This window comes from Rutidosis leptorrhynchoides, chromosome 8, assembly GCF_046630445.1.
Source record: "Rutidosis leptorrhynchoides isolate AG116_Rl617_1_P2 chromosome 8, CSIRO_AGI_Rlap_v1, whole genome shotgun sequence".
Lineage (NCBI taxonomy): Eukaryota > Viridiplantae > Streptophyta > Magnoliopsida > Asterales > Asteraceae > Rutidosis > Rutidosis leptorrhynchoides.
Window position 1 is genome coordinate 267661083 of NC_092340.1, and position 72089 is coordinate 267733171.

The 72089-nt window shown below is 34.8% G+C and overlaps 3 protein-coding genes across 4 annotated transcripts; all 3 read right to left on the bottom strand.

The window, feature by feature from the left end:
* Positions 1-23727: 23727 nt before the first annotated feature.
* Positions 23728-28162, bottom strand: LOC139864202 (GDSL esterase/lipase At1g28570-like). Its single transcript, XM_071852786.1, has 5 exons — positions 27889-28162; positions 26567-26794; positions 26353-26501; positions 25976-26249; positions 23728-24112 (listed from the first exon to the last, which is right to left on the bottom strand). The coding sequence occupies exons 1-5, from the start codon at positions 28160-28162 to the stop codon at positions 23865-23867; spliced, it is 1173 nt and encodes a 390-aa protein (XP_071708887.1). The 3' UTR covers positions 23728-23864.
* Positions 28163-29493: 1331 nt separating this feature from the next.
* On the bottom strand, positions 29494-35724 carry LOC139864957 (replication factor C subunit 1). Of its 2 annotated transcripts, none has more exons than XM_071853513.1 (20): positions 35672-35724; positions 35341-35487; positions 34557-35185; positions 34394-34469; positions 34235-34296; positions 34008-34156; positions 33754-33911; positions 33484-33672; positions 33158-33279; positions 32865-33072; positions 32156-32209; positions 31907-32076; positions 31728-31818; positions 31000-31181; positions 30870-30909; positions 30659-30783; positions 30404-30569; positions 30083-30323; positions 29917-29967; positions 29494-29839 (listed from the first exon to the last, which is right to left on the bottom strand). In XM_071853513.1, the coding sequence occupies exons 1-20, from the start codon at positions 35672-35674 to the stop codon at positions 29721-29723; spliced, it is 2982 nt and encodes a 993-aa protein (XP_071709614.1). In that variant the 5' UTR covers positions 35675-35724; the 3' UTR covers positions 29494-29720. The 2 variants fall into 2 exon arrangements, with proteins under 2 accessions (XP_071709614.1, XP_071709613.1); XM_071853512.1 differs by having other exon boundaries at positions 29917-29973.
* A 3921-nt stretch (positions 35725-39645) lies between these two features.
* Positions 39646-41940, bottom strand: LOC139862393 (eukaryotic translation initiation factor 4E-1-like). The gene is made up of 5 exons (XM_071850990.1): positions 41631-41940; positions 40273-40438; positions 40063-40188; positions 39870-39935; positions 39646-39770 (listed from the first exon to the last, which is right to left on the bottom strand). The coding sequence occupies exons 1-5, from the start codon at positions 41906-41908 to the stop codon at positions 39720-39722; spliced, it is 687 nt and encodes a 228-aa protein (XP_071707091.1). The 5' UTR covers positions 41909-41940; the 3' UTR covers positions 39646-39719.
* Positions 41941-72089: the final 30149 nt, after the last annotated feature.

Genomic DNA, 72089 nt, shown 5'->3' on the forward strand with positions numbered 1-72089 from the left:
TATATATACATTAAATGTCGTTACAACGATAAACGTTACATATATGTCTCGTTTCAAAATCATTAAGTTAGTAGTCTTGTTTTTACATATGTAGTTAATTGTTAATATAATTAATGATATGTTTACTTATCATAATATCATGTTAACTATATATATAACCATATATATGTCATCATATAGTTTTTTTTACAAGTTTTAACGTTCGTGAATCACCGGTCAACTTGGGTGGTCAATTGTCTATATGAAACCTATTTCAATTAATCAAGTCTTAACAAGTTTGATTGCTTAACATGTTGGAAACATTTAATCATGTAAATATCAATCTCAATTAATATATATAAACATGGAAAAGTTCGGGTCACTACATATACGGGTCACGATACGTATTAATTAATTTGAATATTATATATTAAACTATATATGAATTATTGGACTGTCAACTGTGGACTATCGACTGTGGACTAAAAACATTGGACATTTAAAATGAATTAAAATATTGATTATAACCTATGAAACTAAAGAATTCTTCAAATTTGCCACTTGATTTCATCTTAAACTTCATTTGTATCTCGACGATTACAATCTGCGTTCAAATCTTTCATGATTCTTGAAACCTCTCAATTAAGAAACAACTGAGAAGAGGAACTATCAGAGATAATAGAGATTGGTATTCCATGTCTGGAGATGACTTCCTTCAAATACAGTCGTGCTAACTTCTCCATCTTGTCATCTTCTCTTATTGGCAAGAAGTGTGCTGATTTGGTGAGACGGTCAACTATTACCCAAATAGTATCAAAACCACTTGCAGTCCTTGGCAATTTAGTGATGAAATCCATGGTAATGTTTTCCCATTTCCATTCCGGGATTTCGGGTTGTTGAAGTAGACCTGATGGTTTCTGATGCTCAGCTTTGACCTTAGAACACGTCAAACATTCTCCTACGTATTTAGCAACATCGGCTTTCATACCCGGCCACCAAAAATGTTTCTTGAGATCCTTGTACATCTTCCCCGTTCCAGGATGTATTGAGTATCTGGTTTTATGAGCTTCTCTAAGTACCATTTCTCTCATATCTCCAAATTTTGGTACCCAAATCCTTTCAGCCCTATACCGGGTTTCGTCTTCCCGAATATTAAGATGCTTCTCCGATCCTTTGGGTATTTCATCCTTTAAATTTCCCTCTTTTAAAACTCCTTGTTGCGCCTTCTTTATTTGAGTAGTAATGTTATTATGAATCATTATATTCATAGATTTTACTCGAATGGGTTCTCTATCCTTCCTGCTCAAGGCATCGGCTACCACATTTACCTTCCCCGGGTGGTAACGAATCTCAAAATCGTAATCATTCAATAATTCAATCCACCTACGCTGCCTCATATTCAGTTGTTTCTGATTAAATATGTGTTGAAGACTTTTGTGGTCGGTATATATAATACTTTTGACCCCATATAAGTAGTGCCTCCAAGTCTTTAATGCAAAAACAACCGCGCCTAATTCCAAATCATGCGTCGTATAATTTTGTTCGTGAATCTTCAATTGTCTAGACGCATAAGCAATCACCTTCGTTCGTTGCATTAATACACAACCGAGACCTTGCTTTGATGCGTCACAATAAATCACAAAATCATCATTCCCTTCAGGCAATGACAATATAGGTGCCGTAGTTAGCTTTTTCTTCAATAACTGAAACGCTTTCTCTTGTTCATCATTCCATTCAAATTTCTTCCCTTTATGCGTTAATGCAGTCAAGGGTTTTGCTATTCTGGAAAAGTCTTGGATGAACCTTCTGTAGTAACCAGCTAGTCCTAAAAACTGGCGTATGTGTTTCGGAGTTTTCGGGGTTTCCCACTTTTCAACAGTTTCTATCTTTGTCGGATCCACCTTAATACCTTCTTTGTTCACTATGTGACCGAGGAATTGAACTTCTTCCAACCAAAATGCACACTTTGAAAACTTAGCGTACAATTCTTCCTTCCTCAATACTTCTAACACCTTTCTCAAATGTTCACCGTGTTCTTGGTCATTCTTTGAGTAAATAAGTATGTCATCAATGAAAACAATGACAAACTTGTCAAGGTATGGTCCACACACTCGGTTCATAAGGTCCATGAACACAGCTGGTGCATTAGTTAAACCAAACGGCATGACCATAAACTCGTAATGACCGTAACGTGTTCTGAAAGCAGTCTTTGGAATATCATCTTCTTTCACCCGCATTTGATGATACCCGGAACGTAAGTCAATCTTTGAATAAACAGACAAGCCTTGTAGTTGATCAAATAAGTCGTCGATTCTCGGTAGTGGGTAGCGGTTCTTGATGGTAAGTTTGTTCAACTCTCGGTAGTCGATACACAACCTGAATGTACCATCTTTCTTCTTGACAAACAAAACAGGAGCTCCCCACGGTGATGTGCTTGGTCGAATGAAACCACGCTCTAAAAGTTCTTGTAATTGGCTTTGCAGTTCTTTCATCTCGCTGGGTGCGAGTCTGTAAGGAGCACGAGCTATTGGTGCAGCTCCTGGTACAAGATCTATTTGAAATTCAACGGATCGATGTGGGGGTAATCCCGGTAATTCTTTCGGAAATACATCGGGAAATTCTTTTGCAATGGGAACATCATTGATGCTCTTTTCTTCAGTTTGTACTTTCTCGACGTGTGCTAGAACAGCATAGCAACCTTTTCTTATTAGTTTTTGTGCCTTCAAATTACTAATAAGATGTAGCTTCGTGTTGCCCTTTTCTCCGTACACCATTAAGGGTTTTCCTTTTTCTCGTATAATGCGAATTGCATTTTTGTAACAAACGATCTCCGCTTTCACTTCTTTCAACCAGTCCATACCGATTATCACATCAAAACTTCCTAACTCTACTGCTATCAAATCAATCTTAAATGTTTCGCTAACCAGTTTAATTTCTCGATTCCGACATATATTATCTGCTGAAATTAATTTACCATTTGCTAATTCGAGTAAAAATTTACTATCCAAAGGCGTCAATGGACAACTTAATTTAGCACAAAAATCTCTACTCATATAGCTTCTATCCGCACCCGAATCAAATAAAACGTAAGCAGATTTATTTTCAATAAGAAACGTACCCGTAACAAGCTCCGGGTCTTCCTGTGCCTCTACCGCATTAATATTGAAAACTCTTCCACGGCCTTGTCCATTCGTGTTCTCCTGGTTCGGGCAATTTCTAATAATGTGGCCTGGTTTTCCACATTTATAACAAACTACATTGGCATAACTTGCTCCGACACTACTTGCTCCGCCATTACTCGTTCCGACACTATTTGTTCCTTTCGTTCTATTAACCCCTGGTCCGTAGACCTCACACTTCGCCGCGCTATGACCATTTTTTTTACACTTGTTGCAAAATTTGGTGCAGAACCCCGAGTGATTCTTTTCACACCTTTGGCATAGTTGCTTCTGATTGTTGTTGTTGTTGCGGTTATTATTGTTGTTGGGATGATTGTTGTAGTTGCTGTTGTTGTTGTTGTTGTTGTTGTTGTTGTTGGGCCGTTTGTTGTAGTTGCGATTGATGTTGCGATTGTTGGGATAATTGTTGCGATTATTGTTGTAATTGCTGTTGTTGTTGTATTGGTGATTCTTATCACCGTTTTCCTCCCACTTTCTTTTGACTTGCTTCACATTGGCCTCTTCAGCAGTCTGTTCTTTAATTCTTTCTTCAATCTGGTTCACTAGTTTGTGAGCCATTCTACATGCCTGTTGTATGGAGGCGGGCTCGTGTGAACTTATATCTTCTTGGATTCTTTCTGGTAATCCTTTCACAAACGCGTCGATCTTCTCTTCCTCATCTTCGAATGCTCCCGGACACAATAGGCACAATTCTGTGAATCGTCTTTCGTACGTGGTAATATCAAATCCTTGGGTTCGTAACCCTCTAAGTTCTGTCTTGAGCTTATTGACCTCGGTTCTGGGACGGTACTTCTCGTTCATCAAGTGCTTGAATGCTGACCACGGTAGTGCGTACGCATCATCTTGTCCCACTTGCTCTAGATAGGTATTCCACCATGTTAACGCAGAACCTGTGAAGGTATGCGTAGCGTACTTCACTTTGTCCTCTTCAGTACACTTACTTATGGCAAACACCGATTCAACCTTCTCGGTCCACCGTTTCAATCCGATCGGTCCTTCGGTTCCATCAAATTCCAAAGGTTTGCAGGCAGTGAATTCTTTGTAGGTGCATCCTACACGATTTCCTGTACTGCTAGATCCAAGGTTATTGTTGGTATGTAGCGCAGCCTGTACTGCGGCTATGTTTGAAGCTAGAAAAGTACGGAATTCCTCTTCATTCATATTCACGGTGTGTCGAGTAGTCGGTGCCATTTCCTTCAAAATAGTTAAATGGAACAAGTTAATCATACAGAATATTAAGAGTAGTTAATAGTATTTCGTAGCATAATATGAACTCATTTATAAAAGCTTTTTCTTCATATTAGCGTTTTATAAGTTTAAATTCGGGTAGTACCTACCCGTTAAGTTCATACTTAGTAGCTAATATACAATTCAACTACTACAATTCTATATGAAAAACTGATTATAATAATATTTCGCGTTCAAACTTTTATACAATATTTTACAAACTTACAATACCGCTTATTTTACATAAAGCATGAAATATAGCACACAATAACTTTGATACAAGATAGTTGTGAAGACAATTCTAGCTAGTACACAAGTCGTTCAGCAAAGGCAATAAAGACACGTAATTCATACGTCCAGAAACAAGTCATGCATTCTGGTTTTACTAGGACTACTTCCCATCCTTGGTCTTGTGCAACATAACCGTTATGGCCGTTGATAAGACAGCGTGTTGTAACGTCATCAAAGGGACGAGGGTTACGTAATGTCCAACAGTCCCGTAATAATCTAAAAACCTCATTTCTTACCCCAATTACCGACTCCGTCACTTGTGGAAACGTTTTGTTTACTAATCCGTAAGCATAACATGCTTCTTTATGTTGCATGTTAGCCGCTTTTTCTAAATCACGAAGTCCAATATTCGGATATATTGAGTCAAAATAATTTCTTAACCCGTTGCGTAAAATAGCATTTGGGTTCCCCGCAATATATGCGTCAAAGTAAACACATCGTAACTTATGGGTTTCCCAATGTGATATCCCCCATCTTTCAAACGAAAGTCTCTTATAAACCAAGACATTCTTGGAACGTTCTTCGAATGTCTTACAAACTGATCTCGCCTTAAATAGTTGTGCCGAAGAATTCTGGCCGACTCTAGACAAGATTTCATCAATCATGTCTCCGGGTAGGTCTCTTAAAATATTGGGTTGTCTATCCATTTTGTGTTTTTAAACTGTAAAATAGACAAGAGTTAGATTCATAAAAAAAAATACTTATTAATACATGCAATTTTTACATATATCATAAAGCATAAGAACACTATATTCCATATATTACACCACACGAATACAACTATCTTATTCCGACTCGCTCGTTTCTTCTTCTTCGGTTTTGGTTCGTTTTGCCAAGTTTCTAGGGATATATGATGTTCCCCTAATACGAGCCGTCGTTGTCCACATTGGTTTAGAAAAACCTGGTGGTTTAGAGGTTCCCGGGTCATTGTTACAACTTAAGGACTTCGGGGGTTGACGATACATATAAAGTTCATCGGGGTTGGAATTAGATTTCTCTATTTTTATGCCCTTTCCCTTATTATTTTCTTTTGCCTTTTTAAATTCAGTTGGGGTAATTTCTATAACATCATCGGAATTCTCGTCGGAATCCGATTCATCGGAGAATTGGTAATCCTCCCAATATTTTGCTTCCTTGGCGGAAACACCATTGACCATAATTAACTTTGGTCGGTTGGTTGAGGATTTTCTTTTACTTAACCGTTTTATTATTTCCCCCACCGGTTCTATTTCTTCATCCGGTTCCGATTCTTCTTCCGGTTCCGATTCTTCTTCCGGTTCCGACTCTTCTTCCGGTTCCTCTTCGGGAACTTGTGAATCAGTCCACAAATCATTCCAATTTACATTTGACTCTTCATTATTATTAGGTGAGTCAATGGGACTTGTTCTAGAGGTAGACATCTATCACATAATATCAAACACGTTAAGAGATTAATATATCACATAATATTCATATGTTAAAAATATATAGTTTCCAACAAAAATGTTAAGCAATCATTTTTAAAGAAAACACGGTCGAAGTCCAGACTCACTAATGCATCCTAACAAACTCGATAAGACACACTAATGCAAATTTTCTGGTTCTCTAAGACCAACGCTCGGATACCAACTGAAATGTCCCGTTCTTATTGATTAAAAACGTTCCATATTAATTGATTTCGTTGCGAGGTTTTGACCTCTATATGAGACGTTTTTCAAAGACTGCATTCATTTTTAAACAAACCATAACCTTTATTTCATCAATAAAGGTTTAAAAAGCTTTACGTAGATTATCAAATAATGATAATCTAAAATATCCTGTTTACACACGACCATTACATAATGGTTTACAATACAAATATGTTACAACAAAATAAGTTTCTTGAATGCAGTTTTTACACAATATCATACAAGCATGGACTCCAAATCTTGTCCTTATTTAAGTATGCGACAGCGGAAGCTCTTAATAATCACCTGAGAATAAACATGCTTAAAACGTCAACAAAAATGTTGGTGAGTTATAGGTTTAACCTATATATATCAAATCGTAACAATAGACCACAAGATTTCATATTTCAATACACATCCCATACATAGAGATAAAAATCATTCATATGGTGAACACCTGGTAACCGACAATAACAAGATGCATATATAAGAATATCCCCATCATTCCGGGACACCCTTCGGATATGATATAAATTTCGAAGTACTAAAGCATCCGGTACTTTGGATGGGGTTTGTTAGGCCCAATAGATCTATCTTTAGGATTCGGGTCAATTAGGGTGTCTGTTCCCTAATTCTTAGATTACCAGACTTAATAAAAAGGGGCATATTCGATTTCGATAATTCAACCATAGAATGTAGTTTCACGTACTTGTGTCTATTTTGTAAATCATTTATAAAACCTGCATGTATTCTCATCCCAAAAATATTAGATTTTAAAAGTGGGACTATAACTCACTTTCACAGATTTTTACTTCGTCGGGAAGTAAGACTTGGCCACTGGTTGATTCACGAACCTATAACAATATATACATATATATCAAAGTATGTTCAAAATATATTTACAACACTTTTAATATATTTTGATGTTTTAAGTTTATTAAGTCAGCTGTCCTCGTTAGTAACCTACAACTAGTTGTCCACAGTTAGATGTACAGAAATAAATCGATAAATATTATCTTGAATCAATCCACGACCCAGTGTATACGTATCTCAGTATTGATCACAACTCAAACTATATATATTTTGGAATCAACCTCAACCCTGTATAGCTAACTCCAACATTCACATATAGAGTGTCTATGGTTGTTCCGAAATATATATAGATGTGTCGACATGATAGGTCGAAACATTGTATACGTGTCTATGGTATCTCAAGATTACATAATATATAATAAAAGTTGATTAAGTTATGGTTGGAATAGATTTGTTACCAATTTTCACGTAGCTAAAATGAGAAAAATTATCCAATCTTGTTTTACCCATAACTTCTTCATTTTAAATCCGTTTTGAGTGAATCAAATTGCTATGGTTTCATATTGAACTCTATTTTATGAATCTAAACAAAAAAAGTATAGGTTTCTAGTCGTAAAAATAAGTTACAAGTCGTTTTTGTAAAGGTAGTCATTTCAGTCGAAAGAACGACGTCTAGATGACCATTTTAGAAAACATACTTCCACTTTGAGTTTAACCATAATTTTTGGATATAGTTTCATGTTCATAATAAAAATCATTTTCTCAGAATAACAACTTTTAAATCAAAGTTTATCATAGTTTTTAATTAACTAACCCAAAACAGCCCGCAGTGTTACTACGACGGCGTAAATCCGGTTTTACGGTGTTTTTCGTGTTTCCAGGTTTTAAATCATTAAGTTAGCATATCATATAGATATAGAACATGTGTTTAGTTGATTTTAAAAGTCAAGTTAGAAGGATTAACTTTTGTTTGCGAACAAGTTTAGAATTAACTAAACTATGTTCTAGTGATTACAAGTTTAAACCTTCGAATAAGATAGCTTTATATGTATGAATCGAATGATGTTATGAACATCATTACTACCTTAAGTTCCTTGGATGAACCTACTGGAAAAGAGAAAAATGGATCTAGCTTCAATGGATCCTTGGATGGCTCAAAGTTCTTGAAGCAAAATCATGACACGAAAACAAGTTCAAGTAAGATCATCACTTGAAATAAGATTGTTATAGTTATAGAAATTGAACCAAAGTTTGAATATGATTATTACCTTGTATTAGAATGATAACCTACTGTAAGAAACAAATATTTCTTGAGGTTGGATGATCACCTTACAAGATTGGAAGTGAGCTAGCAAACTTGAAAGTATTCTTGATTTTATGAAACTAGAACTTTTGGAATTTATGAAGAACACTTAGAACTTGAAGATAGAACTTGAGAGAGTTCAATTAGATGAAGAAAATTGAAGAATGAAAGTGTTTGTAGGTGTTTTTGGTCGTTGGTGTATGGATTAGATATAAAGGATATGTAATTTTGTTTTCATGTAAATAAGTCATGAATGATTACTCATATTTTTGTAATCTTATGAGATATTTCATGCTAGTTGCCAAATGATGGTTCCCACATGTGTTAGGTGACTCACATGGGCTGCTAAGAGCTGATCATTGGAGTGTATATACCAATAGTACATACATCTAAAAGCTGTGTATTGTACGAGTACGAATACGGGTGCATACGAGTAGAATTGTTGATGAAACTGAACGAGAATGTAATTGTAAGCATTTTTGTTAAGTAGAAGTATTTTGATAAGTGTATTGAAGTCTTTCAAAAGTGTATAAATACATATTAAAACACTACATGTATATACATTTTAACTGAGTCGTTAAGTCATCGTTAGTCGTTACATGTAAGTGTTGTTTTGAAACCTTTAGGTTAACGATCTTGTTAAATGTTGTTAACCCAATGTTTATAATATCAAAAGAGATTTTAAATTATTATATTATCATGATATTATGATGTACGAATATCTCTTAATATGATATATATACATTAAATGTCGTTACAACGATAAACGTTACATATATGTCTCGTTTCAAAATCATTAAGTTAGTAGTCTTGTTTTTACATATGTAGTTAATTGTTAATATAATTAATGATATGTTTACTTATCATAATATCATGTTAACTATATATATAACCATATATATGTCATCATATAGTTTTTTTTACAAGTTTTAACGTTCGTGAATCACCGGTCAACTTGGGTGGTCAATTGTCTATATGAAACCTATTTCAATTAATCAAGTCTTAACAAGTTTGATTGCTTAACATGTTGGAAACATTTAATCATGTAAATATCAATCTCAATTAATATATATAAACATGGAAAAGTTCGGGTCACTACATATACGGGTCACGATACGTATTAATTAATTTGAATATTATATATTAAACTATATATGAATTATTGGACTGTCAACTGTGGACTATCGACTGTGGACTAAAAACATTGGACATTTAAAATGAATTAAAATATTGATTATAACCTATGAAACTAAAGAATTCTTCAAATTTGCCACTTGATTTCATCTTAAACTTCATTTGTATCTCGACGATTACAATCTGCGTTCAAATCTTTCATGATTCTTGAAACCTCTCAATTAAGAAACAACTGAGAAGAGGAACTAACCGCACTTCATCTACAGAAGAAAGATTTATGCATATAGTTATGCACCTGAAAATACTCGGAACCTGAGTAAACATTTAACACATATCTGTACTAACTCCTTTGCCATTGTTATTACTGTAAATAACATTGCAATTCTTTTTCAAATTAACCAATTTTGTCACAGCTCCAATAAATCAACTTCAACTATTCGTTCTAAACAACCTTATTAAAACTTTGATATATATGCGTGCTCTTTTAGTGTTACCGGAGAACCTTTTATATTCCATCATATTACCAGCAGACGTACCAGCAACCTCGTTGCTCCTTGGTTTAAATCTCTTCGACAAATCACTATATTTATCTATTAAAGTCTTATCATGAACTCATCGGCATCTTGTAACGAGAATTGCCATACCAAGTATCGGGAAATCAGCAATCAGTATTTTGAATCTCGCAGCGTTTCTACATCAAAAGTTATATGTATACATATAACATTTATCTCATAGAATTATCATCTTCCATTCTGAAATTTTGAAGAGCAATCAGTCTACAAATCAATACTCTAAATATTGAAAAGTTGAATGAAGTAGCTGAAACTGTAGACAACGTAAACGACCGTAACAGTTAGAAGTTTGATGGTAAAGAAGGATACGTTGGAAAAGCTCAGAAAAGTTGGAACTGGAAAACGGATTGAGCTAACCCTGAAGGAGACCAAGGACAAATACAAGGACCATACCCTATATTCAAAGAATCCAAGTAATTATGGATCCGTTGAAATCTTTAGAGAATATCTTGCTCGAAGGTCATGTTAAAATCTTGCGGAAAATTTTTTTCTTCATCAACCTTCGAACTTAGAAATTCCAAAATATCATCATCAATATCTTCGATATTTCTGAGGATATTTTTATAAATATTCCCGTCTGAAATTATGTACCTCTTCGTGCTTCCTGTGTTACATCATAAAAGAAACTATTTAGTTTCTAAATTTTGAAACCTTCGAGTGTGACGACCCGGGAATTTCCGACCAAATTTAAACTTAATCTTTATATCTGATCTCGACACGATAAGCAAAGTCTATAAGCAAAGTCTGTAATGTTGATGTTTCAAAAACTTTGAACTATGTTTATGAACTCAATTTGACCTTTGACTACTCCCTACGATTCACGAACAACTTTGTATAAATAAAAAATGTAAATATATATATATATATATATATAAATGTAAGTATATATGTAATAATGTGAAATTTTAAAATATAAGTTAAAATTAAATATGTAAAATAAATTACAAAATAATTAAGTGTAATTTAAAATGAATCTATATGTGATTTTTATGTATAATTATTAAATGCATATTGTAACAAAAGGTATAAATAATAAATAAATAATATATAATATTGATTAAATTTAATTACAAGTTTGAATATATTTGTTATATTAATAGTATTAATAATACTTCCACTATAAATGATAATATTAATAATTGTATTATTGATAATAATGTTTTAATATATATATATATATATATATATATATATATATATATATATATATATATATATATATATATATATATATATATATATATATATATATGTTAAATTTGACATGTACAAATATTATTGATATTATTATCATCATTATCTCTATTGTTATTATTATTGTTATCAGTTTCATTATTATTAGTAAGTAGTAATAATTATATAATTAATAATAATGTGTTTCTATTTAATATATAGAAAATCAATATATATTTATACAAGCACTGATATATATACCTATACATATTTATAAATAAATTTCAGTTATATATATAAATAAACACATATATGTAGTTAGAGTAATATATAATATAAATAGGCATCATATTTTTATATAGAATCCAAAAACAGTTTGGCATCACTATCTGACTTTTTGAATTGCCTGCTACTTTACTTCAGTGACTTCACAGATTGTACAAATCAATCCTGTTTGAAATCAACATCAGACTTTAACTAATTTGTCATCTGCCCAAATTTTGTTACACGTCAATATCAAATTACAATACAACCAATTAAGATTACTGCATCAATTATTCAAATTCTATCTATATACAATTCTATTCTCACAATGTATCTAGAAATTAAAAAGAACAAAACCCTGAAACTCGTCATTACCTCTGCTCTTCATCTATTGTTAATCAACCGTTGCTCATCAGTCAAACCACACACACGCAAGCTGTTGTTATTTCCTATTTCTATTTATGATGGGTTCTCTTCGATAACCCAAGAACAACTATGTAAATCTGCCACTATCCGATCAAGTTTTTGTTGTTGTTTTTCTCTTGTTCGAACCACAAATCAAAACTCATTTATACATATATTTTTTTCTTCTTTTTCTATTATCGTTCCAAACAAGCTTGATCACAAATCTATTCCTTTGAATGTGTCGACCAAACAACCACCATTATCACATGTTTCCTTTTTTTCCTGTTTCGTTTCATGCTGGAACACAACTCTCACAACCCACCATTTATGCTGCTATCTATTTATTTTATTCACTGATCAACCAACAGATACCGACAACGAATACTTGTAGATCACAGTTTCATTGTGAACTGTTTCTGTCCGAGATCACTTCACATCCAAACATCGATCACCACCGCCTAGAACCTGCTACTACTGCTACGCATATGCTTCCTGTTTCTGTTTTTGAATCAAACAACCACAGGTACCACCTCACTCTTTCTCTTCTTTTTTTTTTCCAAGAACCCGACGACTACTACATGCTTCTGTTCGAGATCTTCGAAAACCCATTTAATAGTCATCACCTCCATCAAACATAATCGAACCCATCAACTGCAATCACGGTCACCATAACCACCATCCTCCATTTTTTTTGTTGTTCTTCTTCGAGAACCCACCTGCAACTAAGCCGTCCTCTACACCATGAAACCTGCTATTTTATTTAACTCTTCACCATATTAACTTCGCTGTTTCTGCAGCACACTTGTTACTTGATATAACCTGTTTCTAATACTATAATATTAACGAGATAATAATAATGGTTGTACAAGGAAAAATTGGGATAGATTGATGATAAATAAAGACGATGAAGATGAAGAATAGGGTACTCGATAGTTTCTGAGGTCGTTATTTATTTTTCCCTTTTACTGATTGATCAAACCACAGACATAATAATATTATGATAATGGTGTATGAGCTGTAAAGTTACGCCTGCTATCGAATTTGATCAAGTCGTTCCAGATATTATTTTTTTTATACCAACACCTTTTGATTTTTTTTTAATGGACTAAACCTACTTAAATGGATTTGATTTTTGGACTTATAATATGATAAGAAGTTGGGCTTCTGTTAAAAATAAATGGGTCGAGATTCAGTCCTTAATGTTGGGCTAGCAAGTGATGAGATGTTAAGAAGTGGGTGAAGAAACAGAAATTCGGTTTAATTAAAAATAGATATCAACTAAATCAGAAAAGTGGAAAATAGACAGATGGTTCAGGGTGTTTGATGTAACCGAGAGGTCTCTGGTTCGATTCCAGGCAGGGTCACGTTTTTTTTAAAAGGCTTATACATGAAGGTAACCTTTTTAATATATCCATTATTATTATTATTACTATTATTATTAGGATTATTATTATTGTTATTATTATTGTTATTATAAGAATTATAACAATTATTATTATTATCATAGTTATAATAGTTATAAGTATTATAACAGTTATTATTATTATAAGTATTATAATTATTAGTATTATTATTAATATTAGCACTTCCGTTAAAATGAATATCATTAACAAGTAATATTATTATTGAAATTTAATTAATATAATTATTACTAAAAGTATCATTACTTAACATCTATATTTTTATAAAAAATATTATTAATACTATTATAAATATTATCAGTACTATGAAAATTATTATTATTATCAATATAATTATTCCAGTGTTATTATAACTAGTATTTTGAAAACAAAAGAGTAATTATATAAAAGTATATTTAATATACATAACTTAACTATAATAATGTGTTTATATACAAAATGAATATATTTAATTAAATAATAAAATATATTTATATAAATTATTAATATAAAAATTATATTACTAATAATTGTATATATATTTATTCGATTACGATTATATATATTAATGAATACACAAATGATATAGGTACGTGAATCCGAGGCCAACTCTGCATTGTTCAATATCGTCATATGTATTTTTACTACAAAATACAGTACTGTGAGTTTTATTATTCCCTTTTTAAATGCTTTTGCAATATATATTTTTGGGACTGAGAATACATGCGCTGCTTTTATAAATGTTTTACGGAATAGACACAAGTAAACGAAACTACATTCTATGGTTGGATTATTAAACCGAATATGCCCTTTTTAGTCTGGTAATCTAAGAATTAGGGAACAGACACCCTAATTGACGCGAACTCTAAAGATAGATCTATCGGGCCCAACAAGCCCCATCCAAAGTACCGGATGCTTTAGTACTTCGAAATTTATATCATGTCCAAAGGAGGATCTCGGAATGATGGGGATATTCTTATATGCATATTGTGAATGTCGGTTACCAGGTGTTCAATCCATATGAATGATATTTTTGTCTCTATGCATGGGACGTATGTTTATGAGAAATGGAAATATGAAATCTTGTGGTCTATTAAATTTATGAAATGATTATTTATGTTAAACTAATGAACTCACCAACCTTTTGGTTGACACTTGAAAGCATGTTTATTCTCAGGTACGAAAGAAATCTTTCGCTGTGCATTTGCTCATTTTAGAGATATTACTTGGAGTCATTCATGACATATTTCAAAAGACGTTGCATTCGAGTCATTGAGTTCATCAAGATTATTATCAAGTCATTTATAGTTGGATAAATTAGGAAATGGTATGCATGCTGTCAACTTTTGATGTAATAAAAGTTTGTCTTTTAAAAACGAATGCAATGTTTGTAAAATGTATCATATAGAGGTCTAGTACCTCGCGATGTAACCAAATGTAATGTATTCGTCCGGATGGATTGGGACGGGTCTTCACATCGAGTTTGAAGTGTGAATGTTTTTAAAGTAGTGTGGGAACTGAAGCATGAGTTAGTATAGTATAATGACACTTGATCAACGTGATTATATTACAGTAAGTCATGCTGAGTTTCTAATGGGATGTGGTGATTCACAGATCACAACGTCACGTGCCATGTTACATAACTCTTTCATTCTGTTTAACTTCGGAACATATCAAGAAAATATTCTTGATAGTTCTATTCTCAATAATTCTGGTAATTTAACAAATCAAGATCGTGCCATTACTATTTCCTACTTAGAACATCAACAATGTTCATTCTAAAACTTATATCTGCGAATTCTGGACCATTACAAGAGATGTCTAATCGCAAGAAGAAGAAACGGAGGGACAAGGCTCCGAAATAGAAATTGGAGTATAAATCGCAGCAAATAGGAGGGAGTATTAACTGTGGATGACAGTGATTATATGGAACAAAAATAGGGACATTGAAATATAAGAGGAGATATAAAGCCCGATAACAACCCATAAATTACAAACCGTGTATATCAATGTTTATCGCAACATAAAGACACGGGAGAACTATAAGTACTATAACCCCAAGGAAAAAGTAGAAATAAGCAGATTCCTCTGGTGGAAGTTGGAAAAGGAGAATGATTGTTGCGATAGTAAGGATAAGGACAAGGATTAGAACTGGATTAAGCATTTTCAGAATCTTTTGGATGTATGAAACAAGAAGGAAAGTATAGGAATGGTGAGAATAATGGAACGGAAGAGTTTAATTTATAATGGAAATATCAGATAGAGTAATCGAAGCAGATCACCGTACTGAATTATAGAGATCTTAATTTCTTTATTCGCCGAAGAATCAAATCTTTTAGATTTCGAAAATTTTCTTTAAATTCCTTGAATTCCGGAATTCAACAAAGACAACGTCAAAAGTTAAGACGCACCTTATTTTCTGAATTCAACCATGACTAGTCAAAAGTTATGATAAAACTTGTCTTTCTCATTTCACTCTTTTGTAATGACTTCACTCACCCGCTTCGAGTAATCGAATCATATTAGCCACATTACTCTACGGTAATGAAATTTTATTTTATCGACTCATATGCGTCATGAAAACATTTTTATTGTTAGTCATGACGACCTCACTCAAATTTCGGGACGAAATTTCTTTAACGGGTAGGTACTGTGATGACCCGGGAATTTCCGACCAAATTTAAACTTGATCTTTATATGCTTTCGACACGATAAGCAAAGTCTGTAAAGTTGAATCTCTAATTTTTTCTTTTAACAGTTTACATGAAACCATTTGACCTTTGACTATTCCCGGTGATTCACGAACCACTGCTTGTAAATATGTAGATATAAATAATTATGTGTATATATAAATATATGTATTATATATATAATAACATGAACATTAATAAACTATTATATAACATTTATTGTTATAAATAAATATGTACAATAAAATACATTGTAATAAAAACTATTATTTTATATATAATATATGTATATTACTTGTATATATATTGATATATTTAAATTAATTAATTAATATATTTATTTGCATAGTATATTTTGTTATTTAAAAACTGTTTATATATACACATAGTGTATATTAAATATAATTAATTTTGAACTTAAATTGTAAATGTCTGTAAATTTCGGTTGACGTTTATTTATTTTTAAAATAGGTCTAATATATATATATGAGGTTTTAAAATAAAATTTGGTACATAATTTGATTAAAAAGATAATAGTTTTGATAAATATTTTTTTTTTACCTTTTCGAACTAAGTTTTTGTACTCCGTACATATAAATTGAAACAGAAAATAAATAATTTTCGAACCTTTTTGATCAGGTTTCAAACAGGTAATGAGTGAAATAATTAAATATGTTTAATCTAAAAATTTGGGATTTTTAGGAACACTTTTATACGTTAACTGTTTAGCAATGGACACGCCTCGTGTAAAGTGTCGGTACAAGATTACAAATTACTCTGGCTGCTAAACTATTTAGCTTGTGACCTCAATTACTGTGCAATCATGACTTTCAAGTCATAATTATATTATTATTATTAAATTGTTTATTATTATTATTAATTATTAATATTATACTTATATTACTTATATATGTGTATATGTGCATATGGAGATATGCAGAGAGTGAGAGATATATTACTCCCTCCTCCTTCCCAAGCCACTGCTGTCACCACCCTACACCCACCATGAACCGCCGGACTTCCGGTCAACATGAACAACGAACCACCTCTTCTCTCTCTATATCTTCCTCTCTACTTTCCTTTATGTCTTCGGTCACCAAAACTAACCGCCACCATTTTGTCTTTCTAACATTCGTTTATGTTTGGACCGAGAACAAACAACCACTCACCACGATATCACCATCGGTTACCACCGCAAACAACCATCTCTATCCCTCTCTCTCTCTCTCTCTCTCTCTCTCCTAGTTATGACCAAGAACCAACCATCGCTGCCATTTTTATTCTGTTCTCTTTTCTTGACGTGAAAACACCACAACCCAACATCATTACACAAATCAACATACTAATACTCGACTTCTGTTTTGCTTCTCGAAATGATTTACCCCTGCTGCTACAGTATACTTGCGAGAAAGAAGATGAACAGTGGTAAAAGATGATGGTGTTGTTATTACTGCTACGCTACTGCTACTGGGTGTTTCTTTTCGTTCTCTGTGTTTGCAGCCCACGAAATCACTTCCATTAACCACCCTAAACAACCCAATACAGCTCCCACTATCGATGAAATATTATTGCGTTTTCTATTTATGTTTTGTAACTTAATCACCATCGAAAAACCATCCTTATTTGTTACTGGTCTGCTGCCACAAACTACTACTTCGATAATTACTGATGTCGTTATATTGTTGCTACTGTAGCAGCTAAATATTCGGTTTCCATTACAAAAAGAAGAAGAAGATAATGAATATGGGAGTTACAGTGATACACGATTGTGTGAAGATAAATAAGATAATGATAATGTTGCTCAATGATGATGACGTTGGAGATGATGGTGACGAAACAGTAACAATATATAAAGTGGCGATGATGATACATGAAGTAGGATAAAGATGATGATGGTGGTACGGTTAAAAGGTCGATGACATGATGATACATAATCATAAAATTATGATTAGATTATGATTAGATTAAGATATTGATTACGTATGATGAGATGAGTTGATGATGATGATGATGGCGATGTAATTAATGATGATAATTAAAGAAGATGATGACGTTAAAAGAAGAAGAAGAGTAGATGAAATAGGATATATGATTATAATTTGGGTTTAAAACAGAAATATAGATATAGAAGAGCGGTTAAGGGGTGTTTGTATTAAACAGGAGGTCTTGAGTTCTAATCCAGACTGCTGTGTTTTAGTATTTATTATTTTTCCTAATAGCTACACAAGTTGGGCCGAGATTCAACATTAAATTCCAGTTGGGCCGAGTACTAAATTTCTGTTGGGCCGAGTTCTAAAATACTGATGGGCCGAAATATATGGGTCGAAAGATGTTGGGATCAGATGGGTTATAAAGATTAGATGGGGATATAATCCAGAAAAACAGTGACAGTGAAATGGTTGGGCAGTGTTAAGTATAACCGAGAGGTCACGGGTTCGAGCCTGGGCCAAGGCTGTTTATATTTTTAGGCTTTTCCTTTAAGATAGTATTTATATTTATCATTATTATTATTCTCATTATTATTATATCATTATTAGGAATATAAGTATTATTATTATCATTATTTTTAATTAAAAATTATCATTTTATTAAGATTAACATTATTAGTAAAATTATTATTTTTATCATTATTATCATAATTAGTATTATTATTACTCATTATTAGTATTAGGTATTATTATCAATATTATTGTTTTTATTATAAAAAAAATTATTATTATTATTATTATTAAAGATTATCATTATTAATTTTATTATTAGTATTATCATTATTAATAAAGTTATTATTATATTTATTAGTAAATCATTATTATCAAAACTATTATTTTAACAAATAAATATATACAACATATTTTTATATATAAATATATATATATATATATATATATATATATATATATATATATATATATAAAATAAACATATATATAGTATATAATTTAAGATATAATATATAGACAAAATGTAATACAAATTCTATATAAAATTACACCACTAAATATATAAATACTATATAATTAATAGATGTAATTATTTGATTACCAATATATGTGTTAATATATATATAAATGATATAGGTTTGTGAATCCGAGATCAACCCTGCACTTGTTAAATGTTGTCATATGTATTTTTACTACAAAATACAGTATGGTGAGTTTCATTTGCTCCCTTTTTAAATGCTTTTGCAAGATATATTTTTGGGACTGAGAATACATGCGTTGTTTTTATAAATGTTTTACGAAATAGACACAAGTACTTAAAATTACATTATATGGTTGGATTATTAAACCGAATATCGCCCTTCAAGTCTGGTAACCTAAGAATTTAGGGAAATGGCCCCTGATTGACGCGAATCCTAAAGATAGATCTATGGACCTTGACAAGTCCCATTCGGGGTACGAATGCTTTAGTACTTCGAGATTATTATACAGACGAGAGGTTCTGTTTTGGGGATATTCTATGCATTAAGTTAATGTCGATTACTAGGTGTTAAATCCATATGAATGATTTTTATCTCTATGCAGTTTGCGAAATGCCTGATATGAGAATGATGTTTATGAAATATGAAAATCTTGTGGTCTATTAAAATGATGAAAATGATTGATTATGATAAACTAATGAACTCACCAACCTTTTGGTTGACACTTTATAGCATGTTATTCTCAGGTATGAAAGAAATCTTCCGCTGTGCATTTGCTCATTTTAGAGACATTACTTGGAGTCATTCATGACATATTTCAAAAGACGTTGCATTCGAGTCGTCGAGTTCATCAAGATCATTATCAAATCATTTATAGTTTAGATATATTATGAAATGGTATGCATGCCGTCAACTTTCAATGTATTGAAAGTTTGTCTTTTTAAAAACAAATGCAATGTTTGTAAAATGTATCATATAGAGGTCAAGTACCTCGCAATGAAATCAACTATTGTGAATCGTTTATAATCGATATGGACTTCGTTCAGATGGATTAGGATGGGTCGCTTCATTTAGGTCAAGACTAGCATTCGTTCTTGCATACGTTTACTTTGTGAAGTACCTTTTTACTCGTGCACTCAAGGTGAGATCATAGTCTCACTTTTACTCTTTTATACTTATACTTGGGATGAGAAAACATAAACGTTTCGTTTTACTAAGTGAACACAAGTACGAAAACAAACATTCTACGTACGAGTTAGAACAAAAAGCCTCAATTCAATTATCATTAGTTACACTTGTAGGGTGTATGCGAGAACTTATGTTGTGTGGATCCATACGGGTTTGACAAACCCTCATTCGGACGGTTAGCTACCGTTGGCGGATGAAATGTAATTTTGAGTATAGTGTAGTTCTAACACTATGATACTGAGGTTCGTATACAGTTAAGCCTTGATAATTGGGTGATCGTGATACAACAACTTTTAGAATGGTTTACTATTATTTCAAAGTTATAAATCTGGTGGTTCAACATAACATACTTACTAAACCTATGATTTCACCAACGTTTTCGTTGACAGATTTACTATGTTTTCTCAGGTCCTTGATTGCTACATGACTACATGCTTCCGTATACACTCCTGATTACTTGCTTGGAGCCAAGCATACATGCATACGCTATAGATAGCACCTTTTGATTCAAACTCATATTGTGTCGCAATTGTTTCACTTGTACTTTTAAAACTTCATAACTTCCGTAATTTTAAACTTGTTGTCGATCCGATTGGTAAAACTTTGTAAGTCCTATAACATTTGAAATGAATTCGACAAATTTGGTCAACGCGTCTCATTTAGGGACTTATGAACACGTAACGGGACCTAAGTTAACGGCGCCGCCAATGGCGATTTTGGCGGGTCGTCACAACAGTAATGTCACTTAAAACTCACATGCCACAAAAAGCCATCATTCATCTTTTTCGTTTGGAAGCAGAACCAGCAGCACCACTACCGCCACCACCTCTTCCCCTGCCTGCAGGAGCCCTCTTTGTGCCTGTAGCCTTTGACTCCGTTTGTATTTGAATTCCTACACAACCACATAATATTAAAAATAAAAATAAAAAATGCAATTTAGCTGTCACCAAAATAAGGAACACATGTTCATGTATTTGTGACTACCTTTGAAACTGAGACTCTTGATATCTACTTTCGATTTTTCCTCACCATCACCCGTACCTTCGGATATATATCACAAAAGATTAACAAAGCCATGATGCAACAAATAACAAAAAGTATCTAGCCATTAAATCAAGTAGAAAAAGTATACCCAAATCCTCTGCATCTGAGTTATCTTCTTCATTTTGTGCAATGGCATCACCATCTCCAACTGCACCATCATCCTAGGGCGGATGTATGTTATGAAGAGTGGTTGCATGGGACAACACAAAAATACGTGATGTAGTGGAAATTTTTGTGTTTTTAACTAGTGATACCACTTGATAGTGTAAATTTTTATATGTGACACCATTGAAGTAAGTCATGTAGTGGAAATTTTTTTTTTTTTTTGGGTTTTAACGGTGACACCAGTGACCACTAATTCTAGATCCGCCACTGCCATCATCCACTGGTTCTAGCATGGCTGCAACCCATTTCTTTGGAGATTTTTAATGCCTGGAAGTGTGATCAAGTCTGCAGTACGAATTACACGTGACTTGCTTCCTTTGTTGTATGCTCTTGTTAGTGCAGATTTTACAACAGCCAGAACACCATCAAGTGGATTTGGACTGCCCTAAATGATATATAATTGCACCTGTGATTAGAATCAAGTGAAATAATATCACTCTAAGAATAAGTGATTATATTATATATTATATATTAAATATTATATACCTGAAACTTGGACATAAGCATAAGCGACTCATAGTCATCTTGGTTAATGGATTATCCATCCATAAACTCCACAACCTTTTCAACAGCTTCATCCTTTGGGAGCATCTTCAATGGATGAGTCATGAGTTATCATCCCATAGCTCAGTATCGGAGCTAAAAGTCAAACCTAACACTATTACACTCCAGCTTTTCAAGATTCAAGACTTGTTCATCATTCTTCATCAAAGATTCATCATGTTCATCATCATGAACATGTGAGGCTAATTTTCTTTTCTTTATTCCTTCCAATGAACTTTTATTGTATTATTTATTCATTCAAGTATGTGTGTGGATTGTAATTTTACAATAATAAAGTCTTTTGATTTAATCCTTATAATTCTGTAAACAGTTCAAGTGATTATTTGATGCAAGTTTGTTGATTTTGATTATTGCAAGACGTATTATTGTGATTTAACAATCGTGCTTGATCCACTTAGTGTTAATTTAGTTTAGGGATAAAGACAAGTGTTTAGGTTACATAATCGTCCCTAAGATAATTGTTTTAACGAATTTAAGAATTCATGTCTATCTTATTTAGATAATAGCTTAATAAGCACACATATTTGTTTGAATGAATGATACCTAATTGGGATTTGAAAAAGATGAAGGTTTTTAATCCATTGATTACAATTTCTCTTTTAGTTACTTGTTTTATGCTTTTTGCTTAAACCTTATAAACTTTAAGTCTTTTTTTAAGTCTTTTAATTAGTTTTAATTTAGTTTTTAATCACAAAAGTGCAAAAACAACTCTAAGAATTGCTTTCTTTTAATCACAATCTCACGTGGAACGAAAATTTCTTACTTTAACTAGTTTAAGGTAATTAAGACATTTTTTATTGGTACTCCAATCTCACGTGGAACGAAAATTTCTTACTTTAACTAGTTTAAGGTAATTAAGACATTTTTTATTGGTACTTCGACGCTAACAATAACATGAATTGTGTTTTACTACTTATCTAATAAGTATATAAATAAATAATACCAAACTTTTAAGTACTTCTCATCTTTTAAATTTTCAACTCTTTCTAATTGTTATACTTGATTTCCCATGACAGTTTAATGCAGGGCCGGCACACAGGGTGTGCAATGTGTACACACGGCCCATCATCTGTAGGGGCGAAAATTCTTTCTAGTTGTTATACTTGATTTCCCATGACAGTTTAATGCAGGGCCGGCACACAGGGTGTGCAATGTGTACACAGCCCATCATCTGTAGGGGCCCAATTTTTTTATTAGGCTAACGTTTTAGGCCCATCATCTGAGGCCCATCATCTGTAGGGGCCTAATTTTTTTAAGCCCATCGGCCCAATTTTTTTATTAGGCTAACGTTTTACTACGAAAATTCTTTCTAGTTGTTATACTTGATTTCCCATGACAGTTTAATGCAGGGCCGGCACACAGGGTGTGCAATGTGTACACACAGCCCATCATCTGTAGGGGCCTAATTTTTTTAGGCCCATCGGCCCAATTTTTTTATTAGGCTAACGTTTTAGGCCCATCATCTGTAGGGGCCTAATTTTTTTAGGCCCATCGGCCCAATTTTTTTATTAGGCTAACGTCATCGGCCCAATTTTTTTATTAGGCTAACATTTTACTAGCAAAACTTAAGACTTTTATGAAAAGCCCACTCCCAATGCCAATTGTAAATGGGCTAAGATGCAAAGTTTTAACTTACCTGTTATTCCATTTTATAAAAATCTTTTGAAACATCCATGATACATCGATGTGGGAAATATTGTCTTATTCTCTTATTTTCTTATAAACACTAGTTGTACAGCAGGCCTAATAGACATAAAACTTCTAGCTTCATTAGATTTTCAAATTCATAGATAGTGTCGATTGGCTTCTTATGAAAATATTTAGGGCCTACTTTCTTATTTCGCTCGGGGCCCCACTAACCTCAAGACCGGCCGTGGTTTAATGCATATATTCAAGCTGGCATTTGATTACATATAACTCAATAGATTCGATGTAGGACACAAAGAATTAAACTGAGGTGTAGTAAATGCCCCTTGAAATAAATTACTAGCAATTAGTTTGTATGCCGCTTCTGTTAAATGTATACCATCCCAACTAACGTATGTATCCGATTGATCACACACGCTTGCAGATTCTAATCCACAATTTGCCGATGAGTTGAAGTTAAACGGCCCTCCACCTCCACAACAAGCCTTCAGAGCCCCATTCGTAAATCCTGCATAAACAAGAACTGTTTAATTTTTAACCAGAAACTACAGTACTACACATGGGCAATATGGATCAAAAAGGGCTGGGTCTGACCTACAAACAATTTTTCACTCAATTACTTTCAAAAGTGAGTGTGCAAGTTATGATCGTGGAACTATATTATTGTACATATGAGTTGAGTTTAAATGTAAGACTATATGTTATGGTGTGGGGGGTTGTGGAGAATGTTGTGGGGTTTTAATGTGAAGTGGCATTATTAGTGAGAAGCGCCATTTGTTATGGAAAAGGTTGTGTAAAAATGTTCTGAAATGTTGTGAATGATATGGTAAAATATAATGGATAGTTTAATGAAATAAAAATTATTAATATAAATTAAAAATTGAGAACCAATGAAAATCAAGTAAAGAGCATGGTTATTCCCCTCGTTTTTTACGCTATACGCCACCAACAATGTAACATTTCAACGCCTTAAAGAATGTGTTGTGGCGTTGTGACAAACAACGGATGACAACAACATTGGCGTAACGATTGGTCTAATTTGACTTGATGCCTATCTTTGTTGTTAATCTATTATTGTACATACGAAAAGTGAAGTGGAGAGGTAGAAGGTTTTTTTCGTGTTCGAGCTACTCGGGAGGGCGAGTGATCCGACCTTATACTCTGATGTACGCAACCCAGCAGGATTAGTCTCTGGCTGTTTTCAACCCTCTGATGTACGCATCCCAGTAGATTTAGTCTCTAGTGTAAGGAAATATAGATTGCCAATAGGATAATGTCACCGGACTGAAACTAGAATCGTGAATCACTTTCTCAATAGAGTATTTCGCCCCTATCAGTCTTGGGTTGCACGAAATCAATATTGGGATAAGAATAGTTTTAACAATCTTTTCTAGACTAAGAAAAGTTGTCCTTGCAAAGTATAATGCAGAAAATGTTTGCGTGTATGATGAGAGTGTGAGAGAAGATAAAAATCTGGAACCTTTTCTCAAAAGAATGTGCATTTTATTTATAGTTAACCAAAAGGTGTGAATCAAGAGTCACAACCTTTCACAAGTGACCATAATGAAATGGTACATCTCTTGGGAATCACCACCACTTATTTGGTGTCTAAATATGTGTTTTCAATGATAAAACCCGTCCCCAAAGTGAACAGAAAATGCCAAGCAACGTTTTGGACCAATATGCCTTTTGGGTCAAAAAGGCACCTTTTCAGTCTCCAGGCTACGAGCCGCGCCACGGCCAGAAGGCCCCCGTCGCGTCCTTACACCATACATGATGTCCACTCGATTGCCAAATGTTCTGTAACCAAATTAGCCGTGAAGCCGCGTCGCGCCTTCAAATGGCCGCGGCACGGTTCGATACCTTGTTCGGTTCCAGAAACACCCAAAGGTTCTGACTTCAAATTACACTAAGGCCCACGGTGCGGCTGGGAGCCCCGCGGCGCGGCTTAGTCTGATCCTTAGAGTCAGCCATTTTCAAGCACTTATTCTTTCAAGCTCAACTATATACTAAGTGATCGGTTTTACTCTTTACGAATGTGTACTCCACACTTCCCAGATTCGTGTAAAGTATCAATCAATCACTTCCACTCTCATCCAAGTAATCCAATAACCTAAAACCTTGATTATGTTGGATCACACTAAAATCACCAACATCTAGTTGTTTCCAACACATCTCTGACCACCACTATATATTTGTCCTAGACAAGATTCGAATCTGAGACCTATTGCAAGGAACTTAAGGCTCCAACCGGGCTATATCTAGTGACGGTTTATTATTGTACATGAGTTGACTTAAAACCTATTATAAAAATTAACTCTGGCATAATTAACCTATTAACCTAAATATATCATATTAACATGTTATGTACCAAATTTATCTGGGGAACGGTAGATTTGCATGGCAGCATTGTAGTAATCGGCATAAATGATGTTGACATTAGGATGAAGCTCTCGAATCTGAATTAGTTTTGTTTGCAGTAGTTCGTTTTGATATTCAGCAAATTCATTTAGTGCGATGAGACAACCGGTTGTGGGATCATACTCTTGCGTATCAGAACCACATACTGTTAAATACGCCGAAGAACATCCAATCGGAAAGTTTCCTGGAACAACTAGCGTTTGAGCCCCCATCTCAATCAACTCCTGTATTTTAAAGTATTCATTAATCTTATAGTAGAACATAGTATTTGTAATTGATAATAATTATTTACATTAAATTACATATAGAACATAATGTGTGTCTTACATTAATTGCTGAGACGATGGAATCAGTAACAAGAGGAACCAAAGAGTCAACCTCATTGACTGATTTCCCTTCTAATATCGGATAATTGTAATCGTTTCCTCCTATCTCTCCCATTAGGATCAACGAACTTCCAATAAATTTTCGACAATCTGCAGCCATATTTATGAGATCTTGTAGAAGTAGATATATGCACACCATTACTTAATTAGTGTACCTGATGCATTGCCACAAATAGAAGGTAGTGATTGTTTAAACCATTCCAACTGGACTCGTAACGATGCATTTGTCACAGGATTTACAATCCCTCTTGCTTCAAGAACGGTTGAATCCAATGCTGTTGCACCTGCCACCGCAAAATTTATACCTTGTCCAAATGCAATGGAGTTGTCAATATCTTTGTCGTGTACAAATGGCGGCACCAATGGCAACCCAATACTCTCCGCTACATAATCAATAAAAAATAAGAATAAAAAGAAACGGTTCGTTTGAGATGAATATGTACTTCTAATCTAACAAGATAATATAGAGTTAATCACAATTCACAATAATCCTTAATATGGTTTGAACAAAATCACAGATTTCATACATTAACTTCTGGTATTAAATTGGTTGCCCCTATTTTAAGATTTGATCCCATGTACCACCTCTAGTTTAATTAAATGGCCAAAACACACTTATCATCTTCACTTCCTCATGAATTTTTACTTATTACTGGTCTCGGCAGCATGAATCAAAGTCATTTAAGCAAAATATCCACTAGTTTATTTAGGGGTATTCAATATTCACTTTCAAAACGTTTAATCAAAAAATGAAATTGAATCAAAATAAAAATAAATAAAAAATTGAATTTGGTTTTCGATTCAGTTAACAAATCTGGATTCGGTTTTGGATTTTACATTTTTGAATTCGGCTAAACCGAAAATTGGATACAACTAATAATTTTGTTATATAATTATTACGGAGTATATAGACTGCAAACCGATTTGAAAATCAAAAGAGGATACATAATCAAATTTCTTAGGATTATTTGGTTAAACTATGATTTTTTTGTTTTTCGTTTTTAACTGAAACCGAACTGTAATCAAACTTGTTTTCCGGTTCAGTTTCCGTTTCAGTTTTGAATTTAAATTCAGATTTCAATTTTACCATCACAAATTTCAAAACCAAATAAACCGGAAAAAAAAAAAAAAATTAATCGAACCTATTTGGTTAAACTATGATCTTTTTTGTTTTTCGTTTTAAACTGAAACCGAACTGAAATCAAACTCGTTTTTCGGTTCAGTTTCAGTTTTGAATTTAAATTCAGATTTCAATTTTGCCATCACAAATTTCAAAACCAAATAAACCGGAAAAAATATTAACCGAACCTATGTACACCCCAAAGTACATATGTTAAAGTGTAGTAACTGTTTATTATTCAGGATCACCAATTATTCACAGTCCGAAATTCAAAATCAAGCAACAACAAAATACAGTTAAATTAAATATCTAATGTAATATCTAAATCAAATAACAAGAGGTTAGTCAGTTAAATACCTAGAAAATCGATGATGAGACGTCCATTGGAGCAGCGTCCAGTTGAGTGATTATAAAAGTTTTGGCCGTAAGGCCATAAAAAAAGTGGAAACTGTTGATCGGATATTAAAGCCAATTGTTTCAAGTTACCAGTGTCAGCAAGCGAGTCACCGAAACTGATGATGGACGGAAAACATGATGTTCCGTTAACATACAAACAACTGTTACTTAACACCACCGTGATCACAATCTTCATCATCAACAAAGTAGCAAATGTGCTGGATCTTAAATCCATTGAAAGAGTGGTTATTATTTAATTGTGTTTTTAGAGTGGAAATAAACTATGGGTTCAATGACTGACTAACTACTATACATTTGGTAGAATATTTGAATCAAAAGTAATCATATAATATACATGTACTACATTATTGAGCTGCGCCTGTATATCTTCAATAAACTATTTTTTTTAATTTTGAAACGGAGATATTACTATTTTATTAAATTTAAAAATTTTGGATTTTATAAAGGGTAGTGAATAGTGATAAAATAGTGATCTAGTGAATTAATCAATTTGATTTTTGAATATTGAACGGAACCGTAACACTTACACTTGACAAGTTGGAATATACAATGTTGGCACAGGCAAAGGTGAAATATCTTGACCAAGAGGGCGCAAAATGGGCAGGATGGAATATACAATATTACAATGTTTGCAAGGATATGGTCCCACAAAAGCTTCATTTCAACTATAGTGTAAAAGTGTAAAAGTATAAAACTGTGATTTGCCGGACCTTACTAATCAAAGGTGATAGAAGATTGAAACGTTACATGATAGAAGATTGAAACCTTACATGATTTTGGCCTGGTTTCGTTATCTAGTGTATTACTATGAAATCAGGGGTTGAGGTTTAGGGTAGTTAATATGAGGGGTAATTTTTTATTTTTTTACATAATTATTTCTTACATAAGGAGTAGAGTTGTACTGCCCTAATACTTGTAATTTACATCAATTAGGAAACTGGTTACTCAATTACTCCGTACACGGCATAACATATGGCTTTATGATATGCATGATTCTTGGTGTTTCATTCATAATTTAGCATTACTTTTTTGATAAATGACAACAAATAAGAACTCGTTAAACGCTTGCATGTTGACATAAAAAGAAACTTCACATTCAAGTGACGTAAAGAACAAACAAATCTATATATACAGTGAAGGAATATGACACGAAAATCAGCCATATTGATCTGTTTGTGATCGTTCAGTTTGTTTACAGTGTGTCTGGGAATCCATGATGCAAGCTGAATCAAACTGGCAAACAACAAAATCAGAACCACAAACATGCGCTACAAAACCCGCCACTTATTACTCTCATAAGCAAAACCCTTTTAAGAGAAACAAAAAATGGGGAGTGACATGTACACTACCATTTTTGTTATGTACACAGTTAATCATGCTTTACATTGTTGTACAGTACAACACTGTAAGGCATGATTAGTTGTGTTCATAACAAGATTGCGTAAATATCATTATCCCAAAAAAAAAAAAAAAAAAAAGGCTTGGCGGCAATATTACCATATTCTAATAGAAATCAGAAATACCATGTAGAATCAGAAACCAGAGAGAATCAACAATGGTAGCATTGCACAAAACGTAAAAGAAATGCATTTGATGCCACAAAAAGCATGCATACACAATTCATTCAAGTATCATCCAGATCATATCTACCTTAATCCACCAAAACTTTACATTATCATTTGCTTACATACCATGCCAGTAGGAAAAAGAGGTAAGCATAACACGTACTCAAACACATCACTTGAAACTCACGTGCCACAAAAAGTCATCATTCATCTTTTTCGTTTGGAAGCAGAACCAGAACCAGAACCACCACCACCACCACCTCTTCCCCTACCTGCAGGAGCCCTCTTTGTGCCTGTAGCCTTCGACTCCATTTGTATTTGAATTCCTACACAACCGCATATAAAAAAATAAATAAAAAATAAATAAATAATGCAATTGAGTGGTCGCCAGAATAAGGACTACCTTTAGAACTGAGACTCTTGATATCAACTTTTGGCTTTTCTTCACCATCACCTGTACCTTTTGATATATATATATCACAAAAGATTAACAATCTATGATGTGCAGCAATTAACAAAAAAGTATCTACCCGTGAGAATCATTAATTAATCAAGTAGAAAAAGTATACCCAAATCCTCTGCATCAGAGTTATCTTCTTCATTTTGTGCAATGACATCACCATCTCCAACTGGACCATCATCCACTGGTTCAAGCATGGCTGCAACCCGTTTCTTTGGAGCTTTTTTAATGCCTGGAAGTGTGATCAAGTCTGCAGTACGAATCACACGTGACTTGCTTCCTTTGTTGTATGCCCTTGTTAGTGCAGATTTTACAACAGCGGGTACACCATCAAGTGGATTTGGACGGCCCTAAATGATACATAATTACACCTATAATTAGAATCAAGTGAAATAATATTATCACACTAAGAATTGATTATATTATATACCTGAAACTTGGACATAAGCATAAGCGACTCAAAGTCTTCTTGGTTAATGGAATATGTATCCATAAACTCCACGACCTTTTCAACAGCTTCATCTTTTGGGAGCATCTTCAATGGGTTAGTCATGTGTTTAAGGAGAAGGGAGAGATAGTCGAGACACAGGGTGGACCTACAATAGTTGTGCAATACGATCATAAAATATTATTGTGGTGCAGGTGTTTATGTCATAGAAAAACGATATAGCAGCAGACTGCACACCTGCCCAAATTGAACTGTAGAGATGATTGTACATGAACATGCACATCGTCAAGAAGCCTGTAATTCTTTCCCATTGTAGAGTTTTTACCTAGCCACCCTCCAAATCTGTTAAAGTTTCGTTCACCCTACACATGTATAAAGTAAATTTTAATTATAATATAGATAGATATATACGAGGCTCTAAAGTGATATTATGGGCATGCATCCATACCGGTTCAAGTGTTTCCCTTTGTCCACGCAGCAATGCGGCTCTTTATTGAATAACATATAAACTGATTACTTTTTGCAAAGCAATAATCTGATATTGTGAAGGTATCATTCATGAGTGATATGTTACTTACGGGATTACGGAAGACGTAAGAGAACTACTTTGAAAAAGCTGCCACTGCCGATATCTTCTAATTTGTACGTTGATTATATCTCCACTTGCAATAGAGTCAGCAGCACGCGCAATCAAGTTCATCCTCTTGACCCCACCATCATCTCTTCCAGCCGCACTTGGCCTGTAATTGATATAGTTTTCCTGCATAGGTTTCATAAGCATGAGAATATCATTATCATTATACCTGGCAAACGTGTCAGGTTGGGTTGTTTTGGATAACAGGTCAAAATGGTTTTGGGAATGGGTCATGGGTCAAATGGGTCAGATTTTTAAGCGGGTCCAAATGGGCCAGGTTGGGTCCGGCTGGGTAACGGGTCAAACTGGGCCATGGGTCAAAAAAATATTTTAGTTATTATGGAGTATTAAATTTATGGAAAATGTTAATTAATATTTAATATACATAATAAATGTTTGACAGATGAAACTTATTATGATCTTTATGCTTAACCAGTTTAAGCCATTCAGAAGACCCATGAGACCTATCTCTATTTATTGAGCTTTAGGAATTGATACAGATTAGACCCGTTTCTTTATAAATTTATGTAGGACCCAATATGTTGGAGGGAAACCCATTGGAACTTTTTTTTAAGGTTTGGGGTTTACATTGCCAAGCTTTTGTTCAAGATCCAATTAATCAAAAAGTTTGACCCAACTGACCCAAATTTGAGAGTACAGCATGACAGATACCTGTATCAAAAGAGGTACTAAATCTGGATCACTAGCAGCCAGATCGAACCGTTCATCCATTCGCAGTTTACCAGCCTCGTAACCAAACAGTCTGCACAATTAAAACACAAATTAGAGTAACATATGTGTTGTGCAGAAAGTGATGTTGTAGTAGCATAAGTTATGTTAATTGTTCATACTTGTCTACTGCTGTAAATGGGGATATATCCTCATCCTTAGAGCTACTAAGAAGTCGTTGTTTTATGTCATCAAACTTGATAACCTTCATGGAAAGACTCATATATTGCAATTGATTTAGAGCCATACGCATATCTCCATTAACTCTTGTAGCAAGTTCCTCGAGTGCAATCTAACAAAAGTACAAATACAAATAAAAATTAAAACTTATCACTTTTCAACTTACATAATACTATGTGCATGACCTGTACCTCATTAACTTCAAGATTTTCTGACTTCGCAATTTGTGCCAATCTCTTCGCCATCTATTATCATGATAATCAAATATAGTTACCAACATTTAGTGACTGAAATCTCAAATAAAATCAGGGTTGTCAAAGTCACGAGTCAGGAACGAGTCAGTCGGGACCTTGGAGGGACGAGTTAGGCATTGACCAACGTTGACTTTTAGTACTCCTTCCATCCCAATTTAATAGTCTCAATTTCCTTTTTGGATGTCCCAAATTAATAGTCCACTTCCATAAATAGATAAGAATAATAAGATGAAGTTCTTTTATACCCTTACTTAATGCATGTAAAACAATAAGGTAGGTAAAATGTAAGGGGTGAACAAAAGGTACAATGTGATGATGAAATTTTCTTAAACTGTGTTTTTTGTAGCAATTAAATTGGGACGGAGGGAGTAATAAATAAATTAAAACATTTATATTACACATAAATATATATTTCAAACATAGATAAATGGCACAAAACCTAATATCATAAAATACAAATTCTTTTTTTTACCTATCTTTGAATTTAAGACTCTGACGACTCAGACCCAACTCGGTCCAACTTTGACCCAACTTTTTAGCGTTGACCAACTTTTAATGTGTTTATGGACGAGTTGGGAAGGGCTAGTCCCTAAAATGATGTGTTGACCTTTACAACAATACAAAACAAATAGAAAGATGTCAAAACCTGTTGTTTTGTTGGTTTGCGGAAGGTCAAGAGTGTGCAGTAGTTTATAAGGCTCTTTAATTTTTGACTGTATCGATCATTGCATATACAAATTATAGGAATTTTAGACATCTTGATACTCAATATAAGATCTGCTACACCACCTCGATCTCCAGCAGACATACCATCCACTTCGTCCATAATAAGCACCGCTTTTGGATGCTTCGAGCTGTGTCATTTTCGTTTATTGATAATTGCATAGGTAAAAGGATAAAACTGAAATACAGTTGAAAATACAAGGGAAAGGCACATACCTATTCACGTCAACATTCAAGGATTGATTACTAACAAGTTCTTTAACAGAATTAGCAGTGCTGTTGCTAATCCCCTTTTCGATTTTGGAATCAGCCTTTCCTCGACTGTCACTAGCATTCACCTACAACAACATTTGGGACAAAATTACCCTTTAGAAATTAATTGGTCCCAAAAAAATCAGATAATGTTAAATACTAACTATAGCTACTACAAGACTTTATAAAACCTATGATCGGTTAATATGACTTCAAAAAAACAAATTCTGAAACGTATAATTATACCAAGAAATAAATAAAAAAAACTAAACTTTCATATGACAACACACCTCGATTGTTTGGAAACCGAGCATCTGACTAACCAATTTGGCGGATGTTGTCTTCCCTATACCAGGTGTACCACTCAACAATATCGCCTTTTTGGGCCCCGAGTCACTTTGCTTTTTTCCCTTCCCCTTTCCGACCCCACCCAAAAAATTTGCATTCCACTGTGTCAACCAATCATGAATCTGCTTAACCTGAAATATTTTCAATTATGTATCTTAGTAATAATTCTTCTTTCTTTTTAACAAGTTACAAAGGCCTAAAGAGTACAGTACCAGTGACTGATTCCCTATAATGTCATTTGGAACTTTAGGTTTGTATTTCTCCGTCCATGGCAATGAGCTTACAGTTTGTTTTTTCAACTTGCCAGGGGAGACACCTGTCCTAGCATGAGTGGTAGCTACACTCTTACCCGGAGATTCATGAACTTCATCTTTAAAAACACAATAGCCAGTAAAATGTTAATTAGTTGTAAAGATCAAAAAAAAAAAAAAAAAAAACTGCAAAAAAGAATAGTATATGAGTGTACTTTTCTTTGATGTTTTCTGAGGACTTTGTTTTGGCAGAGGTTTAGCTATCGTGTCCGCCTGTTTCTTGTTATCTTTATCGGTGGTGACTTTTGATTTATTTGATGCACGGATCATATCAAACAGCCCATCCTCAGTAAGAAAGCGAGTGCTTTAGAACAATTAGAATAGGTTAATAAATGAAAATATAGCAGAATAAAAGGAAATTGGGATATGCAAGATAACAAACCCTAGCTCTTTTGCTTTTACTGATTTCGATCCTCCAATATCTTCATCGCATAGAAGATAAGACTTTCATAACAAAACCAAAAAAAAAAAAAAGTCATTACACAATAATATAAAGCATATAGTATAATAATAAAGCTAGTTTTTGCATAATGAAATTTACAGTTTTCCTGCTCATAGCTAAAGTAACACGACCGCCATATCGCTTAATCAGATCACTAGCTTCGTCTCTTTCCAAACTACACGTTATTATTACAGAATACATGATCATTATTAGATTATTAAATCAAGAATCTATAAAATGGCAACTCACACAATAAATATACCTGTCAAGTGTTCCACTAATGACAAATGTTAACCCAGCTAAACAATCAGGAGAGCCTTCAGGAACTTCTTTTTCTCCTTTATGAGGAGGAGGTTTTCGTTCACCAAAAGGCATGAATCCACCACGTCCACCACCTCTGCCGCCAGCTGCCGCCGCTGAACCACCCCGTCCACCGCGACCACGACCACCAGACTTAACTTCTTTACCGTCATCATCTTCACCATTGTCATCATCAAGTTCCATTTTTTTACCCATCACACCACCTGACCCGCCCCTTTTACCAAGACCCCGTCCACCCGATTTAGAAACTGGAGTATCATCAACATCATCTGCCACATCACGTGAAATACCCCTACCCGAACCACTCTTCAGTTTTTTGCTAGGAGTCGTTTCAACCAACTGTTTTCCGGTTTTTGGTGGAGCAAAATCATCATCACTATCTTCATCATCTTCATCTTTCACCATGTGTTGCTTCTTTACAGGTGGAGGTTTTACATCAGCAGATGACTTCTGCAACTTCCTTTTAGCTGCAGATCCAGAAACTTCTGATACAGATTCTTGATTTTGTTTGTCAGCACCAAAATATTTACTAGTTTTCCGTCTCCCTGAACTTTCTTGACCTCCTTGTGCCTAGTTAACAACATAACATAAAGAACAACCGCAAATTAGACAATCCAGTCACAACTTCCTACCATGTGATTATAAGCACAAAGGCTATACTAATCACAATTACTCGATATGCATTTTACTTGTCAACAGTCAACAATAACATCTTCTGTACTTACAGATTTGGCAGGCGATGACGGTGTTGCGTCTTTAGCAGTTGATGGCTTTCCTGGTATAGCAAGTGCAGGTTTAGCAGGCTTTGATGAGTTGCCATTATCATTTCCTTTGTCGTGTTGCTTCATAAACCACTTTCTAATATCTGGTTGCTGCAAACAGATAAGTTTCTAATCAAACGACAACATCATTTTCCAATTTCATAAACATAAACAAACAAATTATTTGAAGCTCCAAATGATAATTGAAAATATGTAGCACAAGTGAAACCTGCATACAACTATATAAACATAAACATACATTATACAAATAACTAACTAAAAAATTCCAACTTACCATTTTTCAAGCTCCAAATTGAATTCCAATATTGACTCAATAGGTTAAGCTGAAAATAGAACAATGTAGTCAGTCTCCAATTCTCAACACATGCAATATAGTATATACAGTCTATGGTAACAACATGAAACAAAACCTAATAGTAATACAAAACCCTAAACCCTAATTATCAATATATCGATCATAAACGACGACGCGTTAACGTATTATATAACAAAATTATTGCAGTGCCAGATACACACATATAAAACACTAATTTTCGAATATGATTATGTAACGAAACATTTATTAAGTTGACGAATGAAATATATATAATAGGGAGAAGTAATTGTAATAACCTGGTACGGAATTCGTCTTTTGGTTAGTAGAGATCAAAAGGTGTTTGAGAGATTCGGTTAAGATTCGTAGTTTAGCAGAGGCCTGAATCCTGTGAGTGAATTGTGGTTGTTGTTGTTATAGGGTTGAAGCTTCCATGGTAAGCTTGACCCGTTTGATGGTGTGTTACGATCCGAAGTTTAGGTTCAGCGAGTTAGGGCTATTTGCGTATTTGGGTTAATTTCTATTTCTATAATAATAAAATAATAATAATAATAATTATTATTATTATTATTATTATTATTATTATTATTATTATTATTATTATTATTATTATTATTATTAATTATTAATTATAAATCTATCTATCTATCTATATCTAATTATTTATATCTATATCTATATCTATATCTATATAGTCATATAAAGCTTTAAAATGATAATGTTATCATTAAAGCTAATTATCCTTTAATTTTCATAATAATGATGTCATAATTTTATATTAATTTAATTAATAATACAAAATCTTTTATTAAAAGAAATACTAATCTCTCCTAAATTTTAAAATCTTCTACAAAACACTCAAATTTTAAAGTATATTATACAATTATACAACTTTTATATAATAAGTGTATTTTATTTTTCTAAAAAAAAATAAAAGACATTTATTATTACTAATAATTATAATAATTATTATTATTAAAAATATAAATACTCAGCTTTGAGTAAAACTTTATTATTATCATTTACTTTTAATATAGTAGTTATAATATAATTATAATTATTATTATTATATTATTAATATTCAAATATGAATTCTTTTTACAAAATTAATTACGTTACATATGTATGCGAAAATACATGTCTCTATATATTTGTTAAAATAACGACAAATTTTTTAGTCAAACGGGTCATTAAAATAAATGACTTTAGCATTTACATTCACTTAATACCTAAAACATGTCATTAATATGTTTCGTTTAAACAAACCCGAGATTTCACGGGTCATTTCACTAAAACATGTCATTAATATGTTTCGTTTAAACAAACCCGTGATTTTACAGGTCATTTCACTAGTTATAATTATAATTTTAATTATATTATAATAACTATAATAATAATTATTATAATTTTAATTTTAATGATAATAATAATAATCAAATCAAATAATAAAAAATATAATATAATTATAATCAAATTGATATAATAATAACTATAACTAATAAGTAATAATAATTTGGAAAATGATTTTTCTATGTAACTAATGGTAATTGTAATAGTAGTACATATATCGTCTTAATTATAATTATATAAATAGATAGATTAATTTATATTTTTATTTTTATTTTTATTTCTATTACACTGTTAAATTAGAGTTATTAAATCAAGAAGATATTGTTATGCATACGGATTCAACATCTCTTCCTATATCAATACCATGTGTGGGTGCAACACAAAAGATGCATCTCATTTGTATAATGCAATGAGATCAGTAAGTGTACCGCAACTTAACACTCAAATGGCTCTCACTACAACACTACATGATGAAGTGAAAATGCAGAGTACAATGAGTTCGAATAAGAGAGTTAACACAAGAGGATTTAATGACAAACTTGTGAAAAACTTGTGCCTCCACAGTGACCAATATTATACGTAATGACATAAATGTAAGTGGGCAACGATTCACACTAGAAGTGTTAAGTATAACTGAGTGTGAAGTGCAAATTATAATGAGGAAGTTAAACAAGACAAAGAAGTGGTGGTTGAAAAACAAGTTGACATTAACGAAATTGTACCACGCATTTCTGTGAACACCTTATGTGGAACTAAGGCATACCAAACAATGAGATGAGGTAAGGATGAAACAAGAACCAACTGAGGTATTGACAAACGATCCTTTAATCTCTCTCAAAAAGATTGTTTCAGATGAAAATGATGAAAATGTCATGGGTGACACTGAACCTTTTGATGTTATTGCTCCTAATGTGATGCCATTTTAGTCGAAATTTGACGTCATGATGGAAATGCCTATACAAAATACATTGTTTCAAGATACAAATGAATTCTATGATACTGATATTCTCATAAGCTCACTTTTAAATGGTACAGATGAACAACATGAGCTTATTCCGGCTATGGTAAGTACGAATTCATAAATGTAGCTGAGAATCAAGCTCATAATGTAAACATATAGTTGGTTAAGCAACATCATGTTGAGAGGCGTGATGATGATGTGGAAGTTGCAAGGATTAATAGTTATGGATGGGTTCCGCAACGCACTCGACTCATTCTTTGAGCAAAGTTAGTTCCGGTGTGTGAGTGTGGCATAATCAAGAGCTCCACTGATCATCACATGTGGAAGTTAATGATGCATATGTGGCCTAAATGGAAGACTAAACGGTATGCTCAAATGGCAATTTAATGGCACTATTACGAGTTTGCTCAATTGATATCACCTTTGTTTTTGATCGGGGAAAGCTTGCGATTAGTGTTAACATTACGTATGTTTTTGATCGCGGAAAGATTCGGTTTTACATGCTTGAGGAAAAGCACTGTTTGAAGGAGAAGAGATTGTCATGAACATTGAGAGGAAGCACAAGCCGTGAACGTGACCATTTAACCAATTTTTCTGCTCTATTATGAATAAGAACGTTTGAGTTCATTTGTCATTTAGCTTTCATTTGTTTTGTGTATGTATAGCACCAATGATACACATACCCGAACCTATCGTGTAGAGCATCACACGTGTTACTCACGTGTTAAAGTTATTAATTAAAACGAACAAAATGTGGCAGTTACCGCATACACAACAACCTTAAGAATGTTGAGCGCAGTCGAGGGCCAACATGCGCTGACAGAGGCCTATCGTGGAAGACAACAACATGCAGGCTACAGACAAGGCGAGAAGCAGGGCACGATCCCAACATTGTACGATCGACCGCTAGCGATATACTCCACAGAAGCGGCCAGAACAGGCATGTAGCAGACTCGATAGGATACTTTAACTTTTTGACAACTTTTACAGACAGAATAGTACGATCATAGTACGATCAGGGTCGAACATTGTCTTATCACGTGACACTTATGGACAAATATATTCAGACTATAAATAAAGGATCAACCTCTCGATGTAAGGGACTACTCGATCAGAAGAACACAAGATCTCACTTTCAACAATATCGGAAGTTATATATGCGCTACTAGATATACACTTCTCAACCCACGCTACCTGTCTAATAGCATTACTTACAGGTAGCATTCCTATAACGTAAATCCTAACAACACCCTTGAGCCATCAACCGGTTATCCCGACGATGGTGGGTCGACGTTTAACCACCCCTTCTGAGATCATCATCTCGTAACGGGATTATTCACAGTACTCCAGACCGGAGAGTTAAACTCGAAAGACCCTTAAATCCCTTCACTTTGTTGTCAATGATGACTCATAATCCCACGGTCACTTGATGTTCAAGTAATTTCAAGATTCAAAGATTTTAACCACTCGCGGTTGCTATTTAACCACAACAAAAATAATGACTGAAAAGCCCCCAAACTATTATAACAGCTGAAACCAACAATAGTATACAGAATACACTTCTTCAGAGATTAACACGGATTCAGAACTGAGTTTGTAAAGTACATTCATTCAACGATATAGTAAAAAAGGTTCTTGAACAACAGGTTACCAATAACCTAAATTGCACTTCATGCACTAAAAAAACACGGCCACAACTCAAATTGTGTATCTGTTCTTAGCACCTCGGTCAAAGTTTTTTGCATCTTCCTGCAACATAATAATGGCAGAATGTAATCAAAACAAAAATTACAACCAAATAAATATAAATATTCTATAAGAAAATGAGATCTGAAGATTATATTTTACATGAAATATGAAGCCTATGCTGTCATTGTAATCAAGAAACTCCTTCCACTGCTTCCCAATGCTCATCTGCAAACATAGCCAATATCATGTTGATAATAGCATCTAAAATGAATTTGCTTTATCTAAACATAAATGATATACAACATATCTTGAATTAAGTTATGGGTTAGTTATAATGATATAATAATAGTACCTGAGCACCCTCATTAGCAGCATTTTTGGTCCAAAGAGATATTTTCTCCTGTTTTGGTCTCACATTAACTACAGCTCCACATATATCATCTCCATGGTCAAACTGTTCTCCAATCATTGCTAGCAACTGTTTCACGTACGAAAATGGGTGAGAAAAATAGTATGATGTAGTAAGACGGATTAGAAGAAAAGGATAGAACTGGGCAAGTACCGTATACAGCCAACACGTATCAGATTTTCCCTTAGAAAAGGTCATGGTCCACTTTCCACCATTAGCACAGATAGGGTCCTCCCACTTGGGCTCGATTTTAGCCTTGAAGCAATAGATGTCAGCTCCATTAGCCAGCTTGCTTGGTCGGTGTATGTTGTTGTATAGGCTGCATTTTTTGGAAGGTTCAGTGGACAACATTCAAATTCATTTATAGAATAAAGTTGCAGCTTTGAACATAATCTATATAATATAATCTATTATTATAGAAACTACATCACTCTTCATTCATGATTAATGTACAAGTATCATCTTGAAAAAAGAAAAGACAGGTATGCAGAAGCTTGTTTACCCAATTCAGGTTATTAGTTGTAGGTTATTGTGGCCGTTTATTCCTAATTCATCTGAAAAAGAGATCAGGAAACAACTAATTTCATATAATTCACTAATATAGTAAAGTATTTGAAAATAGGGTTATGTTTATCTGAAAATTTCAACAAGTATGAACTAAATTTTTATATGTGTGATAAAGAGTGACAGCAACATACTAAGCTCTAAACATGAGTATCAAGAAACACTCATCATATCGAACTATCTTTAATATGTAAAGAAGTTAGACACGAGTACGATTACGTCAACTACGTGAATAATACAGCATACATATCTAAGAGCAATCACAACAAGGTTATCAAACCGCGTACCATCTTTAATATGATACTATGATATGCCACACTTAAACTTATGCCTGTAAATGATATAACCCCTCAATAAAACAAACAACAACTATCCCAATCTTCAGCAATTCAACTTATGGATGAACAACACCCAACTACGTCTTTCTTAACATATAGATCTATTCATGATCATGTAATGCAAACTCTTAAACAACTCGTTACGTTTTCAAATTATCATTTCTTGAAACAATGGCTAATAACAGACATCAGCGTCTTTACACGATTATAGAAGTTAGATAAAACTATCACACCAATCCATACAGAGATAATTCTAGTTCGTGAAACCCTAACTCAAGAACTGAGTTCTACTAACTTCATTTCCATTTCAATCTTTCTTGATTATAATATCACTGTAGCATTTATAATATTTAAAAAAGAATTGAAATCAAATCAAATCAAATCAAATATATCAATTCAATTAAAAGAAAAAGAAACTCTGTCGAAACCCTAATTCTACAACTCAAGAAAAATAACCAAATCCAGTTTCAATTTTATATCCTATCGCTAGCATAGCACAATTAATCGAATCAATAACACAAATCGAAATCTATAAATATACGCATAATTATAATTATAATTATAATTATAATTATGTATATACATATACATATACAAATATAATTATACCTCCAGAAATCTTCAACAGTTGAGAAAGTGTAGATAGGTCGAATGGAACTACCCCAAGCAACTTGTTTAGATTTAGCACTTGGATTATCAAACCAAAATGTCCATGGATGCTCGAGTTGATGCTGCACGACGGCGGTACTAGGTCGGGAAGATGACGACGACAGTGTATCGCCGTCGATTATTTCACCTTCTTCCAGCAGTTCATCTTCTTCTCCGTCCGATCGAACTGTCTTAATTTGTCTCTGTTCTTCTGATTTCATCATCACTTCTTCCACCATTTTTCGCTTGATTTGGGGATTTTTTTTTTTTTTTTTTTTTTTTTGGGATGTAGAATGTGTGCGTGTGTGTATAAAGGAAGTTGTATACTTGTTTTATCTTACGGTTTGGATGGGCTTTGTTGGTTCACGACTCGGCCCAGTATGAACCTCATAGTGGGCCCGATAGTGAGCCCAAATCTTAAATAATCAATTTTCCTTTTCTTTCTTTTTTAATAAAAGGGTAAAAATGTAAAATTATCGGGGTTTTTTTTAAAAGCAAGTTAGTTATATATCAAAATGTAAAATGTAAAATATAAATGTGAATGTAGATTACAATACAACATCGGGATATGTATTAGGATGTACTGGAATTACTTACAAACATTTAATTCACTATATGGATTACCACATTCCGACTTTATTTAAAGATTGAAATGTATGAACCTGACTTTAACAACCATTGGTGATATCGGTTGTCATTTTTTTTATTCTTCTAAATACTCACTCGAAAATGTTGACTTGAATTTCGTTAATCATGATGGAACTACTCCACTCATTTTATTTATACACTTTTTGATTTTCACGTTTTCAAATCATATACACAAATGTTCATTCGATCGCTTGCCCCATATTTTGAACAATTATCGATTTAATCTGTCTATCAGATCTATTAAAACCTTCCCATATGCTAAAGTTCTCAGATCTTTTAAAGCCGTATCGTATTCATACTTTATCTTACATCTCCATTACGTGTTTGCAAAAGATTAGTTGTTAGTGCATGAACGGAAGTCCCGAGTTCATTATAGCGTATTTGTGTTTGTTAAGACTATGTAAGTACTTGGACAATCGATTGTTGGTAGTTAACGTTTATTTATTGCGTCTATGATCGATTGTATGCATTTAAGGTTGGATTACTTACTGTCTGTGTAACCACACGGATGCACGTTGCATCCGTACGGGTACAAGTGCAACCGCACAATAACACGTGCAGACCTTATATAATAAAAGTTTTGGGTTCATTGTTAGGGTCACGGACCTAAACACCTCTCTAGCCGTGAATTCAATTGTTTGCAGGTCTAGCACGTTGGTTTACTGATCTATTGCGTATTAAAGTCGTTTTAATCATTAGATCGTAAGTTTATTGAGTAGCTTTGATATTAAACCCAATATCAAGTTATTCTGCACTCGATGTTGAAGATTAGACCGATTAATACCGTTTAATCGTTCGTATAAGTGGTATTAAAGCTTTTTGCTATTAATCGATCGGATTTAGTGTCAAAATTGTGTTTGAGTTTTTGGTGGTTTTGAAAGAAATCATCAACGCTTGAATTTTTCACGTTAAATCTGTATTTTTTTTAAACCAGTGTGTTATAAAGATCATAATTGGTGTTTTGAACGTAAAACAGTAAGCTTTCTTTTACCCTAATTAAAGTGCTAATTCAAATTCTACCCTAAACCCTAGTTTTGATGTAGTTTCCGTACGGATACATCACCCGAATACCACACCCGTACGGATACACCATTGCATCCGTGTTATTTTGAATCTGTGACATACAACCGTGAATATTTATATCCGTGTATTGCAACCGTATCAATCCTTGTAACCGTACGGATACACCTTGCATTCGTACAAGTTTCACCCGGATACACCTTGCATCTGTGTGACATTACATCCGTGTATTGCATCCGTGTTAGTCTTGCATCCGTGTTCCATGTTAGTCTTGCATCCGTGTTAATTTAGTGCAACCGTGTACTTTAACCGCACGGATACAATGTCAGAATCAACTGAATTCTCTGAAACTCAATCAGCTTTAGTCGGGGCATCCTCCTCTGGTCTCCATAAACTTTTACAGACTGAAAATTTTATTGGGAGTTTGACTAGGGTTCCTAGACTTGAATCTTTAGACGATGATGTCGAATGGAAACCTAAATTCCTTATTTCACTTAATGGTATCGACACTCACATGTTCAACTTTTAAAAGAAGAATACAAATTCCCTGTGAAAACAGCTGGTGAACTAAAGATAGTGTTAGAGCTTAATGCTGCTGAGAGAGACTTATAGTCTTGAATGCAAGACCTACAACCATCTAACCCAGGCTCTCTCAAAAGAGGTTTTTTACCAATTTGAGACACATAAAACATCGTATGGTGTATGGAATGCTATTGAGAGTGAAGTTAAGGGTAGTGTTGAATATTAGAAGACTTTACTTTTGGATTCGATTTAGGATTGGGTAGTGTTTTCCCAATCACCATGCTCGGTCCTATGTCGGAGTTAAACGCTTTGGGTTGAAAGTGTCTTTTGGTCGTGTTAAACGGGTCGTGGGTTGTTATGCCCATTTTGACACCTAACTTATGTAATGTATACATTAAAGTTGTTTAAACTTGTCGGGTATTGAAAATGTTTTCTAAACATATTCATGGCGTCGTTGTTATCAATATTTATGCGTTATATAAAAGAAATTTTTTTTCTGGCCGGTATAATAACGGGTTGGATCGTTTCAATTTCTTTGGGTTTTTTAGTTTTAACGAAAATGAAACTGAATCCACTTTTTGGTCGGTTTTACTTTCAGTTTCGAAATTGATTTTGATTTCAGTTGTTCCTCCAAATTTATTAAATCGAATAAACTACATAAATTGAAATAGAATCAATAAACTGAAAACTGAATCAATAAACATCTTACTTTATTTAAAGAGCGTTAATTATATATATATATATATATATATATATATATATATATATATATATATATATATATATATATATATATATATATATATATATATATATATATATCAATTGGAGAAAATTTAGGAGTGACGTTCAAATTGTGTAATTCTAAGTAATTTTACATTACAAGGCTTTTTTACCTTTTTTTATTAAGATCAAATACAATTCTATAGTTTGCAAGGAATAAAATGAAACAAAATTTTGTTTTATTTATCTTTGTCTATGTTGTCTGTACATATAATCAAGGTTGCAAAATTTTGCTATTTAGAGATTAATCGGTTGAGACTTTGAAGGAGTAATAAGTAATTCGAGGATTAATTGTGAATTAATCGGATTGTAGTTTATACATATAAATATTAAATATAAAAATTATATATATATATATATATATATATATATATATATATATATATATATATATATATATATATATATATATATATATATATATAGGGGTAGGATCAATAAGGGAAGTAACCAATCGGGGGGAAGTAATTTTTTTTTTCTTCGTTTTTTTGGAATTTATTTTTCAGGCATCAAGATCACACGAAAATATGAACATTTAAAAAAGACACTTCGTGATGAATGTTATTATTTAGGCGGGAAAACGATCGACAAAAATAACATTCAAGATAATATTGATCCTGAAGAATGTTAACGTTTTCTTTTTTCATGTTTTGTGAAGTACTTTTTGTCAAAATTTAGCCCGATTTAGAGTTTAGGGTTTAGCCCTAAACCCAAAACTCAAAACCCTAAACCATAAACCCTAAACCCTAAACTCTAAATCGTTCGTGTTAAAAACTCAATCTAAAGTCCTAAATCTAAACCATAAACCCTAAACCCTAAATTTCTAAACCCTAATATCTAAACCCTAATATCTAAAACCTCAAAATACGCTCGAAAAACACGATAATTATTATATATTAATTCTTCGAGCGTTTTCCAGCCAAAATAAAAACATTTATCACAAAGTGTCTTTATTAAATATTCACATATTCATCCAATCTATAATGTTCGTGAACAAAATTTTTCCAAAAGACGAACAAAAATTGCTTCCCCCCGCTTCTCCTAATTGATTACTTCCCCTTTGATCACAAGACATTAATCAGAAAAATGAAGACTCGAAAAAACAAAAACAAACATAGGCAACGAAGCCAAAACAACACAAAAACCACTAAAACACGCACACCAACACTACAACAAACACAACCGACCCACACAAATACAAATAACTATACAACATGAGCTCAATGAAACTAACAAACTAACAAATAAACTTAACCATCAAACTTAGACCTTCGAACCACCACCCCCTTTACCTTTTTACCCTCTTTTTGCTTCGGAAGCGTCTTCGACCCAATCAATTTGCCTTCCACCCTAACCAAACCTTCAATACCTTTTACCGCCTCTTCAAAAAAACTATACCTCTATCCGACACACCACCCTCACCCGACCCGACATCCGAAATAGGACCCAACCCTGGCCCAAAACCAGGCCCATCACCTTACCCAGGCCCACCAAATATTTTTCCAGTCAAATTATCCACACGACATGTTTTCAATTCGTCCATCTTGCTACTCGACTGACCATCATCATAACCTACAAGCACCGGAACAAGACCCGAACCACTCTTCCCATTCACCTTTTCTTGAAAGCCTAAACCCCCACCACTATCACTTGAACTTAAACAACGATCCCGTTTACGCTTTCAAAGAACTTGAAAATCTAAATCCGCTTAAACCTTATCTAAAGAAAATGTAATCGAAGAAGGTGTAACAAATCCAGACCCCGACTTAAGATCATTCAATTTAACATTACCCGCCTTAGTACCTGTAATAACTGGAAAAGAAAAATCAAATTCCTCCTCAACACTAACAAAACCTCCATCCCCATTACCTCCAACCAAATCCTCTCCACAATTAACAGAAACACCTGTTTGAACCCCTGCTTGAAGATTACACCCCCCAACATCAACTCCTTCAAAACAGAATCATTAACAACCTGTACAAAACCAGCAGAAAATGAAGCCGCCTGTATTCTTTCTACGAACGATACATCGGATACCTCGTTAACCCAAATTTGACCATTAACCAAAGTGTCGGGAAATCAAAGACTCCGAAACAAGCTCGTGAATGTGTTTAACTTGAGTAGTTTCAACAAACACAAAACCATAACTTAACAAATCAGACGAAGAATTCTCCACTTTCACAATCGAAACAACTCTACTAGCAATACCTCTAATATTATCAATGGAAACAAACTTCGTTCAAAAAACCCCTTAACTGCACCCAAACGTACCTGAAAAAGGCATCAGCCTTTAGAGAGAATGGAACCACCAAATCAAAACCAGAAACATGACCTTCTGCATGAACATTGGAGTATGAAGCTGCATCAACACACTTAATCACCCCTGCAAGCGCCCCCAATTTTCTAAAATTCAAAATCTTAGCTTTACAAGTAGTCACGAAAGCCTTTACTTTGTCTTCCACCAAAGGAGACGAATCGACTCAGAGAACACACCGGTCCAAACAAAAAAAACTTGACGGTTCGGTGTAAGAGTGACCGGAGAACTTGAATAACCGCCACGATTGGAAGAACCACCACCATGTCTACATGGCCGCCCAATAAAGATGTAATAACCCGTCTTTTTCCGTTTACTTTTCGTTTAATTATTTAAAGTCCGTTATTTAATTATAACATCTCCCGTTTACTCTAGCGTATTTGTTGAGTCCCCAAAATAATTAAGGATTTAATTATGACAAAACTGTAATTTATTTGCACTTAAATATTATGTGCAGCCAGCACAAGGTTGTTTATGTATAGACAGCAAATATTGCTGTGTCTAGTGTCTAGTATGCTGCCTAGTCTACCAGCACAAGGTAGAATGTATTCTTCGAATCAGCACAGGATGAGTACCCAGCAATTCAAGAATATCAAGTGACTCAGCATAAGAAGAACCAGTAAACCTGGTAAGCAGCATACAACACAAGACAACCATGCTCCATTACAAGCATGGTGGTTTCTTAAGTGGTCCACATCAATTGTACTATTCAACAGAAGTCAAAGACAAAGTTGAACAGGAAAGGACACGCGTCGGCGGCTGACAAGTGACCTTACAAGACCACGTGGAAATGCAGAAGTTTAACACATGTGGGGATGTCAAACCCTATGGATCCATATCTAAGATTCGCGTTCACCGGTTCAAAGACCAATGACTAAACGTTACCGAGCTAAGGGGAAAGTTTATGCAGTTGTATAACCCACACATATATAAAGTTTAAGTACTCATGCCTAGTATGTAAAACGTAAAATGCGCATGTATTCTCAGTTCCCAAAATAGTTAAAGTAAAAAGGGATGCTATAACTCACAGTGAAAAGTAGTAAAGTCGATACGCGGTAGGTAATCAAGTAAGTTGGTCCGAAAGGTCCTTAACCTAAGTCAAAAGTTACTAAGTCAGTAAATCGTTCCCAAAGGTTTAAATGTATGTAAATTAGGTCTTAAGTATCATCATGATTCATCATTAATCAAAAAGTGTAAAGTAAGTTTCAATCAAGAATAGAGTTTGAAATAAAGTCTGATTTCGTTCAGTCACCACAACCTCTATACAAACTGAAATGAGGTGAGACCAGTGGCCATGGCTCCGTATATGAGTCCCCTAGAGGCTGACCAATTTCCATAACCAAACACGTCTTCATTTGACCGCGGCGATGGTTTAAGTGCGAGTATGTCAGAAATTTCAGCACAACGTTAAAAGGGTGCAGTGACTTTCGGAAGGCCATAAATCCTAAACCGTAACTTGGATTAAGACGAGGCCTAAACGGAAAATCATCTACTCGAACCGAACTAGTTGGAAATAAACTTTTCCAATAGCCCAGATTAATGATCAGACCCGGAAAACAGTAGGTAAGGTGCTCCGGTGGGTTCTTGGTGCTCGATGCTCATCACGGTTCTCATCCTTGATGCTTATAGCTTCAAGTGTACAACTTGTTGATGTGTTTGTATCATCTTTACCAAGTTTTGACCATCATAACACTAGTGTATGTCTAAGATATGCAGCACAACTCATTGAAGGGTTGTAAGTAGTTTGATGAACCAAAGTTACATCAAGATCTTAGATCCGACACATACATGAGTTCTAATAGTAATATTAAGCTACAAACTTGAAAGTAAACTAAGTAAACAAGATCTTAAGTTATAGAACTTAGTTCTTAGTTAGATCTTGAAGATCCTAGACTAAAAAGTCTAGATCTAGTGTTCTTAAATTAAACCCTAAGTTATAGAACTTGGATCTTAGCTTTAATGAAACCATAAGTCATGAAACTTAGGTTTTAATCTTGTAGAATGTATGTAAGCTTATAAGCTCTTATTTAAAACAAAATTAGAAGACCATAAGCTATAGAAACTTAGATCTAACATAAGTGTACAAAGTTATAACTAGAAAGTTATACTTCCATGTTCTTGAACTTACAAAGTTTAACTTTAGTTTCAAGAAATATGAGATCAAGTTTAACTAGTAATACTTGACCAAATTAACAACATCACAACTTTAAAGTACTTACAAAAAAAAGAAATAAACTAAAGTTACAAGTATTATGTTCATGTTTGTTTCATACTTAAGAAGTTTCAAATCAAAGTTTGGATCTTAGGAAAGTAAACTTTAAGTCTACAAAACATGAACACAAGTAAGCTCTCAAGGCTTATGAGTTTTAAATCTTTAAAACATTTAAGTGTAGAACCATAAGTTATAGAAACTTAGATCCTTGTTCTTGTTTTCTCATCAAACAAAGATGGAAGTAACAAGATTTATGAAGATACAAGCTAGAGAACTTGATCTTTAACAATAACAAACAATAAGTAACAAGTAAATGATGATGATATGTTTCGGTTTTCTTCAAAGGAAAAAGGAAGAAAGAAAAGATATAATGCTTACAAATTTTAGAGAGGAAGTTGAGAGGAAATGAGTGTAAGTATGTATGTGTAAAAGTGAGGTTCAATACTAGTGTATATGTAACAAAAATTGAAAAAAAAAAGAACTCCCCATCACCTAGCCAAAAGCCGTCAGTTTCAAGGGCTCAAAGGGGAAGGTCAAGTTTCTACTTTCAAGTATTGGGAGATGGTGTAAGCTCAAAATGGATTAAAGTTAAATTGCATGGGAAAGAGGTGTAAGCATGCTTGTGAGAAGTCTCCTCATTCACTAATTAATCTAGTTTAAGTCTTAATAATTCACTAGCTTAATGATGGGCTAACTAGTCCATTAAGAAAGTAGGGTGGGCTTCCAAGTCCATGTCCATTGATAAAGGCCCAAGTCCAAGTATGTAACAATTAAATAAATAAGGCCCAAGTAATTAACTACTTGCATTAGTTAATTAAAAATAATTAATAATAATTAATTATGAATATAAATAATATTCGAAATATTATTCGTGAAAAGTACGTGTGTCACAAAGACAAGTCGGGATATGTAAAGTCAAATACGGTAACAAGTAAATGTATAAAAATACATTTATTAACACGCAAGTATTAATAATAAAAATTAATAAATATAAGTCGAAAAATCCAGGGTCGTTACATTACCCACCTGTTAAAGAAAATTTCGTCCCTAAATTTTAAGCTGAGGGAGATGGAGGAGTTGGGAAAAGGTGAGGATACTTCTGCATCATTTGATCCTCTCGTTCCCAGGTAAACTCAGGTACTCGTTTGGTATTCCATCGGAATCGGACGATCGGAATCCTGTTGTGTTTCAAAGTTTTGACCTCACGGTCCATAATTTCGACAGGCTCTTCTACGAAGTGGAGTTTGTCATCAATTGTAAGTTCCTCCAATGGTATGACATGTTCCGGTTCAGCAAGACACTTCTTCAAATTCGATACATGAAAGGTAGGATGAACTGAGCTCAATTGAGTCGGAAGATCCAAATAGTAAGCAACGGGTTCAACACGTTCCAAGATTTCAAAAGGACCAATATATCGCGGGTTGAGCTTCCCACGTTTTCCAAAACGGATCACACCTTTCCAAGGCGCGACCTTCAACATTACACGGTCACCCACGTTGAATTCAAAGTCTTTACGTTTAAGGTCAGCATAACTTTTTTGATAATCACGGGCCGTCTTGAGTCTCGCTTGAATTTGGACAATCTTCTCAGTTGTTTCATGTCCGGTGATTTGATTTTTGCCTACTTCGGCCCAACAAATAGGAGAACGGCATTTGCGGCCATACAATGCTTCGAAAGGTGCAGCATTAATACTCGAATGATAACTGTTGTTGTAAGAGAACTTGGCTAGTGACAAATGCCTTTCCCAAGCCTTTCCAAAATCAATAACACAAGCACGCAACATGTCCTCCAAAGTCTGAATTGTGCGTTCGCTTTGCCCGTCGGTCTGTGGGTAATACGCAGTACTCATGTCGAGACGGGTCCCCAAGGCTTCTTGCAAAGAACTCCAAAATCTAGAAGCAAAATGGGCATCTCGGTCTGAAATAATCGATAAGGGCACCCCATGACGAGATACAATTTCCTTTATGTATAGTTGAACGAGTTTCTCCATCGTATCTGTTTCCTTCATGGCTAAGAAGTGTGCAGATATGGTAAGACGGTCAACGATAACCCAGATGGTATCGTATCCGCCCACCGTCTTTGGTAGTTTCGTAATGAAGTCCATCGTTATCCTTTTCCACTTCCATTGCGGGATTTCCGGTTGCTGAAGTAACCCATATGGCCTTTGATGTTCGGCCTTAACTTTCGAGCAAGTCAAACACTTACCAACATAAGTTGCAACATCCTTCTTAAGATTAGGCCATCAATACTGTTCCTTAAGATCGTGGTACATTTTACTGGCTCCTGGATGAATCGAATATCTTGACTTGTGGGCTTCGTCTAGAATGAGGCTTCGCAAATCCCCATAACTAGGCACCCAAATTCTTCCGGCGAAGTATCGGAGTCCAGTCTCCTTAACCTCGAATCGAGAGACGAGAATGTTCAAGTGTTTGTGAGAAATATTCTCCTCTTTGAGAGCCTCATCTTGGGCTACTCGGATCTGGCTATTGAGATTTGAATGAATGGTGATGTTCAGGGCGCGGACACGAAGAGGTGCCATCCTCTCCTTTCGGCTCAAGGCATCGGCTACAACATTTGCCTTGCTAAGATGGTAACGAAGTTCACAATCATAGTCGTTCAGCATCTCGATCCATCGTCGCTGTCTCATGTTTAGTTGTTTCTGATCGAATATGTGTTGAAGGCTTTTGTGGTCGGTGAAGATAGTACTCTTTGTTCCATAAAGGTAGTGTCTCCACAGTTTTAATGCAAAGACAACGACTCAAAGCTCGAGATCGTGCGTTGTGTAATTTCGCTCGTGAATCTTTAGTTGACAAGAGGCGTAAGTGATAACCTTTGTTCGTTGCATCAGTACACAACCAAAACCACTTTTCGAAGCATCGCAATAAACGATGAAATCGTCACTGCCTTCAGGAAGTGATAAGATAGGTGCGGTGGTTAACTTCTTTTTCAAGGTTTGAAATGCTGATTCCTGTTCGGGTTCCCAAATGAACTTCTTCCCGTTGTGAGTCAGTGCGGTCAAAGGACGCGCAATCAGAGAGAAACCTTCAATAAATCTTCGGTAGTAACCGGCGAGGCCTAAAAATTGGCGAATGTGAGTCGGAGTAGTGGGGGTTTCCCACTTGCTGATAGCTTCGATCTTTGCAGGATCAACTTTGATACCTTGATCGCTCACAATATGACCCAAAAATTGGACTTCCTTCAACCAAAACTCACACTTGGAGAATTTGGCATAAAGTTGCTCTTGTCTCAAGAGTTCCAACACTAGACGAAGATGTTGTTCATGTTCTTCTTCACTTTTGGAGTAGATGAAGATATCATCTATGAAGACGATAACGAACTTATCCAGGTATGGCTTGCATACATGATTCATGAGGTCCATAAACACGACAGGTGCGTTGGTTAAACCGAATGCCATCACGAGAAACTCATAATGACCATAACGGGTTCTGAATGCAGTTTTCATCACATCGCTCTCTTTCGCCCTCAACTGGTGATAACCGGATCGCAAATCGATCTTATATTAAATGCTTGATCCTTGCAACTGATCGAAAAGATCGTCAATTCGGGGAAGGGGATACCGATTCTTGATCGTCAACTTGTTCAGCTCACGATAATCGATACACATGCGGAAAGATCCGTCCTTCTTCTTCACAAACAAAACAGGTGCACCCCAAGGCGATGAACTTGGTTGGATAAATCTACGGTCTAATAGTTCTTGTAGTTGATTCTGCAACTCTTGCATTTCGAAAGGTGCGAGTCGATAAGATGCGCGAGCTACAGGTTCAGCTCCTGGCACTAAATCGATCTGAAACTCCACTGCCCTCGTTGGCGATAATCCAGAAAATTCTTCTGGGAAGACATCGGGAAACTCGTTTGAAATGTCCCGTTCTTATTGACTAAAAACGTTCCATATTAATTGATTTCGTTGCGAGGTTTTGACCTCTATATGAGACGTTTTTCAAAGACTGCATTCATTTTTAAAACAAACCATAACCTTTATTTCATAGATAAAGGTTTTAAAAAGCTTTACGTAGATTATCAAATAATGATAATCTAAAATATCCTGTTTACACACGACCATTACATAATGGTTTACAATACAAATATGTTACAACAAAATAAGTTTCTTGAATGCAGTTTTTACACAATATCATACAAGCATGGACTCCAAATCTCGTCCTTATTTAAGTATGCGACAGCGGAAGCTCTTAATAATCACCTGAGAATAAACATACTTAAAACGTCAACAAAAATGTTGGTGAGTTATAGGTTTAACCTATATATATCAAATCGTAACAATAGACCACAAGATTTCATATTTCAATACACATCCCATACATAGAGATAAAAATCATTCATATGGTGAACACCTGGTAACCGACAATAACAAGATGCATATATAAGAATATCCCCATCATTCCGGGACACCCTTCGGATATGATATAAATTTCGAAGTACTAAAGCATCCGGTACTTTGGATGGGGTTTGTTAGGCCCAATAGATCTATCTTTAGGATTCGCGTCAATTAGGGTGTCTGTTCCCTAATTCTTAGATTACCAGACTTAATAAAAAGGGGCATATTCGATTTTGATAATTCAACCATAGAATGTAATTTCACGTACTTGTGTCTATTTTTTAAATCATTTATAAAACCTGCATGTATTCTCATCCCAAAAATATTAGATTTTAAAAGTGGGACTATAACTCACTTTCACAAATTTTTACTTCGTCGGGAAGTAAGACTTGGCCACTGTTGATTCACGAACCTATAACAATATATACATATATATTAAAGTATGTTCAAAATATATTTACAACACTTTTAATATATTTTGATGTTTTAAGTTTATTAAGTCAGCTGTCCTCGTTAGTAACCTACAACTAGTTGTCCACAGTTAGATGTACAGAAATAAATCGATAAATATTATCTTGAATCAATCCACGACCCAGTGTATACGTATCTCAGTATTGATCACAACTCAAACTATATATATTTTGGAATCAACCTCAACCCTGTATAGCTAACTCCAACATTCACATATAGAGTGTCTATGGTTGTTCCGAAATATATATAGATGTGTCGACATGATAGGTCGAAACATTGTATACGTGTCTATGGTATCTCAAGATTACATAATATACAATACAAGTTGATTAAGTTATGGTTGGAATAGATTTGTTACCAATTTTCACGTAGCTAAAATGAGAAAAATTATCCAATCTTGTTTTACCCATAACTTCTTCATTTTAAATCCGTTTTGAGTGAATCAAATTGCTATGGTTTCATATTGAACTCTATTTTATGAATCTAAACAGAAAAGTATAGGTTTATAGTCGGAAAAATAAGTTACAAGTCGTTTTTGTAAAGTTAGTCATTTCAGTCGAAAGAACGACGTCTAGATGACCATTTTAGAAAACATACTTCCACTTTGAGTTTAACCATAATTTTTGGATATAGTTTCATGTTCATAATAAAAATCATTTTCCCAGAATAACAACTTTTAAATCAAAGTTTATCATAGTTTTTAATTAACTAACCCAAAACAGCCCGCGGTGTTACTACGACGGCGTAAATCCGGTTTTACGGTATTTTTCGTGTTTCCAGGTTTTAAATCATTAAGTTAGCATATCATATAGATATAGAACATGTGTTTAGTTGATTTTAAAAGTCAAGTTAGAAGGATTAACTTTTATTTGCGAACAAGTTTAGAATTAACTAAACTATGTTCTAGTGATTACAAGTTTAAACCTTCGAATAAGATAGCTTTATATGTATGAATCGAATGATGTTATGAACATCATTACTACCTTAAGTTCCTTGGATAAACCTACTGGAAAAGAGAAAAGTGGATCTAGCTTCAATGGATCCTTGGATGGCTCGAAGTTCTTGAAGCAGAATCATGACACGAAAACAAGTTCAAGTAAGATCATCACTTGAAATAAGATTGTTATAGTTATAGAAATTGAACCAAAGTTTGAATATGATTATTACCTTGTATTAGAATGATAACCTACTGTAAGAAACAAAGATTTCTTGAGGTTGGATGATCACCTTACAAGATTGGAAGTGAGCTAGCAAACTTGAAAGTATTCTTGATTTTATGAAACTAGAACTTTTGGAATTTATGAAGAATACTTAGAACTTGAAGATAGAACTTGAGAGAGATCAATTAGATGAAGAAAATTGAAGAATGAAAGTGTTTGTAGGTGTTTTTGGTCGTTGGTGTATGGATTAGATATAAAGGATATGTAATTTTGTTTTCATGTAAATAAGTCATGAATGATTACTCATATTTTTGTAATTTTATGAGATATTTCATGCTAGTTGCCAAATGATGGTTCCCACATGTGTTAGGTGACTCACATGGGCTGCTAAGAGCTGATCATTGGAGTGTATATACCAATAGTACATACATCTAAAAGCTGTGTATTGTACGAGTACGAATACGGGTGCATACGAGTAGAATTGTTGATGAAACTGAACGAGGATGTAATTGTAAGCATTTTTGTTAAGTAGAAGTATTTTGATAAGTGTATTGAAGTCTTTCAAAAGTGTATAAATACATATTAAAACACTACATGTATATACATTTTAACTGAGTCGTTAAGTCATCGTTAGTCGTTACATGTAAGTGTTGTTTTGAAACCTTTAGGTTAACGATCTTGTTAAATGTTGTTAACTCAATATTTATAATAACAAATGAGATTTTAAATTATTATATTATCATGATATTATCATGTATGAATATCTCTTAATATGATATATATACATTAAATGTCTTTACAACGATAATCGTTACATATATGTCTCGTTTAAAAATCATTAAGTTAGTTGTCTTGTTTTTACATATGTAGTTCATTGTTAATATACTTTATGATATGTTTTCTTATCATAGTATCATGTTAACTATATATATATATATCCATATATATGTCATCATATAGTTTTTACAAGTTTTAACGTTCGTGAATCACCGATCAACTTGGGTGGTCAATTGTCTATATGAAACATATTTCAATTAATCAAGTCTTAACAAGTTTGATTGCTTAACATGTTGGAAACATTTAATCATGTAAATATCAATCTCAATTAATATATATAAACATGGAAAAGTTCGGGTCACTACAGTACCTACCCGTTAAATAAATTTCGTCCCGAAATTTTTAAGCTGTTGAAGGTGTTGACGAATCTTCTGGAAATAGATGCGGGTATTTATTCTTCATCTGATCTTCACGCTCGCAGGTGAACTCGGGTCCTCTACGAGCATTCCATCGAACCTTAACAATTGGTATCTTGTTTTGCTTAAGTCTTTTAACCTCACGATCCATTATTTCGACGGGTTCTTCGATGAATTGAAGTTTTTCGTTGATTTGGATTTCATCTAACGGAATAGTGAGATCTTCTTTAGCAAAACATTTCTTTAAATTCGAGACGTGGAAAGTGTTATGTACAGCCGCGAGTTGTTGAGGTAACTCTAGTCGGTAAGCTACTGGTCCGACACGATCAATAATCTTGAATGGTCCAATATACCTTGGATTTAATTTCCCTCGTTTACCAAATCGAACAACGCCTTTCCAAGGTGCAACTTTAAGCATGACCATCTCTCCAATTTCAAATTCTATATCTTTTCTTTTAATGTCAGCGTAGCTCTTTTGTCGACTTTGGGCGGTTTTCAACCGTTGTTGAATTTGGATGATCTTCTCGGTAGTTTCTTGTATAATCTCCGGACCCGTAATCTGTCTATCCCCCACTTCACTCCAACAAATCGGAGACCTGCACTTTCTACCATAAAGTGCTTCAAACGGCGCCATCTCAATGCTTGAATGGTAGCTGTTGTTGTAGGAAAATTCTGCTAACGGTAGATGTCGATCCCAACTGTTTCCGAAATCAATAACACATGCTCGTAGCATGTCTTCAAGCGTTTGTATCGTCCTTTCGCTCTGCCCATCAGTTTGTGGATGATAGGCAGTACTCATGTCTAGACGAGTTCCTAATGCTTGCTGTAATGTCTGCCAGAATCTTGAAATAAATCTGCCATCCCTATCAGAGATAATAGAGATTGGTATTCCATGTCTGGAGACGACTTCCTTCAAATACAGTCGTGCTAACTTCTCCATCTTTTCATCTTCTCTTATTGGCAGGAAGTGTGCTGATTTGGTGAGACGATCAACTATTACCCAAATAGTATCAAAACCACTTGCAGTCCTTGGCAATTTAGTGATGAAATCCATGGTAATGTTTTCCCATTTCCATTCCGGGATTTCGGGTTGTTGAAGTAGACCTGATGGTTTCTGATGCTCAGCTTTGACCTTAGAACACGTCAAACATTCTCCTACATATTTAGCAACATCGGCTTTCATACCCGGCCACCAAAAATGTTTCTTGAGATCCTTGTACATCTTCCCCGTTCCAGGATGTATTGAGTATCTGGTTTTATGAGCTTCTCTAAGTACCATTTCTCTCATATCTCCAAATTTTGGTACCCAAATCCTTTCAGCCCTATACCGGGTTCCGTCTTCCCGAATATTAAGATGCTTCTCCGATCCTTTGGGTATTTCATCCTTTAAATTTCCCTCTTTTAAAACTCCTTGTTGCGCCTCCTTTATTTGAGTAGTAAGGTTAGTATGAATCATTATATTCATAGATTTTACTCGAATGGGTTCTCTGTCCTTTCTGCTCAAGGCGTCGGCTACCACATTTGCCTTCCCCGGGTGGTAACAAATCTCAAAGTCGTAATCATTCAACAATTCAATCCACCTACGCTGCCTCATATTCAGTTGTTTCTGATTAAATATGTGTTGAAGACTTTTATGGTCGGTATATATATAATACTTTTGACCCCATATAAGTAGTGCCTCCAAGTCTTTAATGCAAAAACAACCGCGCCTAATTCCAAATCATGCGTCGTATAATTTTGCTCGTGAATCTTCAATTGTCTAGACGCATAAGCAATCACCTTCGTCCGTTGCATTAATACACAACCGAGACCTTGCTTTGATGCGTCACAATAAATCACAAAATCATCATTCCCTTCAGGCAATGACAATATAGGTGCCGTAGTTAGCTTTTTCTTCAATAATTGAAACGCCTTCTCTTGTTCATTCTTCCATTCAAATTTCTTCCCTTTATGCGTTAATGCAGTCAAGGGTTTTGCAATTTTGGAGAAATCTTGGATGAATCTTCTGTAGTAACCAGCAAATCCTAAAAATTGACGTATATGCTTCGGAGTTTTTGAGGTTTCCCACTTTTCAACGGTTTCGATCTTTGCCGGGTCCACCTGGATACCTTCTTTGTTCACTATGTGACCGAGGAATTGAATTTCTTCCAACCAAAATGCACACTTTGAAAACTTAGCGTACATTTTTTTCTTTCCTCAATACTTCTAGCACTTTTCTCAAATGTTCTTCGTGCTCTTGATCATTATTTGAGTAAATAAGTATGTCATCGATGAAAACAATGACAAACTTGTCAAGATATGGCCCACACACTCGGTTCATAAGGTCCATGAACACAGCTGGTGCGTTAGTTAAACCAAACGGCATGACCATAAACTCGTAATGACCGTAACGCGTCCTAAAAGCAGTTTTTGGAATATCATCCTCCTTTACTCGCATTTGATGATATCCAGAACGTAAATCGATCTTTGAATAAACAGTCGAGCCTTGTAGTTGATCAAATAAGTCGTCGATTCTCGGTAGTGGGTAGCGGTTCTTGATGGTAAGTTTGTTCAACTCTCGGTAGTCGATACACAACCTGAATGTACCATCTTTCTTCTTGACAAACAAAACAGGAGCTCCCCACGGTGATGTGCTTGGTCGAATGAAACCACGCTCTAAAAGTTCTTGTAATTGGCTTTGCAGTTCTTTCATCTCGCTGGGTGCGAGTCTGTAAGGAGCACGAGCTATTGGTGCAGCTCCTGGTACAAGATCTATTTGAAATTCAACGGATCGATGTGGGGGTAATCCCGATAATTCTTTCGGAAATACATCGGGAAATTCTTTTGCAATGGGAACATCATTGATGCTCTTTTCTTCATTTTGTACTTTCTCGACGTGTGCTAGAACAGCATAGCAACCTTTTCTTATTAGTTTTTGTGCCTTCAAATTACTAATAAGATGTAGCTTCGTGTTGCCCTTTTCTCCGTACACCATTAAGGGTTTTCCTTTTTCTCGTATAATGCGAATTGCATTTTTGTAACAAACGATCTCCGATTTCACTTCTTTCAACCAGTCCATACCGATTATCACATCAAAACTCCCTAACTCTACTGGTATCAAATCAATCTTAAATGTTTCGCTAACCAGTTTAATTTCTCGATTCCGACATATATTATCTGCTGAAATTAATTTACCATTTGCTAATTCGAGTAAAAATTTACTATCCAAAGGCGTCAATGGACAACTTAATTTAGCACAAAAATCTCTACTCATATAGCTTCTATCCGCACCCGAATCAAATAAAACGTAAGCAGATTTATTGTCAATAAGAAACGTACCCGTAACAAGCTCCGGGTCTTCCTGTGCCTCTATCGCATTAATATTGAAAACTCTTCCACGGCCTTGTCCATTCGTGTTCTCCTGGTTCGGGCAATTTCTAATAATGTGGCCTGGTTTTCCACATTTATAACAAACTACATTGGCATAACTTGCTCCGACACTACTTCCTCCGCCATTACTCGTTCCGACACCATTTGTTCCTTTCGTTCTATTAGCCCCTGGTCCGTAGACCTCACACTTCGCAGCGCTATGACCATTTCTTTTACACTTGTTGCAAAATTTGGTGCAGAACCCCGAGTGATTCTTTTCACACCTTTGGCATAGCTGCTTCTGATTGTTGTTGTTGTTGCGGTTATTATTGTTGTTGGGATGATTGTTGTAGTTGCTGTTGTTGTTGTTGTTGTTGTTGTTGTTGTTGGGCCGTTTGTTGTAGTTGCGATTGATGTTGCGATTGTTGGGATAATTGTTGCGATTATTGTTGTAATTACTGTTGTTGTTGTATTGGTGATTCTTATCACCGTTTTCCTCCCACTTTCTTTTGACTTGCTTCACATTGGCCTCTTCAGCAGTCTGTTCTTTAATTCTTTCTTCAATCTGGTTCACTAGTTTGTGAGCCATTCTACATGCCTGTTGTATGGAGGCGGGCTCGTGTGAACTTATATCTTCTTGGATTCTTTCCGGTAATCCTTTCACAAACGCGTCGATCTTCTCTTCCTCATCTTCGAATGCTCCCGGACACAATAGGCACAATTCTGTGAATCGTCTTTCGTACGTGGTAATATCAAATCCTTGGGTTCGTAACCCTCTAAGTTCTGTCTTGAGCTTATTGACCTCGGTTCTGGGACGGTACTTCTCGTTCATCAAGTGCTTGAATGCTGACCACGGTAGTGCGTACGCATCATCTTGTCCCACTTGCTCTAGATAGGTATTCCACCATGTTAACGCAGAACCTGTGAAGGTATGCGTAGCGTACTTCACTTTGTCCTCTTCAGTACACTTACTTATGGCAAACACCGATTCAACCTTCTCGGTCCACCGTTTCAATCCGATCGGTCCTTCGGTTCCATCAAATTCCAAAGGTTTGCAGGCAGTGAATTCTTTGTAGGTGCATCCTACACGATTTCCTGTACTGCTAGATCCAAGGTTATTGTTGGTATGTAGCGCAGCCTGTACTGCGGCTATGTTTGAAGCTAGAAAAGTACGGAATTCCTCTTCATTCATATTCACGGTGTGTCGAGTAGTCGGTGCCATTTCCTTCAAAATAGTTAAATGGAACAAGTTAATCATACAGAATATTAAGAGTAGTTAATAGTATTTCGTAGCATAATATGAACTCATTTATAAAAGCTTTTTCTTCATATTAGCGTTTTATAAGTTTAAATTCGGGTAGTACCTACCCGTTAAGTTCATACTTAGTAGCTAATATACAATTCAACTACTACAATTCTATATGAAAAACTGATTGTAATAATATTTCGCGTTCAAACTTTTATACAATATTTTACAAACTTACAATACCGCTTATTTTACATAAAGCATGAAATATAGCACACAATAACTTTGATACAAGATAGTTGTGAAGACAATTCTAGCTAGTACACAAGTCGTTCGGCAAAGGCAATAAAGACACGTAATTCATACGTCCAAAAACAAGTCATGCATTCTGGTTTTACTAGGACTACTTCCCATCCTTGGTCTTGTGCAACATAACCGTTATGGCCGTTGATAAGACAGCGTGTTGTAATGTCATCAAAGGGACGAGGGTTACGTAATGTCCAACAGTCCCGTAATAATCTAAAAACCTCATTTCTTACCCCAATTACCGACTCCGTCACTTGTGGAAACGTTTTGTTTAATAGTTGTAGCCCGATGTTCTTGTTCTCACTTTGGTGAGAAGCGAACATTACTAATCCGTAAGCATAACATGCTTCTTTATGTTGCATGTTAGCCGCTTTTTCTAAATCACGAAGTCCAATATTCGGATATATTGAGTCAAAATAATTTCTTAACCCGTTGCGTAAAATAGCATTTGGGTTCCCCGCAATATATGCGTCAAAGTAAACACATCGTAACTTATGGGTTTCCCAATGTGATATCCCCCATCTTTCAAACGAAAGTCTCTTATAAACCAAGACATTCTTGGAACGTTCTTCGAATGTCTTACAAACTGATCTCGCCTTAAATAGTTGTGCCGAAGAATTCTGGCCGACTCTAGACAAGATTTCATCAATCATGTCTCCGGGTAGGTCTCTTAAAATATTGGGTTGTCTATCCATTTTGTGTTTTTAAACTGTAAAATAGACAAGAGTTAGTTTCATAAAAAAAATACTTATTAATACGAGCAATTTTTACATATATCATAAAGCATAAGAACACTATATTACATATATTACACCACACGAATACAACTATCTTATTCCGACTCGCTCGTTTCTTCTTCTTCGGTTTTGGTTCGTTTTGCCAAGTTTCTAGGGATATATGATGTTCCCCTAATACGAGCCGTCGTTGTCCACATTGGTTTAGAAAAACCTGGTGGTTTAGAGGTTCCCGGGTCATTGTTACAACTTAAGGACTTCGGGGGTTGACGATACATATAAAGTTCATCGGGGTTGGAATTAGATTTCTCTATTTTTATGCCCTTTCCCTTATTATTTTCTTTTGCCTTTTTAAATTCAGTTGGGGTAATTTCTATAACATCATCGGAATTCTCGTCGGAATCCGATTCATCGGAGAATTGGTAATCCTCCCAATATTTTGCTTCCTTGGCGGAAACACCATTGACCATAATTAACTTTGGTCGGTTGGTTGAGGATTTTCTTTTACTTAACCGTTTTATTATTTCCCCCACCGGTTCTATTTCTTCACCCGGTTCCGATTCTTCTTCCGGTTCCGATTCTTCTTCCGGTTCCGACTCTTCTTCCGGTTCCTCTTCGGGAACTTGTGAATCAGTCCACAAATCATTCCAATTTACATTTGACTCTTCATTATTATTAGGTGAGTCAATGGGACTTGTTCTAGAGGTAGACATCTATCACATAATATCAAACACGTTAAGAGATTAATATATCACATAATATTCATATGTTAAAAATATATAGTTTCCAACAAAAATGTTAAGCAATCATTTTTAAAGAAAACACGGTCGAAGTCCAGACTCACTAATGCATCCTAACAAACTCGATAAGACACACTAATGCAAATTTTCTGGTTCTCTAAGACCAACGCTCGGATACCAACTGAAATGTCCCGTTCTTATTGACTAAAAACGTTCCATATTAATTGATTTCGTTGCGAGGTTTTGACCTCTATATGAGACGTTTTTCAAAGACTGCATTCATTTTTAAAACAAACCATAACCTTTATTTCATAGATAAAGGTTTTAAAAAGCTTTACGTAGATTATCAAATAATGATAATCTAAAATATCCTGTTTACACACGACCATTACATAATGGTTTACAATACAAATATGTTACAACAAAATAAGTTTCTTGAATGCAGTTTTTACACAATATCATACAAGCATGGACTCCAAATCTCGTCCTTATTTAAGTATGCGACAGCGGAAGCTCTTAATAATCACCTGAGAATAAACATACTTAAAACGTCAACAAAAATGTTGGTGAGTTATAGGTTTAACCTATATATATCAAATCGTAACAATAGACCACAAGATTTCATATTTCAATACACATCCCATACATAGAGATAAAAATCATTCATATGGTGAACACCTGGTAACCGACAATAACAAGATGCATATATAAGAATATCCCCATCATTCCGGGACACCCTTCGGATATGATATAAATTTCGAAGTACTAAAGCATCCGGTACTTTGGATGGGGTTTGTTAGGCCCAATAGATCTATCTTTAGGATTCGCGTCAATTAGGGTGTCTGTTCCCTAATTCTTAGATTACCAGACTTAATAAAAAGGGGCATATTCGATTTTGATAATTCAACCATAGAATGTAATTTCACGTACTTGTGTCTATTTTTTAAATCATTTATAAAACCTGCATGTATTCTCATCCCAAAAATATTAGATTTTAAAAGTGGGACTATAACTCACTTTCACAAATTTTTACTTCGTCGGGAAGTAAGACTTGGCCACTGTTGATTCACGAACCTATAACAATATATACATATATATTAAAGTATGTTCAAAATATATTTACAACACTTTTAATATATTTTGATGTTTTAAGTTTATTAAGTCAGCTGTCCTCGTTAGTAACCTACAACTAGTTGTCCACAGTTAGATGTACAGAAATAAATCGATAAATATTATCTTGAATCAATCCACGACCCAGTGTATACGTATCTCAGTATTGATCACAACTCAAACTATATATATTTTGGAATCAACCTCAACCCTGTATAGCTAACTCCAACATTCACATATAGAGTGTCTATGGTTGTTCCGAAATATATATAGATGTGTCGACATGATAGGTCGAAACATTGTATACGTGTCTATGGTATCTCAAGATTACATAATATACAATACAAGTTGATTAAGTTATGGTTGGAATAGATTTGTTACCAATTTTCACGTAGCTAAAATGAGAAAAATTATCCAATCTTGTTTTACCCATAACTTCTTCATTTTAAATCCGTTTTGAGTGAATCAAATTGCTATGGTTTCATATTGAACTCTATTTTATGAATCTAAACAGAAAAGTATAGGTTTATAGTCGGAAAAATAAGTTACAAGTCGTTTTTGTAAAGTTAGTCATTTCAGTCGAAAGAACGACGTCTAGATGACCATTTTAGAAAACATACTTCCACTTTGAGTTTAACCATAATTTTTGGATATAGTTTCATGTTCATAATAAAAATCATTTTCCCAGAATAACAACTTTTAAATCAAAGTTTATCATAGTTTTTAATTAACTAACCCAAAACAGCCCGCGGTGTTACTACGACGGCGTAAATCCGGTTTTACGGTATTTTTCGTGTTTCCAGGTTTTAAATCATTAAGTTAGCATATCATATAGATATAGAACATGTGTTTAGTTGATTTTAAAAGTCAAGTTAGAAGGATTAACTTTTATTTGCGAACAAGTTTAGAATTAACTAAACTATGTTCTAGTGATTACAAGTTTAAACCTTCGAATAAGATAGCTTTATATGTATGAATCGAATGATGTTATGAACATCATTACTACCTTAAGTTCCTTGGATAAACCTACTGGAAAAGAGAAAAGTGGATCTAGCTTCAATGGATCCTTGGATGGCTCGAAGTTCTTGAAGCAGAATCATGACACGAAAACAAGTTCAAGTAAGATCATCACTTGAAATAAGATTGTTATAGTTATAGAAATTGAACCAAAGTTTGAATATGATTATTACCTTGTATTAGAATGATAACCTACTGTAAGAAACAAAGATTTCTTGAGGTTGGATGATCACCTTACAAGATTGGAAGTGAGCTAGCAAACTTGAAAGTATTCTTGATTTTATGAAACTAGAACTTTTGGAATTTATGAAGAATACTTAGAACTTGAAGATAGAACTTGAGAGAGATCAATTAGATGAAGAAAATTGAAGAATGAAAGTGTTTGTAGGTGTTTTTGGTCGTTGTTGTATGGATTAGATATAAAGGATATGTAATTTTGTTTTCATGTAAATAAGTCATGAATGATTACTCATATTTTTGTAATTTTATGAGATATTTCATGCTAGTTGCCAAATGATGGTTCCCACATGTGTTAGGTGACTCACATGGGCTGCTAAGAGCTGATCATTGGAGTGTATATACCAATAGTACATACATCTAAAAGCTGTGTATTGTACGAGTACGAATACGGGTGCATACGAGTAGAATTGTTGATGAAACTGAACGAGGATGTAATTGTAAGCATTTTTGTTAAGTAGAAGTATTTTGATAAGTGTATTGAAGTCTTTCAAAAGTGTATAAATACATATTAAAACACTACATGTATATACATTTTAACTGAGTCGTTAAGTCATCGTTAGTCGTTACATGTAAGTGTTGTTTTGAAACCTTTAGGTTAACGATCTTGTTAAATGTTGTTAACTCAATATTTATAATAACAAATGAGATTTTAAATTATTATATTATCATGATATTATCATGTATGAATATCTCTTAATATGATATATATACATTAAATGTCTTTACAACGATAATCGTTACATATATGTCTCGTTTAAAAATCATTAAGTTAGTTGTCTTGTTTTTACATATGTAGTTCATTGTTAATATACTTTATGATATGTTTTCTTATCATAGTATCATGTTAACTATATATATATATCCATATATATGTCATCATATAGTTTTTACAAGTTTTAACGTTCGTGAATCACCGATCAACTTGGGTGGTCAATTGTCTATATGAAACATATTTCAATTAATCAAGTCTTAACAAGTTTGATTGCTTAACATGTTGGAAACATTTAATCATGTAAATATCAATCTCAATTAATATATATAAACATGGAAAAGTTCGGGTCACTACATCGTTCACAATTCGTATGCCATCCACGCTCTTCACCTCAGTTTCTAACGTTTTAACATGTGCTAAAACAGCAAGACGTCCTTTCTTCATGATCTTTTGTGCTTTCATTCAACTAATGAGGTTCAGCTTCGAGTTACATCTCTCTCCGTAAATAATCAGTGGCTCACCATCTCCGTGTGGTATACGAAGAGCTTTATCTCCACAGATAATATCAGCCCTTATCTTGGTCAACCAGTCCATACCGACAATAACATCAAAGCTTCCCAATTTAATGGGTATCAAGTCAATCTCGAAATCCACACCAGCTATGTTGATAATAGCTCCTCGACAAATTTGGTCAACTTTCTCAAGTTTTCTATTGGCTACCTCAACAAACATACTCTCCTTTAAATGAACTAATGACCAATTTAACTTGGAGCAAAAGTGTCTACATACATAACTTCTATCGGTACCAGTATCGAATAGAACAAAAGCTAATAGATTGTTGATAGTAAATATACCTGTAACCAAGTCAGGGTTCTCACGGGCATCCCTTGCGTTTACGTTGAAAGCTCTACCACGCGCTGGCCCGCTGTCCTTTCTCTTGTTGGGACATTCATTCCTGAAGTGGCCCTGTTGTCTGTATTCATAGTACTTTCTTGGTCCATTAGGGTTTGTCTTCACAGTTGGGGTAGTGATCTTGCAGTCTTTGCCAATATGCCCTGTCCTTTTACATTTTTCACAGACTACGTTGCAATACCCAGTGTGATGCTTGTAGCATCTCTTGCACTGCGGTAGACTACCCTTGTAGTTAGGGTTCGAGCTAGTGTTCGGGTTGGGGTTCCTCCCATCGTTGTTTCCCTTGAAACCCTCATGTCGCTTAGCTGAGTTTTGATCAAAGACTCTTCCCTTGTTGTTGTCCCACTTACGTTTCTCACCACTAGTCCCCGATTCTGATTTCGCCTTCTTGGGTTCCTTGCTGGTAATTTGGTTCATCAGGGTGTGCGCCATGCGCATAGCTTCTGGGACATCAGCTGGTTTTGAAGAGGTGACATTTCCTTGAATGGACTTGGGAAGTCCCCACAAATACCGTTCCATGCGCTTAAATTTCGGGGTAGCCATCGTTGGACACATCAAAGCTAGTTCCAAGTACCTTCAGTTATAACTGTCAAGATCGGTTCCCACAACCTTCAACTCCCAAAACTCAGCTTCCATTTTCTGGATCTCCGTTCTGGGGCAATACTCATCAATCATAGCCCCCTTAAATTCCTCCTACGGCGTAGCATAAGCCTCGTCAATACCCTTAGCCTGAGCCAGTGTGTTCCACCAGGTTAAAGCGCCATCCGACAGAGTACAGGAGGCACACTTAGTCTTGTTCATTTCTGAGCAGTTGCTCACACGGAACACAGCTTCCAATTTCTCAAACCTTCTTGTCAGTCCAACCAGCCCCTCAGTACCACTGAAATTGTGGGGCTTGCAGCTTTGAAACTCCTTATAGGTACACCCATTATGATTGTGCTGGTTAACAGGTGGAGCTTGGGGGTTGACATTTGCAATTGCAGCGGCTATTCGTTCAGTTATCATTTCCTCAATCTGTGCTGCTGTGGGCTTTGATCTTCCGTTTGCCATTGATCTTCTAAACAAAATTTTTGACTTAAGTCAAAATCCAGCATTCAATAAATAATGATACGGTATATGGTAACCAACATGGAATCAACACATCGCATGTTAATTAAGTAATGCAACTAGATACAGATACCACAACATCATCATATAGTAACATAAATAGAACACCACACAAAAATTAAACAACACAAAGTTCCATTCATTAAATAAGAAAGTTGCATACATCCGCATAAGATTCGTACAATACATTAGCAAAACATGAAACTACAAACGAGATTACATAATAAAATCTAATACAATAGCTCTAGGGTGACGGTGGGTAAAGGATGTCCATCATGTGGGACACCTGGTCCTCGAACTCAGTTACCCGAGCACGGAGGATATGCACTTCCCTCGTCAGTTCCTCGACGACGGGGGATGCTGGTGGGGCAGGCGGTGCAGATGGTACATGTGGAGCTGGTGGTGCAGATGATGCTGGTGGGGCTGGTGGTGCAGACGGTCCAGCACCAGAAGCAGATGCTGCGTATCGTGAAGCCTTACGCACGAATGGATCAGCAGGGTAAGGCACAACCCGCTTGCGGGCAGTGACCCTAACCTTCAGTCCATGTGCGTTAACGAACGACCTACCTCCGTTAAACCCTGGAATAACAGTACCATCCAAACGATACCGCTTCTTTGGCGGGGTAGAGGGTGGCTGCAAGGGCGTCTCCTCAGGGTCCTCGTTGGAATCCTCGTCGGAATCCTCCTCGCTGAAGTCATCGGATGATGAGTCGTCTGAACTATCTGAGGGTGGATCTGCTCGACCGGTGGTCATCAGTCGGTATCTGCAAGGTGAGATCGGCACGAAACGTCCATCAGGAAGGCGTCTGACCCAATGGTTACGCTCATGACGGAAAGGACCCTCCCCATTTTCCCCAGGAATCACAGCACCACCGAAATGGTGATGTGGCTTCAGGAGTCCTGGGCTAGGTGGAGCTGGAATCTCCTGTGGATCCTCGTCTCCATCTGAGATGATCACTGGGTCGGGTGCATGGCTACTGTCTCCAGAGGACGAAGCGCCAGAGTCGCTGGAGGGTAGAGAGGACGGGATCTGTGAATCGGCAACAATGGCAGGGGATGTGGTAGATGAGTCTGAGTCGCTCTCCAAAATGATAACGGGCGGGATATCCGATATCTGAACAAGGAAAAATAACTTTTTCCATGTCAGTAAGTAATATAGCAAGCACGTATTAGGCAAAGTAACTACGACAGTCTAGATCATCTATAGCAGTAAGTAGCATGGCAATAACGACAAGTATCATTCAATCGAAAGCAGATAGTAGCATGCAGTAGTGAAAACAAGTAGCAGTATACGACATATAGCAGTAAAAGTAAGCAGCAGCATGCAGCAAGTTCCGTTGAAACAAGTAAACTAGCAATTTGTAGATTAGTCCTAATAATGAATCCTACTCGGTCCGGTCTAGACTCACTAATGCAACCTAATTCCCTACAACCATTGCTCTGATACCAAATGTGTCACCCCGTACAAAATCAACGTGTACGGATAATCAACAACAGGATCATTACAAGGTCAAACAGTATATGCTGTTTTAAAATAAGTTTGCATTCATAAAGCGGAGTGACGTCTTAACCAACATTAAAAGTTTTGCAACCGATAGTGTGCTTCTACGAATAGAAGGCAATTAATAATAGTACGTGACCCAATGGTCATTACAAATTCATTGTTTTAAAAGTAACATAGTTTGAATGCAAAATAAATGTTTCATGCGAAGACATCTCTAATAAACGCAGCGAAAGTCTACACAGCATGACAACTACAGTGGAAGCAACCAAACCTCTAAGCACCCGAGAAAACATGCTTAAAAACGTCAACATGAATGTTGGTGAGATATAGTTTAAGTATAACAGTAATAATGTAAGGTAGGCCACGAGATTTCAGTATTTCAAAACAGTATGAAAAGTATATGTATAACCGTGGGCACTTGTTAACTAACTTAATGTAAATAACACCCCCTAAAAGTACACTTGGCGAGTGCATAAGTTTACAAAGTATTAAACACCTGTTAAATGCTAGCGCAACTAGCCCGAGTGGGGATGTCAAACCCTATGGATCTATATCTAAGATTCGCGTTCACCGGTTCAAAGACCAATGACTAAACGTTATCGAGCTAAGGGGAAAGTTTATGCCGTTGTATAACCCACACATATATAAAGTTTAAGTACTCGTGCCTAGTATGTAAAATGTAAAATGCGCATGTATTCTCAGTTCCCAAAATAGTTAAAGTAAAAAGGGATGCTATAACTCACAGTGAAAAGTAGTAAAGTCGATACGCGGTAGGTAATCAAGTAAGTTGGTCCGAAAGGTCCTCAACCTAAGTCAAAAGTTACTAAGTCAGTAAATCGTTCCCAAAGGTTTAAATGTATGTAAATTAGGTCTTAAGTATCATCATCATTCATCATTAATCAAAAAGTGTAAAGTAAGTTTCAATCAAGAATAGAGTTTGAAATAAAGGCTGACTTTGTTCAGTCGCCACGACCTCTATACAAACTGAAATGAGGTGAGACCAGTGGCCATGTCTCCGTATATGAGTCCCATAGAGGCTGACCAATTTCCAGAACCAAAATCGTCATCGTTTGACCGTGGAGGCGGATTAAGTGCGAGTAGGTCAGAAATTTCAGCACAATGTTAAAAGGGTGTAGTGACTTTCGGAAGGCCATAAATCCTATATCGTAACTCGGATTAAGATGAGGCCTAAACGGAAAATCATATACTCGAACCGAACTAGCTAGAAATCAACCTTTCCAGTAGCCCAGGTTACTGATCAGACCTGGAAAACAGTAGGTAAGGTGCTCCGGTGGGTTCTTGGTGTTTGATGCTCATTACGGTTCTCATCCTTGATGCTTATAGCTTAAAGTGTACAACTCGTTGATGTGTTTGCATCATCTTTACCAAATTTTGACCATCATAACACTAGTGTATGTCTAAGATATGTAGCACAACTCATTTAAGGGTGGTAAGTAGTTTGATGAACCAAAGTTACATCAAGATCTTATATTCTACACATACATGAGTTCTAATAGTAATATTAAGCTACAAACTTGAAAGTAAACTAAGTAAACAAGATTTTCAGTTGTAGAACTTAGTTCTTAGTTAGATCTTGAAGATCCTAGACTAAAAAGTCTAGATCTGGTGTTCTTAAGTTAAACCCTAAGTTATAGAACTTGGATCTTAACTTTAATGAAACCATAAGTCAAGAAACTTAGGTTTTAATCTTGTAGAATGTATGTAAGCTTATAAGCTCTTATTTACAACAAAATTAGAAGACCATAAGCTATAGAAACTTAGATCTAACATAAGTGTACAAAGTTATAACTAGAAAGTTATACTTCCATGTTCTTGAACTTACAAAGTTTAACTTTAGTTTCAAGAAATATGAGATCAAGTTTAACTAGTAATACTTGACCAAATTAACAACATCACAACTTTAAAGTACTTACAAAAAAAAGAAATAAACTAAAGTTACAAGTATTATGTTCATGTTTGTTTCATACTTAAGAAGATTCAAATCAAAGTTTGGATCTTAGAAAAGTAAACTTTAAGTCTACAAAACATGAACACAAGTAAGCTCTCAAGGCTTATGAGTTTTAGATCTTTAAAACATTTAAGTGTAGAACCATAAGTTATAGAAACTTAGATCCTTGTTCTTGTTTTCTCATCAAACAAAAATGGAAGTAACAAGATTTATGAAGATACAAGCTATAGAACTTGATCTTTAACAACAACAAACAATAAGTAACAAGTAGATGATGATGATATGTTTCGGTTTTCTTCAAAGGAAAAAGGAAGAAAGAAAAGATATAATGCTTACAAATTTTAGAGAGGAAGTTGAGATGAAATGAGTGTAAGTATGTGTATGTAAAAGTGAGGTTCAATACTAGTGTATATGTAACAAAAATTGAAAAAAAAGAACTCCCCATCAACTAGCCAAAAGCCGTCGGTTTCAAGGGCTCAAAGGGGAAGGTCAAGTTGCTACTTTCAAGTATTGGGAGATGGTGTAAGCTCAAAATGGATTAAAGTTAAATTGCATGGGAAAGGGGTGTAAGCATGCTTGTGACAAGTCTCCTCATTCACTAATTATTCTTGTTTAAGTCTTAATAATTCACTAGCTTAATGATGGGCTAACTAGTCCATTAAGAAAGTAGGGTGGGCTTCCAAGTCCATGTCCATTGATAAAGGCCCAAGTCCAAGTATGTAACAATTAAATAAATAAGGCCCAAGTAATTAACTACTTGCATTAGTTAATTAAAAATAATTAATAATAATTAATTAT

Excerpts from the sequence above, each read along its gene's own strand:
- LOC139864202 (XM_071852786.1), bottom strand. The coding sequence starts at position 28,162 with ATGGATTTAAGATCCAGCACATTTGCTACTTTGTTGATGATGAAGATT. Across the intron at positions 26,795-27,888 it reads TCTCATCATCGATTTTCTAG|CGGAGAGTATTGGGTTGCCA; the intron begins GTATTTAACTGA and ends TTGATTATGTAG. Across the intron at positions 26,250-26,352 it reads CCATCGTCTCAGCAATTAAT|GAGTTGATTGAGATGGGGGC; the intron begins GTAAGACACACA and ends TTTAAAATACAG.
- LOC139864957 (XM_071853512.1), bottom strand. Across the intron at positions 34,470-34,556 it reads ATTAGTGGAACACTTGACAG|TTTGGAAAGAGACGAAGCTA; the intron begins GTATATTTATTG and ends AATAACGTGTAG. Across the intron at positions 33,280-33,483 it reads TCGGTTTCCAAACAATCGAG|GTGAATGCTAGTGACAGTCG; the intron begins GTGTGTTGTCAT and ends ATGTTGTTGTAG.
- LOC139862393 (XM_071850990.1), bottom strand. The coding sequence starts at position 41,908 with ATGGTGGAAGAAGTGATGATGAAATCAGAAGAACAGAGACAAATTAAG. Across the intron at positions 40,439-41,630 it reads ACTGTTGAAGATTTCTGGAG|CCTATACAACAACATACACC; the intron begins GTATAATTATAT and ends CAAAAAATGCAG. Across the intron at positions 40,189-40,272 it reads ATACGTGTTGGCTGTATACG|TTGCTAGCAATGATTGGAGA; the intron begins GTACTTGCCCAG and ends TACGTGAAACAG.